General features: G+C 44.9%; 1 protein-coding gene across 1 annotated transcript; it reads right to left on the reverse strand.

Moving 5' to 3' along the window:
• Positions 1 to 4236: 4236 nt before the first annotated feature.
• Positions 4237 to 35930, reverse strand: LOC144511829 (prolargin-like). The gene is made up of 3 exons (XM_078242193.1): positions 35772 to 35930; positions 9978 to 11002; positions 4237 to 6242 (listed from the first exon to the last, which is right to left on the reverse strand). The coding sequence occupies exons 2-3, from the start codon at positions 10981 to 10983 to the stop codon at positions 6067 to 6069; spliced, it is 1182 nt and encodes a 393-aa protein (XP_078098319.1). The 5' UTR covers positions 10984 to 11002; positions 35772 to 35930; the 3' UTR covers positions 4237 to 6066.
• Positions 35931 to 72089: the final 36159 nt, after the last annotated feature.

A 72089-nucleotide genomic window follows, 5' to 3' on the forward strand; every position in this document is an offset into this window, starting at 1 on the left:
CTCTTGAGTCACTGTATTGAAATAGCACCCCATCGGAACAAAAGACTCAACAAAGCAACAAGGTAAGGAAAGGCAAACCCAACTGTGTCCAAGTCATGCATATTCTCAAGGAATATTTCTTTCTGAAGCATTATAAAGTGATGAATGTCTGTTCTTCTCTGTGCCGACTGCTCTGAAATCCAGTGGATCTAGGTTTATAAATCATCGCATCAGGGAACAAGAGATATCCAAGGTTATAGGTCGTTGGGTGATCTGTGCTTGACGGTTGCATCTGATTTAGTTCATTGAAACGCATTCCTGTTTGCCAAAATCTTGAGGCGATCTTTCATTTTCACTTCTGATGGAAACTATACCCGTTTGGAAATGAAGAGAGGTACCAACTGAGTGTGGCAGTAGATCAAACACTGCAGCCCATGTTTCAGGATTCCAGTCCTGACTGAAAGACCACTCTCACTGGACCAGTCTGACCAAATTCAGCTGATGGGCGACCACTAAAATGCTCGGCATGATTCCCATCCCACATTATTCAGCTCCGTTTCCCAGCAGGACAACCAGAAAAAAAAGTCTTACTTCAAACATAAGAAAAAAAAAAATAATGTTAATGAGTGCTCTGAAGCATCATGCCAATAGTGCTTGGGTTTGCAAGTTACTTTCATAATTGAAGCTTTTAATTTCAAGTCAATAAGCTCCATTTTAAGTGACTATTAAAAATATTTCAAGGATTGAAATAACATTCACTACTTGATGTTCAGGACAGCACAGTTCTTTGAATCAAGGAGTACACTAGCCCTTTCATCGATCTGCCACAGCTGCGATTGGAATCTTAACATAAACCTCTATTATTATCCTTCAATCATTTCCCAAGCTTAAAAAAGATTACAGCTTTAATTATAAGCATTGGAAAATGTCATTCCTTTTGGGTTCAGGGTTCAAGGGAAGTTAGGATTTTTGATTGGGAAGCGTGACACGTGCAAACATTGATTAGTATCATCACTGTTTGAACTACCAAGTGAATTTCTGACAGTTAAAAGAAGAAAAAAAAAACTTAAATTAAATATGCCCCGTTTTAAGCCCTCATGCTATCCCAAATCGTTCGACAGTCAATTAATCATTGCTACTTGCAATCATTGTATCTGAGAAAATGTGACAATTGTTTTTTTGCAGCAAGATCCCACAAGCAGCAAAGAGAGATTTTTTTTTTCTTTATTCAAGGAACGGGGGCGTCGTTGGGCAGCATTTATTGCCCTTCCCTAGTTGCGCTTGGGCAGTTGAGAGTCAAACACATTGTTGTGACTCTGCAGTCACATGTAGGCCAGACCAGGTGAGTATGGCAGATTTCCTTCCCTAAAGGACACCAGATGGATTTTTCCCACAATCAACAATGGTTTCATGGTCATCAGTAGATTCTTAATCCCAGATACATTTTATTGAATTCAAGTGATCAGTTAAGTTGCTTTTGGTGACATTGGTTGATGGATGAATATTGACCAGTACATTGGAGAATTCCATTACTGTTTAAATAGCATTGTGAGCTCTCCCACATTCCACCTGAACTCCCACATTCCACCTGAACAGACATTGTGTGCTCAAATACCTTCCAACAGGTTCTTGGAAGATGAATTTGATGGACTTTGGCCTTTTTTCTTCAGATCTAGCAACGCCTAATATCCATCAAAATGTGTCAAGGAGAATTCCATATTTGTAACAATTAGTAGCTTTACAAAAAAAATCTTATCAGAGTTAGAATCTACCTTGCAGAAAAATGTTAAATCCTTTTACAAGCCAGTAAGAATTCTCCAGGATGTCCTTTGTTCCTGTTGGATTCTGTCTGATTTATCCATTTGTCTCTGATAGATTTTGTATGAGATTTTTTCATTAAGGGTAGTTGATTTATCGACTTAGATGCTCTGCTATTAATTTGTGTCTAGGAATTGACACCAATATAGCCATTTAAAAATCTTGAAGTGATATATATTTGCAACATTCTCTGGTTTTTGACTCAGAATTCCAGCTCAATGTTTAAAATGTAAATACTGCGGTGAAGTCTCTCTGTTGCTGAGAATTACAGTTATTAGGAAACCGTTTCCCAATTCACTTTCCATGGGTTTTATCCCATTTAAAGTTTATTTATTAGTGTCACAAGTAGGCTTACATTAACACTGCGATGAAGTTACTGTGAAAATCCCCGAGTCGCCACACTCCTCCTGCCGGCTATTCGGGTACAATTTTAGCATGGCCAATGCACCTAACCAGCACGTCATTCAGACTGTGGGAGGAAACTGGAGCACCCGGAGGAAACCCACGCAGAAACGGGGAGAACATGCAGACTCGGCACAGGCATAGACCCAAGCCGGGAACCGAACCCGGGTCCCTGGCGCTGTAAGACAGCAGTGCTAACCATTGTGCCACATATGTTTAAATGCTTCTACAATTTATCTCCTGTTGATCATTTTCCCGATGGGCCACAACAAAAAAAGCAGTTTTAAAAGGTCAAAAAATCTCTCAATGTCCGTTTTTTGCTGAAGAACCATAATTCCATTTATTTAATTTTTATTGAATGTGGAGTAAGCAATGCCGACATTATTTGCTTTTGTGCAAGAAATGCATTAAACTGCACTGCAGTAAATTACAGATCTCTGCAAATAAATGGATAAAACAAAGCAAACACACAATTTGCATATCAATATCTATGAGGGAGGGGCTTAAAGCTGCAATTTGTTATAGTAAAATATGTTGGCTATACTTAGTGCTACAAATATTGCTTAATAAAATATGCATGCAAGAAGTGTGAAATTTTTGAAAGATATAATCACTATTTGACAAATACATTTAAAATAAACAAACTTCAAAACAAAGAGGATAATGGCAGTAATCTATCATTGTATAAAGCAAAGCTCAGAGAACGGATATTTGTGAACAGAAGATTTGCCAGGCACCTTTTAGCTTTGAAACTTTTAGCTCTTTAGGTTTAATACTCTATGTATTTGTTAACGATGTATCGGCGAGGCAGACATATGTGGCATCATGAAAATAAAACCTTATCTGCTATAAAATATTGCAGCTTTAAAGACCTTTGGAATATATTAATTCAGGATGAATGGCTGTCCATGTGAATTCCTTGGCATTAACATCATTGAACCCCTCACCGTTAATATGTTATGGGTTGCCATTGATCAGAAATTGAACTTGACAAGTTCATGGTCACCAGAGCAGGTCAGGAGCTAGGCATTTTACAATGAATGTTTCATTGCTGGATTCCCTAAAGCCACTACACCATCAGCAAGTCACAATCAGGATTGTTATGGACTTCCCCTCACTTATCTGGATGAGCGCAGCTACAGTAGCATGCAAGCAGTTCAGTATCATCCAGGACAGAGCAGTCTGTTTAACTTGCATCCCATTCACCACCTTAAATATTCACTCCCACCATTGGCATACTAGAAATTATAGAAATTATAGAAACCCTACAGTACAGAAAAAGGCCATTCGGCCCATCGAGTCTGCACCGACCACAATCCCACCCAGGCCCTACCCCAATACCCCTACATATTTTACCCACTAATCCCTCTAACCTATGCATCTCAGGGGCAATTTTAGCATAGCCAATCAACCTAACCGGCACATCTTTGGACTACAACCTCTACAAAATTACTACAAAAGACACACTGCAGAAACCTGCCGACACTTCCTTGGATGCACCACAGGGCAGTAGTTTCTAGCCCTTCCCACTGGCAGGATCTTTCGATTCCCACCAATGGCGATCCTCTACCATGGGTTCCCCAGTGACAGAGGGTGCCAACAACAGGAAACCTGTTGATAGTGTTAGGAGCGGAGGATCCCATCGCTGGCCAATGACGGGCTGCCTCCACTGCCAAAATTGGCACCCCCAGCTTCTTCGACCTTGAAATACAAGGCAGCAGGTGCATGGGAACACTACAAACTCCAAGCCCCCTCTCCAAATCACATCCCATCTCAACTTGGGCATATATATTTCTGTTCCTTCATCGTTACCAGATTTGAACCTTGGAGCTCCATGCTTAATAGTATTTTGGAGATCCTCTCACCTATTAGATTGCCAAAAGGCTCACCACAACCTTCACATGAGCAATGATATGATGGGCAATAAATAACGGCCTTGCTATCAACAATGATATTCTGAGAATTACATTTTAATAAATTGAACCAGACCAGAGCAAAGTCTGGAACTTTGCTTGTAGACACAAAATCTAAGCCAGCCTATATCAAACCAGTTTTATTGAAGACACGTATCACTGCTAATGCAAAATGTATATTTTCTAGTTTCAAGAAGATAATAATATTTGCAAGCTGAAACAAGTACATTCTTCTCATATCCTGAAGCATTATTCTGGATCCCTGCACCTTCCAATAGTACCTCTTAGTTTAGGATGAATGCAGGGCTGTTCATTACTGGACATGAATAATTGAAAAGGTATATGCAAATAAGGAACTGCTCCCTATTTTATTCCTTCTATTGTACTCACCTATACATTTTATACCTAGATTTCTCTTCCTGAATCTGCAAACTTTTGAGTTTGTGAAAAGTATGCACAGCGCAAAGCAAGAGACAAGTGAAATACCCTCACCACTGGCTTGCTGGTAGACCCCAGGGAGTATGAGCCTCACATCTTGTAGTTTGTGAAGATTGCGTTAGGGTTAGGGATCATTGCTCACTGTAGTGCTCACGCCATCACGGATGTGGCTCAGGAGGCTGACGGACTCAGCCGCACGAGGACAAACAGACTTTAAATAAATTGGAGCAAACGAGCAGAATGCAAAATAGATCCAATTTAACATGTTTGAATTATGCTACAAACACTAATTTCGTCCTTCCTTTCTGGATCTCCTACTAATGAATCTTGGAAGTGACAATTATGTCTGCTATTATCCTGTCTATTAGTTTTACATCAATGCAACCAGCTGCTGTGAAGGGACAAAAATGACTATTTAGTCATTTCAAAGTCAGCACAATTTCAACAGCCTGTAGGCTGATGATCAGTAACTGGCTGTGCGTGAAATATTAAGTCTGTGTGCAGGGTAAAGCTACACAGTGTAAACAATTTGTAATGGCAAAACCCTTTAGTGGGACCAAATAAACCACAGATAGCTGCTAATGATGTATTTTTGCTTCTGAAACCTTCATTGCCTTGCATTAAAATTCTATGTCATTGGTGGACTTACAAACAAGATAGAATTCTGCTGTTAGCCCCAGCCCAGCTCTTGGATCGTTCAATTTACATGGAAGCCCATTCATCCCTTAATTGTTTTAAATTGAGAAGTGAGGCCAAATAGGCAACAAATTAGAAAGAGAAAAGCAGGAATGGATTGAAACATTTCCAGCATTGATTAGCAGAGCATTACACAGCGACCTCACAGAGAAAGTGGCAACTGAGCTTCTACCAGAAACAGAAACCAGATGAGAAAGACATGGTGCTTATGGATTCTTGTGGTCTGCACCACAGCAGGAGAAAATAGGTCATTGTTTGTGCATAGTCTTAACACCGCAAGAGTACTTAAAAATATTACTCAGACCCAATACACGCTATGATTGGAGAACTTGAGAATCAGAAAGGAAATCACAGTGAATTTCTAGCTGTGTTCTGTAGGTTCAAGATTCGTAACAGTTACAATGCTTTCTCTTTCTAAATATTACTAACGTTTAATTAACCTTGTTTTTTCCTGTTCTCTTTCAGGATTGGTTGGCATGTATGAAGGTTGAGCCATGTCTATATGCGACAGACTGAATAGATCAGTTGGTCTTGTCTTTCTTTTTGATACTTCTCCTGTGGGGCAGAAGGTTGCGTGCACAATAGCATGTTTAACACAGGCGTGATGACCCCCTTGGATCAGTTCCGACCTTTGGCGTCCGAATGGAAATAATGCTATTCTGAAAGGGAAGAAGCTGTTTCTGCAGGTACTCTGTGCCTGACCATTTAACACAATCATAGCAATAATCTGACAGAAAGAAAGCTGGACTGACGGCCCTATTTTAAAAAATTGGCTCTGGTTAAAGAGGGGGGGAAAAAAGAATTTGCAGGGATCTGGCTTTCAAACCACTATTGCCTGCAGAAGTCTAAAACACATCCTTATGTCCATTGGTATTGGGGGCGCCAGCGCATTCCCATCCAACCGTAGATATCGAAGGCGTGGTATCATTTCCATGTCATGCGCATGTAAAGCAATGTTATCGAGGGGACATGGGCAGATTTCAGTTCCATTGATTTCTGAAAGGAAGAAAACAAAAGTAACTTTAATATTAACATTTAATTTATATTTCAAAAACCATATGTCCACATGTGCTTCCTGCAACAACCTTTTCCATAAATTCCTGTGTCCATTTTTATGGGGACATATGTCTATGTCAACCAGTCACGCTGTAATTACACCATCCTTCCATTGGTGGCAGTGTGACACCTGAGATTTGTACCTCCCAGCTCCTCATCCTGCAGTGTAGAGAAACATGTGACTGCCAATAATACACGTAAGGAAAGAATTAGCAAGTTAGGTCTCTTTTCTCTTAAAAAAAAAGCTGGGGGGGGAAGGTGACATCATATACAGGACTCAAAATTATGAGAGATTTTGATAGGGTGGATAATATATTCTGAAAACCATGCATGGAATTTTACAGCCTTGCTCATCCCGAATCCTGCCCAAAGTCAACGGACCTTTCCATGGTCCACCCCTCACCTACTCCGATTCACGTGGCGGGCGGGACAGTAAAATTCTGGTCCACATGTGCTTCCTGAATCAATCTTTTCCATAAATTCCTGTGTCTCTTAGGTTCAAGATGGTGCTGGAAAAAGGCGGCTTTTGCAAGCTATCCCTAGAATAATTCTATCTTTTACTCTCACTCTATGCTTTTAAAACTCTACTCTAAATCTTTTAAACTCCAATGGACTTACCTTATACTCAGTTGACCAAAAGAGGAATAGACTTATCTTATATTCCGTTGACCTTTCTCTACACCTTAGCTATGACTGTAACACTACATTCTGCATTCTCTCCTTTCCTTCTCTCCTATGAACAGTGTGTTTTGTCAGTATAGCATGATAGAAACAATACTTTTCACTGTACATCAATACATGTGACATTAATAAATCAAATCAAGTCAAATCAAATCCACTTTTATGGGGGCAGTTGTCTATGTCAATCAGTCATGCTGTAATTACACCATCCTTCCATTGGTGGCAGTGTAATGTACCTCAGTTTTGTACCTCCCAGCTTCTCATCCATGCAGTGCAGAGGAACATTCGTGTGACAACCAACTATGCATGTCAGGAAAGGATTGACAATTTGGGTCTCTTTTCTCTTAAAAAAAGAAAGCTGAGGGGTGACATCATATGCAGGACTTGAAACTATGAGAGATTTTGATGGAGTGGATAATATTTTCTCTTGTGGGGGAGACCATAACCAGAGGCCATCAATATTCAACAAGATTTATGTTCCCAAAGAGATAGTGAGAAGTTGGAACACACTAACACAGCGAGTGGTTGAAGCAACCAATGTGGATGCATGTAAGAGAAGCAAGACAAATATATGAAGGAAAGGGAATTTTGGGCTATAGTGATTGATTTAGAGGAGGAGAAATAGAAGGAGGCTCAAGTGAAGCATAAAGACTGGCATTGACTGGTTGGGCCGGATGGCTTGTTCTACCCTGTAAACTGGTGGCACAGAGATTAGCCTCACAGTGCCAGGGATATGGGTTCAATTCCAACCTTGGGTGACTGTGTGGAGTTTGCACGTTCTCCCCGTGTCTGCGTGGGTTTCCTTTGGGTGCTCCAGTTTCCTCCCAGAGTCTAAATATGTGCAGATTAGGTGGATTGGCCATGTTATATTGCCCCTTAGTATCCCAAAATGTGTAGGTTAGGGGGATTAGCGGGGTAAATATGTGGGGTAACAGTGATAGGGGGAAATGCCCTTGGAGAAGCAGTGCAGACTCGATGGGCCTTCCACACTAGGGATTCTGTGATTCTATTCTATGAAATCCCACTCCATCCTATAATCCAATGTGCTTCGTTTGTTCCAAAATTGCTTTAAACCTTGTGAAATTACAATATGAAAAGAAGGACAGAATTCTGAAAATGCAGACTGAATTATGTCTGCATGCCCTGCACAAATTCTCCTTACCCTCTGACCCCTTTGAACTTGAATTGTCTTCAGTTGATTAATTCAATGACTCAGAGAGTGCCTGCTGCCAATGGTCACAAATACCAAATGTCATTGTGACGCACAGAGATGATGTCATCACACAGGTGAGTGGGTGGCATTACCATCATCATCTACAGGACAACATCATCACACTAGGGGATGATATCATTACACATAAGGATCCATCGCAGCTTGAGAGATATTGGCCAGGATTTTCCAGCAAACCCCCACTCACCCCATAGCGGGTTTTCCAATGGCGGTGGCGCTCGCTATTGGCTGCCAACAGGATCTTCCTTTTCGAAGGCAATGGCCCTCTGACAACATCACAGTCAAGCCATGAGTTTTGGCTGTTTCTTCATTCGTGAGAAAGCAATGTAACTCATCCATGCCTACAGTGTTGGTTAGTGACACCGCACATGGAACCTACTGGTCAATGATGACCTGCCTCCCCTGCTGGAAAACTCAGGCTGGAAAATCTCAGTCAATGTGTGGAATCTGGGAAATGGGAAAAACTCTATCTGTTTTCTGTGGCCAAGTTGCTTTGAGCCTACTGCAGATGGGGAAAGAAATGAGAACAGGCCGCTGCCAGTGCTATGCTTAAGTAAGTATATAAAGGAATGAAATACCAGACACAAAGCTATCAGATACTGAACAGTGGCTAGAAACTGGACTGTCCAGCGCAAAACCAGATGAATGGTCACCCTAATGACACAGAGGTTAATATATTAATTCGAATGCTTTGTATACATAAATTCAAAAGCATTCTGAACATAAATTGAAAAGTGTTCAGATTTATATCTACACATATAAATTGAAGATACCTTATATGGATGTCTGACTTCTTAGATAATATTTTAGGACCTCAATGAAGGGGGGTTTGAATTTCAAGGTAAATACAGGATTTGAGGGATGTTTGAGCAAGATATGCAGTGTCGTTAACCAATACTGTAAAAATGGCTGTTATGTAGCTTTCTCATGAATGAAGGAACAGCCGGAACACATGGCTGTCCTGTGATATTGTCGGCAATCTTGTGCAATAATGAATCAACATCAACAAAAGCAACTTGTCAACTCCTTATCATTTCCATCTTGCATTAAAATAATTGACTTACTAGGTATAAATCAGTCATTAAGATGGTAATTTAGTGGTCATATAATTTGAATAATCAGCCAATTGGAATTAACAGCTAAAAGGCAGTTGCCAGAAACCTCTGACTTTGCCCGCATTTGGAATTCTCTGGTGGAGTGAATGGAGATTTGGCTGAGCGCCAAATTCTCCATTTTCACTGGCAGCAGGGATGCAGGGCGAACGAGATAGAGAATCCCACGCAATGTCTTTGACGCTCTAGATAATTAAAGGTTTGTTGTCGATAGTTTCACAGATATCTGAAAGTAAATTCTTCCTAATTCAGAATAGATCAGTTTCAAAGTTTATTTATTAGTGCCACAAGTAGGCTTACATTAACACTGCAATGAAGTTACTGTGAAAATCCTCTAGTCACCCACTCTGGCGCCTGTTCGGGTACACTGAGGGAGAATTTATCCTGGCCAATGCACCTAACCTGCATGTCTTTTGGACTGTAGGAGGAAACCGGAGCACCCAGAGGAAACCCACACAGACACGGGGAGAACATGCAAACTCCACACAGACAGTGATCCAAGCCAGGGATCAAACCCAGGTCCCTGGTGCTGTGGGGCAGCAGTGCTAACCACTGTGCCATCGTGTCGTATTATACAGTACAGATTACTGTACTCTATGATAAAATGCAACAGTAAAAAATGGAACCTGCAGACAAAATATGAGAACTTACTTTCAATGTGGTTGTAGCTGAGATGCAGGTGTTCCAGCTTCGTATTAAACATCGGTATAGAATTGAGTTTGTTGTTGGACAGGTGGAGATCCAGGAGAGTTGATACATTAAAAAGACCATTGGGGATACCTTGGTCTGTTAACTGGTTGAAATTCAGCCTTAAAAAGGCCAAATGGTTTAAACCCTTGAAATAGTTATCAGGTATTTCCTTGATTTGATTCTTATCCAAGAAAAGTTGGAAGATATGCTGAGGGACAGTCGGAGGCATTTTCTTCAAGGAATTGTGAGCTAAATTGAGCTGCATTAGGTTTTTGAGACCTTTGAATGTATTTTTGTTGAAGACGCCATCAGATAGCTTGTTGTGGTGGAGGTCAAGCAAGGTGAGGTTCTCCATCTTGCTAAAGGTGCCCGACGGGATTTTGGAGATTTGATTTCTAGACAGACGAAGTTGCTCCAGGCTAGGTGGGAGATTTGGTGGAACTCCATTCAACTTATTTCTATCCATGTACAAAAAGAGAAGCTTGCTCATAATGTTAAAAACCTCCTTATCAAGCTTTTGGTTGGAAATTCTGTTGTTGTCCAAATTGATCCATTTGATTTCAGTCGCGTTCCTAAAAGCCCGTTCAGGGAGACTCTCTATGAAGTTATTTTGGAGATAGACATAATGGATCCTGGATGGAATGATGGGGACAATTCTTAGATTGCGGCTGTCGCAGTAGAGTGCATTGGGAAAGTCAGGAGGACAGTTACACTCTCTAGGGCAGTCCGGGAACATTGACATTGGACCTGGCGGTAGAGGTGGTGGAAGTGTTGTAACATGACTTGGTTCTGTAGGATCAATGGCCACTGCTTTTCCGGGCTTTGGAGGTTTGGGTGGCTTGGGAGGCTTGGGAAGCTTAGGGGGCTTTGAGGGCTTCGGACGCCTGGGTTTGGGTTGACGCTGCTGGCAATGGACAACCGTGGTCAGAATAAGACAAATGGAAAGTATGTATCCGAAATGAGTCATGATCCAGTTAAACTTGTTCCTGCAAAAGAAATCACAGTTGCTAGAAATATTTTGTATCCAACACGACGATTAGCTAAAAGCAGAGATACAATTGAAAACTAGAGCCTGAACTATGCCTTACAAAACTTACAAAAAGAGGTTAGGGTTAGGGTTAGAGTTAGAGTTAGGGTTAGCTGAATTAGTAGCACTCTTGCTTTTTAGCCTGGAGGCCTTGAGTTCAAGTTCCATTCCAGGGTTTGATGGTCGCAGAAGGATTGTGCATAATGTTTTGTGGGTTGTTCTTTTGGCCTAACCTAAACAGGAAAGCTTTCCCTCTTACCATGAGTAACTCTAGTCTAACCCAAGCTGGTTGTTTCAAAACTACTTTGTTAATATAATATACAAGATAGGTTTCATGGCATCTCTCTTGAGGACAGACTATTCCATCTGCTTCCATCAGTAACACATGATTGCTGATGCCACTGTTACATAGAAAATAAGAGGAGGTGGAGGCCATTCGGCCCTTTGAGCCTGCTCCAGCATTCATTATGATCATGGCTGGTCATCCAACTTAATAGCCTGATCCTGTTTTCCCCCTATATCCTTTGATCCCCTTCACCTCAAATGCTATATCCAACTGCTTCTTGAAAACTCATCATTAACTCATTACCATGACTATTAACCCATTATACTACACCTCCCTCTAACTGTAATGTCAACTGCTTTAATACCAATATTAAACTAATGACATTACTACTTTCTCAAACTTCTGTAGCATCCTTTAGAGTTACAGATTCCGTCCAGCTCCAACTCCACACCCCCACCACCGTCAAGTCATAGTTGTAGGAGTCAATCCCCTACAGTGTTCTCAGCTGTCTGGGAGGATGTTGTGGATACATGTGGGCTCTCATTTGTTCCCTGGAGGGCCTCATCATTGGTGGGGTGGGACAGCAGCTTTCCAAGATTCTGGCATCTAGGATATGAACTCCATGGCAACTGGTGTAAAGAACATGGAAGCTTTTCAATGAACAATTGAACCAAGAAAGAGGGAAAGAAAGAGGGTTGAAGGGTATCAACACTTGCAGTCTCTTGAATGGGAAAAGGATAGACTAGCATTCGCTCAGGAATCTTAGGCTCCCTTTTAGCACACTGGGGAGAGACCTGAGAAGACATAGGGTGGGATTTTCCGACCGCAATTGCCCCAAGATTGGAAAATCCTGCTTGAGGTCAACGGACCTTTGCATGGTCCTATCCCACCCACTGTGATTCCTATGGTGGGCCAGGACAAAAAAACTCTGTGCAAAGTACTTTCAACAAAGAATTGCTCACAGTTGCATCGAGGACAAAGAAAGTATACAATGGGGGGCATTCTCCAGCCGTTCACTCCAGTGGGATCTCCCATCCCGCTGCAGTGAACAGAGATCTGGATGAGTGCCAAATTGTCCATCCTCTCAGGCTGCTGCGGCGGGGCGTGAGAGGCCAAAGAATTCCGCCCAATATCTGAGATTCAAACAAATCTGGATGACAAGAGGAAGGATGGTGAAATTTCTACAGACATTGTTGGAAATGATAAAGATATGATTTCTTGACACCACATTCTGTAGGCTGAGGTAACATCACCACACTCTCTTCAGTGGGACCCTACTCAGCCGTAGGCAATGTGAAGAATGTGTCAGTGTAAGAAAAAATACAATGCCATTTTCAGCAGTGGAATGAATCCAAATCCAGACAAAATTCTTGTTTGGAATTCTGAAGCTGGAGAAGTTCTGAAGATTTGGCCTCGGCTTCTATGCTGAAGGATAATTTTGGTGGAAAGATTTCCTTATGAGAGTGAAGTGTGGATATTGACTTACTTTCAAGCAAGTTAGTAGGCTCTAACAATGCTCGAGTAGTCTGATCCTCGAAGAAAACAAGCATTATGTTCTCCTGGACCACTCTCCAGGGTCAACCAGCAAAGATAAGGCATCTCATTGGTGAATTCAAAGGGACAAAGATACAAATGCTGCTGTTCCACAGCATCCTCAAAAAAAAATTGCAGACTTCATGTTCTTTGGCTGTACATTCAAATAGAACCATAGAATCCCTACAGTGCAGAAGGAGACCATTTGACCCATTGAGTCTGCTCTGGCAGAGCATTTTACCCAGGCCCACCAGGTTCCTGGGGCTGTGAGGCAGCAGTACTTACCACTGTGCCACTCCCCCTGTGTGCCACCATGCCACCCCCCAGTGTACCACCGTGCCATAATGTAGCCGAGTAGCCGAGTATTAGCCCATTCCTTTCAATGCCAGAATTAAAGAACGCAATCAGCCCACGTACATTTTTATAGTCAGTCTCATAAAATCATAGGATCTCTACAGTACAGAAGGAGGCCATTTGGCCCATCGAGTCTGCACCAACTACAATTCCACCCAGGTCTATTCCCGTAACCCACATATTTACCCTACTAATCCCCTGACACTACGGTCAATTTAGCATGGCTAAACCTGCACATCTTTGGACTGTGGGGGGAAACCGGAGCCCCCGGGGGCAACCCACGTAGACACAGGGAGAATGTACAGACTCCACACAGACAGTGACCCGAGGCTGGAATTGAATCCAGGTCCCTGGCACTGTGGGACAGGAGTGCTAACCACTGTGCCACCGTGCCACCCTCACTATGGTCTTACTATAAGGGGGGGTGGGGGGGGGAACCTATCTATAGCAGGTTCTGTTCAATGTAAGAGATTGATTTTCTTTTCTTTAAATGACTTTGCAGTAGGAAACACTTTCCATTCCAGACGCCCTGTGAAGGATCAATCACTCCAAGTTCAGGTGCACCACAGTTCAGTGCAGAGTGGAACTCCAACCATAGTGCCCCAACAAAGACCAGATTCACAATGGAGTATATTGCTCTGATGTCTTGTTCCCTCGTGCCACAGGATGGAATTCTTTTTTAAGATTATAAATTACTCTCTGATATTACCAATGAAAACAAATAAGTTTTTATTAATCCCTTCTCTCTGAGATTTTAACAGAGGAGTTTGTTTTCATTGGGATTAACATGCATGTTAAACTGGTGGAGTGGGGAGCCTAACACATGGAGTGCTGGTACACAATAATATTGTACACAATAATAACCAAGCTTTGCTTTCAAACAGTTGAGAAGCCTTGCTAAATATGCAAAAAAAACCCAAAAATACTGAAGAAGCATGGCACAGACATCTCACACATGCCTAAAACATATTGAGCAGGAATTGCGGTAGTAAGCTTTCCCAAATCCAAATCGTTGGGTACAGTTCAGCACTTGTGGCATGATGACGGATTTTTTAATATTGCTTTCCAAATGATCTCACTCCTTCACTAACTTAGACTGATTAATTCCTCCTGGTCCTGCACTAAAGGGTTCAGTTTACACTGAAGGATTCCATTCTCTGTAGAACGGTATCATTCTTGGTCAGAGGAGAAATAAGAGCATCTGGTGCATCACTCAGGACCTTTGGAAACTGCTGAGGTTATTCGACACACAGAATAAAAATGGGATTTATGTTAACATGGTGCACTCTCTATCATCCCCTTGGCAGCTTACTGCTGCTGGCATCCTCCAGTTGTGTTGAGCCAAGGTCAGAAAAGATTTAAAGTTTAATGCTCATTTATTATAGTCACAAGTAGGCTTACATTAACGCTGCACTGAAGTTACTGTGCAAATCTCCGAGTTGCCACACTCCGGCGCCTGTTCGGATACACTGAGGGAGAATTTAGCATGGCCAATGTACCTAACCGGCATGTCTTTTGTACTGTGGGAGGAAACCGGAACACCCGGAGGAAACCCACGCAGGCATGTGGAGAACGTGTAGATTCCACACAGACAGTGACCCAAGCCAGAAATTGAACCTGGTTCCTGGTGCTGTGAGGCAGCCCTGCTAACCACTGTGCCACCGTGCCATCCAAAGGTGGAGAGAGGCACCATTAACTAGACACTGCAGATGCTGGAGAACTGAAATTAAAACAGAAAATACTGACAAGACTGTACAGCTTGGGTCTACATTGGGTGGTGCCTTTACTCAATAAGTAATGGCGGCGGTGGCGGGGGAAGCCAAAATGTCAGTGGCAGCCTGTTCATCTCAAGATAATGAGTTATGAAGTAAACATTCTATATCTCAATAAGAGGACAGCTGAAACAAGAATTCAAATTTCATGCATTTTTACCAGGCTGCTGTCAATAGCATGAAGATTAGGATAGGGAATTGGCCGCACCAAGTTTGTGTCTATTAGCACAGTGTGTCCAGACTGACTGCATCAGCAGTATGTTACTTCTGTTCATTTTCTGTCAATTTTTATCTTTGCATGTTAGACTAATTATATCCAATACTTCAGAGAGAAATGAGGTCATCTGCCACATGCCTCAGGTTCGCCCTTTGACACTCTGCACCTTTGTTCTTCCATTTATACATTCCGATCTATTAATGGACACTATTAGCACCATTCCTAGCGTTTATCATCACCATTTACATTCACTTTGTCTTTTTGTCTGTGACACCTCGATCAATTACAAAACCACCCCCTACCCACCCCACCCCCGGCCCCACCATGCTCGCAGTATAAATCTCATCTTCTTTTCTTTGTCTTCAACTCTGACAAAAGGTCATCCAGACTTGAAACATTGGATTTAGTCTCTCTCCGCAGATGCTGTCAGACCTACTGAGATTTTCCAGCATCTTCTGCTTTTGCTGCACTGCACAGAAATGGACTCTAGCCATTTGTGATATCACTGGAAAATTTTATAATATGTGTTATTGCTGAATAAATGACAACATTTGTCCCTCAGCCAATTCCTTAAAGAGCTTAACAGGTTATTTATTTCACTACTGTTGGTGGGAACTTGATGCTCCATTTTCTACATTGCAACAAAGACAACAACTGAAAATTACTCCATTGGTCCATAAAGCATCTTGGGACATCTGAACATCATGAAAAGTGCTCTGGAATTGCAAATTTTTTTTACAATTGTTACAACTATACTTTATACTTGTTATTAAAAGCGCAATACGATTTTCAATTAAATTAGACACTTCCTTGCCCTGGAAGATTGGATTGGATCTGGGGTGGTGGGTGGGAATCGGTCAGGCAGGTTGGATTGGGAGGGTGGGGATCAAGTGGGTTCGGGAGGATAGGGCTGGTTTGGGTTGGAGTGGAGATCGGGTCAGTGAGGGAGGGGTGTGGGCCAGATCGGCGGGGGGATGGGAGCTGGGTCATGTCAGGGCGTGGGACGGGGGGGTACGGGTGGGGAGGCGGTGTCGAGTCAGGTTTGGACGGGTCCATTTGGGTAGGTGGGGTTGGGGAGGAATCCTGTGAGGGTGACAGCTGGGGATAACATGGGAGGGGTACATTTTTTGGGCGGGAGGAGGATGCAAGTGGGGATCTCATGGGGGGTCAGGTATGTGTCATGTGCAGACCTCGGTCTGGATATTTAATCTAGTTACACTGAAGTTAGAAGTAGCTTTATTTCTTCATACTCCTTTACAGTAACTAACAGAACCATCCGAACTTAACAATGTTGTCGGATGATTCCCAGCCAGTGCAGTTGTCCAGGGGAAGTTAGCACTTCTGGACAATTGCTGGGTAAACCCTTAATTCCAAGAGGGACTCCCCAGAGCATCTTTGGGGTAGCCCGTAAATCTGACTCTGGGGAGCCAGGAAGTTATGGAGCAGTAGATTGGAATGACTATATCATTACTGTTCCATAGAAATATTCGTACAACAGTGCCGAGGAGCTTCCTTTGCGAAAAACATTACCATCACTTGTGGAATGTTTATTCGGAATTTTATCATAATGGAGCTTTTCCTCAGCCAAATTAGTGGTTTTGAAGGAAATTAGTAATCTCCCTGCTGCAACTTTTTATGAGCACTTAACATGGAAATGCTATTAAAATACACTGAGTTGAATAAATGTCATTGAATAATTCAAGAGGGAAAGTTAATTTTAAAGATTACTGTGGAAAAAATATTGCAGAATGCCATGTGTAAAATAATGTAATGCTTTCTTTATCATAATTACATGTAGGCTCATAAACACTGTGGTGAGGCAACTTGAATAAAAAACCAATTCGTTAATTATATACCTATGCATTTATTCAATATTTAAAGCCAGAATATAATAGATTGACCATCATCTAATGACTCGTTTATACATTTTTATATATCTATATTTCATTACATTCCTTAAACATTCTTAATTCTTTAAATCTTGATGTCATATAATTATATATGTTACAATCCAGTTAGGGACCATTATCATGAATAAGAAATCAGATTAGCTTGTTTTGACCAATAGAACTGAACCACAAGATTTCTTTTCTTTTAACAAAAGCAACTTTGATGTCTATAAAAGACTATAAACAAAACAAGCACTATTAGCTTAATAATATGGTTCATAACTAAGCTAAACGTCAAATACTGCGGATGCTGGAATCTGAAACAAAAACAGAAACATGCTGGAAAATCTCAGTCCGTCTGACAGCATCCGTGGAGAGAGAGTAGAGCCAATATTTTGAGTCTAGATCCAGATTCGAAACATTGGCTCTACTCTCTCTCCACAGATGATGTCAGACCTTCTGTCTTTGTGTGTGGTTGATAACTATATGTGCTGTGCACTCATGTTGACTTCTTATGTCCCCCGATAATTCTCTTATAAGGCACATGAATCTTAAAGTTATTTACTTCTGCGGGGACTGCACATAAGTATGTCACAGTCCTTTGGAGCATTCTCCTCAGCTGAGCTATCCTCAGAGGTAAAATATTCATTTATCTTCTTTTGACTGCGGATGCCTCAGTCCTTTGTTCTGGCTACTTTTCTAATACTTCTAAACTAACTTACTTATTGCTTCTTTACCATAACACTCTGTGAGGACCATTGTAAATACTCTCACTTTTTTCAACCAAGATAATCTTCCTGCTTCTGTTCCCTGCCCCCTTTCCCTGCTCCACCAGAATTAAGTTCTGGTCGGAAGACTCATGATTGACCTTCCTGCCTGCATCCATCTTCCCTCACACCCACTGCCAGTTGAGGCCCTTAAATAGCCAATTAATGATCACTTATTGGACTCCTTCCATGCCACTGGTATTAACCCAGTGATGGGTGGGTTTTTCACCATGCAGTCTGCACAACAGGCAGGGGAGATAAAGATAATTTGGGGGGCCAGCTTATCACCTCAGGGTGGCTCTCAAAGACACTCAGTGTCTGATTGAGGAACCAGAAATCTGGAAGGGGGAGTGCTTCTACCAGCCCTGACCCCTCTCCCTATAACCTGTGAAAACCCCAATCTCCACAATACTTACCTGGAGCTGGGGTTGATCCCTGATCCTGGGACTTGGGGACTGTCCTTCTGGCAGCAGCCACAACCTCCCCAGTGGCGCAGCTGAACATGAGAACTGCTGCCTCTCATCATCATTAGGCAGGACTCCCACCCCCAGGGTGTTGATTCCAGGGGATGGCCCACCGGTGGCCTTGCCAACTTGGCATGTGGTTCAGTGGGCCTTCATCAAAAGAGGCACCGCGGGTCTCATTCCAGCTTTCTCTCTGGTAGGTGAGACCTCCAACACCACAATAAGGTTTTGCCCCATTTCTCCTGCTGCATTGTGATATTAATTTTCTAGCTGTTAACCTCTTAAAGGTACATGGCTCAAACCTTGTAAGTTCCATAAACTCCAAGCTGCTTTAATTGCATTTTTCTCATTTTTTTAGAGTTTAATTTTAATTCCAAAAAGTAAAAGTTATATTTCAAAATACTTGAACCAAGAACTAGATAGTCACAACAAATGAGACACCACAGAAAGAGGCCATTTGGCCTATCATACCTGTGTTGGCTCTTGGAAAGAGCTGTCTAATTAGCCCCACTTCTTCTGGCTTATCCCCACTACCCTGCAAAATCCTTTCCCTTCAATTTAATAATTTTTGGATTGAAGCAGCTGATTAAAATGTTGAAAATATATATTTTTTATTCTTTCCATCTGTGGCACACTTGCATCCAAACAGATGGAGGGCGGGGTGACATCAAGGGTCAGTTAAAAAACTTGAACAGTAGGAAGAGATGGATATAACTATGGCAAATAAATTTGGGTAGGGAGAATCAAGATTCTCTCCCTTTCGCACTGGTTTCCATCAGCACTATTAGCCGCACTTGCCCCCAGTGCTATTGGAAACTCTATGACAGGAATTAATGCCCTCCCCCATGGCAAGTTTGATGGTAGAAGGGCACTTAATCAGGCAGGAATGTTGTGCTTTCATGCTGATTAAGTTTGTGGGGGAAGGCCTGTGGACATCCTTCTTGCCCGGCTGTCAGTTTAGGCCCTTAACTGGCCAATTAATGCCCATTAAAGGGCCTCAAACCATTGCGGCTGGAATTAACTGAGTGGCAGCTGGGTGGCTCACCATGTGGGGATGTGGGCAGCACGACAAGCCATAGCCGAGGGGGCAACAGACCCAGCATTAGAAAGCAGGGTATGCACAGAGTGCCCTTGCTGCGAGGCCCCAATACTAGATCTGTGTGACAATACCAGCCTCAGGTAGGTGCCCTACCATTAGTAGTCACTGTTTCCATGGTGGGGCTACTGTTCAGTAGAGCTGCAGGCTGGAAGCTCCCAAAGGGTGGGACTTCTGCTCTTGGGGGTTCTTGATTTTATCTGGGATAAATACCCCTGCTACACCTGTATTTGAGTGGTACTTGATTTGACAGACCTTTCCTAACAGAATTGATGTGGAACTCCCACTGTCTTTCTCGCAGGCAGATGAGATCCTGGTCACCTCCATTAAATATTCTCCCAGAGGTGGCATTTAATTCCCTCCCCAGTGATAAATTTGGTGGTGGGTGTATTTAATCAGGTGGGGAGGTGTGGTGAACCATCGTTGGTTACCACTGTGGGGTTGTTCTAATGTTGTTGTTGGGCTAGGGTGTTTACACTGTGGGATTAATACACCTGTGGTGGTTGCTGTTGTGGCACATCCCAGTCGGGCCCCGCCTCCTGGGAGAGGTATAAGACCATCTGCTCGGGCGGGACCCCTCCAGTCTGGAATGGTGTACTCGTGTTCAAATAGTTCCATTGTTAGACAATAAAAGCCTTCAATTACCGAAGCCTTGTGTCTTGTGCTCGATTGTCGTGCATCAATTTTATTGTCTAACACGAAACTCTCGACGGAAAGGAGAGTATGGAACAAATGCTAAAGCCAGAGCGTCTGACGCTGGATCCACGTGCGGTCGGCGCCTCTAACACCTTTGACCACTGGCTGAAGTGTTTCGAGGACTACCTGGCAGCCTCTGCAGCAGTCACCACGGATAACGACAGACTCCAGGTCCTCCATGCGAGGGTAAGCGACACTGTCTACCTCGCGATTCGTGCGGCCACCACTTACCCGAGGGCCCTCGAGCTTTTGAAAAAGCGCTACACGAGACCTCCCAACGAGATCCATGCTCGTTACCTCCTCGCTACACGGCGTCGGCAGTCGGGCGAAACCATGGAGGATTACGCCATTGAGCTCTTGCAGCTTGCCAGGGGCTGTGACTGCAAAGCTGTGTCGGCTGAGCAGTACATGTACGACCTCGCCCGAGATGCGTTTGTGGCAGGGGTAGGGTCTTCGTACATCCGGCTCAAGCTGTTGGAGAAGGGGAATCTCAACCTGACCCAAGCTATGGAGATGGCTGAAATGCTGGAGGCGGCGTCGAAGAGCTTGGCCCTGTATCCGGAGGACCACGTGGAGACAACGTGGCAGGAGCAGTCACAAATCCCTCCTTGCCCCACGGGCTCGCGCTCCCATATCGACCCGACGGCGGCGGCAGCCCCAGGCGGCCCGCGGTGCTATTTCTGCGGAGGAGCCAAGCATCCACGGCAAAAGTGTCCTGCTAAAGCGGTGGTCTGTAATCAATGCGGTAAAAAGGGGCACTACGCGAAAGTCTGCAGATCGAAGCCCAAGAACGGCAGTGTAGCCTGTGACCCTCCAGAACGGAGATCATCTCCATCGACGTCGCAGTACCCACGAGGTCCGTCCACGTGCGAGCCCAGGACGACGCCATTGTGGTTGGCGGAGTCGGAGGAGGATGACCACCAGGAGTCGCTACGCTTGGCGCCCTCAACCATGTGCGATTCATGGGGGCGGCCATTTTGGTCGACGACGACCAGGAGCGACCAGCAGGGGTCCTCAACATCAACCTCGGCTGCCTGCAGTGACGTCCAAGGGCCAACGGTGGCGTCGATCACCCTGGACCAGGCTAAGCACCACAGGCTTGACTGTTCAATGATGAACATTAAGGTAAATGGTCGTACTGTTTATTGTCTGTTTGACAGCGGGAGCACTGAGAGCTTTATTCACCCTGACACTGTAAAGAGGTGTGGACTCCGGGTTCTACCTGCCAAACAGACAATTTCTATGGCATCACGGTCCCGGTCTGTACCGATCCAAGGACGTTGTGTGGTAACTCTGAAAGTGCAGGGCACAATTTACGAGCGATACAGGCTCCTTGTGTTGCCGCATCTTTGCGCGCCAATTCTCCTCGGACTAAACTTTATGGTCCACATGAGGAGTGTGATCCTACAGTACGGTGGGCCACTCCCTTCGCTGACAGTAGGGGACCAGCCGCAGCCTCCAAATTGTCCAAAGCGCCCTGCATGCAATCTTTCCACACTAAAGATCACCACACCCTCTTTATTTAAGAATCTGGTACCAGGCTGCAAGCCCATCGCTACTAAAGGTAGGCGTTACAGCGCTGAAGATCGGATCTTCATCAGATCTGAGGTTCAGCGGCTCCTCAAAGAAGGGATCATACAGCCCAGCGTTAGTCCGTGGAGAGCACAGGTCATGGTGGTTAAGAGCGGGAACAAACCCCGGATGGTCATTGACTATAGTCAGACCATTAACCGTTATACGCAGCTGGATGCGTATCCTCTCCCGCGCATATCTGATATGGTCAATCAGATTGCGCAGTATCGGGTGTTCTCCACCATAGACCTTAAGTCCGCCTACCACCAACTCCCCATCCGCCCAGAGGACCGACATTACACGGCTTTTGAGGTGGATGGTCGTCTGTATCAGTTTCTTAGGGTTCTATTTGGTGTCACCAATGGGGTCTCGGTCTTCCAGCGTGCTATGGATCGAATGGTGGACCAGAACGGGCTGCAGGCTACCTTCCCGTACCTGGATAATGTCACCATCTGCGGCCATGATCAGCAGGACCATGACACAAATCTCCAGAACTTTTTGCGCACTGCATCTCGCCTGAATCTGACCTACAACAGGGAGAAGTGTGTATTCCGTACGCGCCGGTTAGCCATCCTGGGATACGTAGTGGAAAACGGGGTAATTGGCCCTGATCCCGACCGTATGCGCCCCCTTGCTGAACTTCCCTTGCCCACTAGCGCAAAAGCACTGAGGAGATGCCTAGGCTTCTTCTCCTATTATGCGCAGTGGGTCCCCAACTACGCGGACAAAGCCCGTCCGCTTATTACGTCCACGACTTTTCCACTCACGCCAGAGGCCCAATTGGCCTTCAAGGCATTGAAAAGCGACATTGCGAAAGCCACGATGCACGCGGTGGATGAATCCATCCCTTTTCAGGTGGAAAGTGATGCATCTGATTTCGCCCTGGCCGCCACACTAAACCAGACAGGCAGGCCCGTCGCGTTTTTTTCCCGCACCCTTCAAGGTCCCGAAATTCGGCATTCAGCGGTGGAAAAGGAGGCTCAGGCTATTGTGGAGGCCGTCAGACACTGGCGCCATTACCTGGCGGGGAAGCGGTTCACCCTGATCACAGACCAGCGGTCCATGGCGTTTATGTTCAATAATACGCAGAGGGGCAAGATCAAGAATGACAAGATCTTGCGGTGGAGAATTGAGCTCTCCACCTATAATTACGATATTATGTATCGTCCAGGGAAACTCAATGAGCCCTCGGATGCCCTCTCGCGCGGAACATGCGCTACTATGCAGGAGGACCGCTTGAACGCCCTCCATAATGACCTGTGCCATCCTGGGGTCACTCGGCTCTACCACTTCATCAAAGCCCGCAATCTGCCCTACTCGGTGGAGGATGTCAGGTCAGTGACAAGGAGCTGTCGGATTTGCGCGGAATGCAAACCGCACTTTTACCGACCTGACCGGGCACATTTGGTCAAGGCCACTCGCCCCTTCGAGAGGCTGAGTGTGGATTTTAAGGGCCCCCTTCCCTCAACAGACCGGAACGTGTACTTTCTTAACATCATAGACGAGTACTCCCGGTTCCCGTTTGTTGTCCCCTGTGCGGACGCGTCGACTGCCACGGTGATCAAGGCATTCCGTGATCTTTTTACCCTGTTCGGGTACCCCAGCTATATACATAGCGACAAGGGCTCGTCGTTCATGAGTAACGACTTGAGGCAATTCCTGCTCTCATACGGGATTGCCTCTAGTAGGACCACGAGTTACAACCCTAGGGGCAATGGACAGGTGGAAAGAGAGAATGCTACAGTCTGGAAGGCTGTCCTATTGGCGCTGAAGTCCAAAGGCCTTCCAGTCTCCCATTGGCAGGAGGTCCTCCCAAATGCGCTTCACTCCATTCGCTCCCTCCTGTGTACGGCAACCAATGCTACTCCCCACGAGAGGATGTTCTCATTCCCTCGGAAGTCGTCCTCGGGGATATCTTTACCAGCCTGGTTGACGTACCCAGGACCCGTCCTTCTGCGGCGACATGTAAGGGCCCGCAAGTCCGACCCCTTGGTCGAACCGGTCCACCTCCTCCACGCCAACCCTCAGTATGCCTATGTGGCATATCCTGACGGGCGAGAGGACACAGTCTCGATCCGAGACCTGGCGCCCGCAGGGGACGTAGCAACTCCTGTCGCTCCCATACCCCCAGTCACGAATCCCCTATCTCTTATTTCTCCCCCGGACGTGGCGCGGTCAGCACCGGGACCAGTGCATAACAGTTATACTCCACTGTACAGCTTGCCTGAGACTCGGAGATCGGCGCCATCGCAGAAGGTACCGGGATCCCCTGTACTACCGCTTCATCAGGGTCAACCGGCCCGTGAGTCCTCGAGGGGACAGCCGGACGCTGTTTTGGAGAGAACGCCACCGCAAGCACCTGCTCCGGTGTCACAGCCGGTATTGAGGAGGTCACAACGACGGTGCGGTCCTCCAGACCGTCTGGACTTGTAGATTGTTGATTTTTTAAATATATATATAGTCTGTTTTCGCACCCCGCCGGCCTTTGTTCTCAAAGGAGGGGTGAATGTGGTGAACCATTGTTGGTTACCACTGTGGGGTTATTCTAATGTTGTTGTTGGGCTAGGGTGTTCACACTGTGGGGTTGTTCTAATGTTGTTGTTGGGCTAGGGTGTTGACACTGTGGGATTAATACACCTGTGGTGGTTGCTGTTGTGGCACATCCCAGTCGGGCCCCGCCTCCTGGGAGAGGTATAAGACCATCTGCTCGGGCGGGACCCCTCCAGTCTGGAATGGTGTACTCGTGTTCAAATAGTTCCATTGTTAGACAATAAAAGCCTTCAATTACCGAAGCCTTGTGTCTTGTGCTCGATTGTCGTGCATCAGGAGGGTAGCGCGTGTGGACACTGCCACCTCCACCCCCACTCTGAATAAGTCCGTAGTGGGATAGCCTGTGGTTGGGCTTCCCACCCCAACCAATTGAGACCTGCAAGTGGGCAATTAATGTTCATTTAAGGGCCTCATCCCACCAGCAGGGGTGTAGATGGGGTGGAGATGATGCTCGCTGTATGGGGAGCATGACAAGCCAACCTTTGCTGGGAGAGATGGATCTATTGTTAAAAGGCATTCTATCTCTGATCAAGGGACTGGCATTAGGAACAGCTAGGAAGGGGGATGAGCTGCAAAGAGCCGCCCCCTCCCTCCCCCTTAGAGTCATAGAGGATTACAGCATGGAAACAGGCCCTTCGGCCCAACTTGTCCATGCCGCCCTTTTTTGAAAAAAACCCTAAGCTAATCCCAATTGCCCACATTTGGCCCATATCCCTCTATACCCATCGTACCCATGTAACTATCTAAATGCTTTTTAAAAGACAAAATTATACCCGCCTCCACTACTACCTCTGGCAACTTGTTCCAGACACTCACCACCCTCTGTGTGAAAGAATTCCCCTCTGGACACTTTTGTATCTCTCCCCTCTCACTTTAAACCTATGCCCTCTAGCTTTAGACTCCCCTACCTTTGGGAAAAGATATTGACTATCAAGCTGATCTGTGCCCCTCATTATTTTATAGACCTCTATAAGGTCACCCCTCAGCCTCCTACGCTCCAGAGAAAAAAGTCCCAGTCTATCCAGCCTCTCCTTATAACTCAATCCAGCAAGTCCCGGTAACATCCTAGTAAATCTTTTCTGCACTCTTTCTAGTTTAATAATATCCTTTCTATAATAGGGTGACCAGAATTGCACACAGTATTCCAAGTGTGGCCTTACCAATGTCTTGCACAACTTCAACAAGACATTCCAACTCCTGTATTCAATGTTCTGATGGATGAAATCAAGCGTGCCGAATGCTTTCTTCACCACTCTGTCCACCTGTGACTCCACTTTCAAGGAGCTATGAACATGTACCCCTAGATCTCTTTGTTCCCTTGCCCTTACTGCCAACACCAACCTCCCACCCCATCCAAAAATAAAAAAAATTCAAAATATTCCAATCCCATGAAAAATCACCAGTAATATTAAAATTCCATTTTAAAGTATGCATTTGGAAAGCTTATAATGGGACCCTTCATTTTGTAGTTTTACTGATTTTCCATGACCCCCATCCTGCTCTCAGTTGTGACCTGGGATGCAGCACCAATCCTCGGCCTAGACTGGGTGTTATCATGTCAGTAGCCAACATCTCCCAATGGCACTGCAGTTCAGTGGAACTGCAAGGCTCTGATTGGCCAGCAGCTCTCAGCAGTTGTTACTTCTGGCTCTGGGGGTCCTTGATGCCAGTTAAGGCTGTCTATTTAAGTGCCTGAGTGGCACTAAATTCGATGGGGCTTTCACTGAAAGAGGTTCTTGCCAGCTCTCCAGCGGGGTGCCTGAGATCCCCCCCAATGTCTCCATTAAATATCTCCCTATGATTCAGACAAAGACTTGAAGATTGCAGTACGTGAGCGACTAGCTTGGATAGTGTGCATACTTCCACAATGGAAGAATATAAAGCAGAAAAAAAATGCAGGAATGTTAGCTGATGTCTTCAGATCTGTCTATTATGTATCTACCAAGAGCAAACCGCAGTGAACGAATGCTATTCTCAGAAGGAAAAAAGAAATACTGGTCTGAACTATGTTTTCCTTCTGGGTATGTGGAGAGCTAATGTCTATATAGTGTGTTTCACTACCTCAGAACTTCCCAAAATGTTTTGGAACCAATTACGTGCTTTTGTTTTGAAGTTTAGTCAGACCTGATACAGGGAAATGCCATTGCCAATATGTGTACAGCAGGTCCCGCAATAGTAATAGTATAATGACCAGATAATCTATTTTACTGATTTTGATCGAGGGACAAATATTAGCCAGGACATCCCCCTATTCTTCTTTAAATAGCACCCCTGGGATCTTAAGAAAGCAAGCTTTGCATTTATTTTATAAACTACAGTAATCGGGTTTCATTGCCAAGTTCACCATGTGCCAAACAAAATGAAGAGATGAAGATGGTTTGACATATATATACTCGCCAAATGCTCGGTATGAAGTCATCAGTTATTTTATATGATAAAATAGGATTCAAACCACCTCGTAATTGTCCCAAATCTCAAATCAGCTCACTAGGTCTCAGTCAACATCCAATGCAAATTGTTATCCAATGATTTCAGCCTTGTTGCTCCATGTCCAGAATCCAAAACATGACTGAAGCCCTTGGCAACAAAGAGAACCTTCTGATAGCAGAGCTGGGAAGTTGGATCTGGAGTGTATCAATGGTTTATATTTGCACTGGCATAGCTTCCAAATCTTAGTTTGAGACGTGCTGAGCCATTTTGAATAGCGATCAAAAAATGGTTCGTGAAAAAGCAACGACAATGAATCAGTTTTATAAAAGGGCAGCTCTTACTATTTATTCTTTGGGGGGGTGACCTTATCATTGTGCTCTGCCGGCCGATGGCTGGGGCAAGCCAGCAAGATCACAAGAGAGCCCAGAGTCAGGATCCAATACGATTTCGGGCCTCTCATGGTCTTACCAGCACCGCAAATCAGGTACAATTAGCCTTGTGCCCAGCTGATTGCAGTACTTAAATTTAAAAACCAAATTGAATGGAATTAGCGAGGCCGGGACAGAATCTTCCGGGGTCACTTGCCTCTTGGCCTCACTGGGTAAGGTTCTCTCCTGCGAGGATCACATATGGTCCCCCATCAACGGGGACCAGACGTGATGGCTTCGCCGGTAGAACTGAAGGCCATTGAGGCCCTCCCCTGGAGCTTGGGAGCAGGGAGGTTCCCCTTAGGCACTGCCAGCATAGCACCCTGCCAGTGCAAGCCTGGCACACTGGGCACCGGGCAATGCCAAGGGGTGGGGCCTGAGGGGTGGGGCAAATGAGGGGGTGAGTCCAGACCAGGGCAGGCCATCTGGTGGGGTTGGGAGAAGACCACTATGCATTACTGAACAGCAACCGGTGGGGGTGGGGGGTGAGGCTGGTCATTTCAGCTGCGATCCGTCCGGGGCGGGTCACGATTGTTCCGGGTGGGGTTCGCGATTGTCCCACGAGGGGTGGCTCGTGATCATTCTGGGTGGGGGTCGTGATCATTCTGGGCAGGGTGATGTCACGATCATTCTGGGGGAGTTGGTGGCATTCAGCCGCAGTTTCCCATGGTAACAGGGCATGTGGGATTGCTGGGCCATGAAAGCCGGCTGATAGCAGCAGAGGCACTGACAGGTCATTGTGCTCTCAGAGCATAGGAACCTGCACATGCGCAATGGCACCCTCTGCTGCTATCAGCTAGCTTTCAGGTGATTTAGGCCGCATCTACTCCCCTTTCTGGTGGATTTCCAGTTCGTCAAGATTTTCTTGCCACAGTCAGGAAACTAAGATTCGATTTTTAAGTCGCCCAAAAGACAATGCAAATTTCTCCCATTTTCATGCTTCCTCGGGACTTAAAATGTGTTTGGTAAGTTTGCCTGCCACCTTTGTCTCCATTTGGTCAGCACGGTAGCACAGTGGTTAGCACTGCTGCTTCACAGCTCCAGGGATCTGGGTTCGATTCCCGGCTTGGGTCACTGTCTGTGTGGAGTTTGCACATTCTTCCTGTGTCTGCGTGGGTTTCCTCCGGGTGCTCCGGTTTCCTCCCACAGTCCAAAGATGTGCGGGTTAGGTTAATTGGCCATGCTAAATTGCCCCTTAGTGTCCCGGGATGCATAGGTTAGAGGGATTAGCGAGTAAATATGTGGGGATATGGGGATAGAGCCTGGGTGGGATTGTGGTCGGTGCAGACTCGATGGGCTGAATGGCCTCTTTCTGCACTGTAGGGTTTCTATGATTCTATGATTGAACTCCTGCACTCAAACACTTTTTTTTCCTGAAATCTCTTGACTCGATATTCCTTCAAATAGCTCTGAAAATAAGAGATATAGAATCATGGAATCCCTGCAGTGCAGGAGGAGGTCATTCAGCCCATCAAGTGTTCATTGACTCTCTCTGACAGAGTATCTTACCCAGGCCCTTTACCCCACCATATCACTGAAACCCCACACATTTACCATGGCTAATCAATCTAATCTGCATATCTTGGGATACTGAGGGGCAATTTAGCATGGCCAATCCACCTAACCAGCACATCTTTGGAGTGTGGGAAAAAAACGGAACACCTGGAGGAAACCGATGCAGACACAGGGAGAATGTGCAAACTTCAGACAGTCAGTCGCCCGAGGCCGGGATTGAACTCGGGTCCCTGGAGCTTTGAGGCAGCAATGCTAACCATTGTGCCCCATAACTTTGTCTAAAATCCTTTGAGTCCACATTTTCGATTAAAAAACAAAGCATATTCCAGCATTCAGAAGGAAAATCGACAGGTTGTGATTCACAAGTAACTAGACTGTAAGAACTGTCAGGTTGAGGTGGGAAATAAAAGTGAAGGTACAGTAGTATAGTAGTTATGTTATCCTCATAGTAATTCAGAGACTGGATATGAGCTCAAATCCCACAGCAGCAGCTGGAGATTATAAATTCAGTGAAGTGAATTAATCTAGAATTTTTAACAAAGTTAGCATCAGTAATGGTGACCACAGATCCACAGGAATGCTGTAAAAACTAACAGCCTAGATTTTACAGGGTGCTAAATTCCCTCACCCATCCCTGACTAAAACATCGGTCAGGAGCCTGCCCACTGAATAGCCAGCTGCCCCATAGCCATATTACACTTGGCGTGGTGTTAATTACTTCAGGTCGAGAATTTCACCCCTCCCCCAACATCTGGATGATCTATCAGCTGGATTTGCTGGCAGCTTTGTGAGCACCAGGTTTGAGCAGTCGCCATTGCTCCACATCCCCTAATTGTCCTAAATCTTAAATCAGCACACTAGGCCTCAGTCAACATTCAATGCCAAAGTGTTATACAATGATTTCAGCCCTGTTGCTCCATCTCCCCTAGCTCCAGATCCAAAACATGGCTGAAGCAAGCCCTTGGCTGAAGAAGGGGCAGTTATGGAAGCTGGACTTGAGGTAGGCCCAGGGTGTTGCTAGGCCCTGCCTGGCAGGTAGGTGGGAAGGGCTTCGTGTGAGAGGCCAAGGGGAGGTAGAGTTAAAATGGAGAGGGGGTATGACCTTGGGAAGGTAGGGGATGTCCCCAAGGGACACAGAGAGATGCCCCAAAAGAGGTAATCTCCCCCCCATCCACCCACCTCCCCCTACTCACTTTTGCCCAACACCAGATTATCCAGTAAAGCCTGTCAGGCTAACCACTTGACCTAAGTCTTCCCCTACCGCAGGTAAAAGAGTGGTGGGATAAGGATGAACCATTTTAATAGCCATCAATGGGCCAATTAAGGGCTTCAGTAGGCCCAAGAGTGAGTAGCCTGCCCATGCTGCTACTGCCATATGTAATTTGGGAAACAAGTTGGGATGAGGCAGGAAGGCAAAGAGCTGGTCATGTACGTGTGAGCCACCCCTGCTTTCAGATCTGCCGAGGGGTGAAGGCATTAAATTGAGCCCAATTTCCATTAGGGAAGGAATTCTGACATCCTTACCCAAGCTGGTCTGCGTGTGATTCCAATTGTTGACTCCTAATTGTCCTCAATATGGCTTCCAAGTCACTCAGTTGTACCGGGACGGGCATGGGTGCTGATCTTGCCACTGACACCCCAGACCCAATGAATCAAATATGTCGTATGGCTTCAATCAGAGGGTGTAGCTTTGATCCTTTGGGTCTTTTGCCACAAACAATACGGATTGCAATGTTTATGGAATACTTCTTTATAGAACTTGTCAAACGTTTCTGATCTCAACCTTTCTGGATCAATGGAAACAATGAGAAGCTGGACAATGTCTAAGTCACGACATAAAGATGGCATAATCATTGGCAGGGCTTTCAGACACACACAGTGAATGAAAAAAAGTTCAAAATCAAGCTCTACATTTATAAATAACAGAATAAATGAAGGGATTAAAGATGCAATCATGCGCGAACACAGCCTGATTAGGGAATAAGTAAGCATTACCCAGCAGAAAGAAATTCACTGAAGTTGATTGGCAAGCTCTTTCAGTGCAATGTAACCTGTCACAAAACTTTCCATTTTCACGTAGAAGATCTTATTAATGGTGCAACATTGTTTATAACTCCTGCAGATATATATTATGGAAGTAATCTTACTTTATCACATTTCTATGCCAAAATATATCATTTCTTCATTTAGCATTTTCCTTCTTGTTCCTTTGAAAGAAAAACTCATAGATTTTCAAAGGGCTTTTATATTAAAAAAAAGTGTTGCAAGCAGTGAAGATTCTTGGATGTGATTCTTATTCCATTAAACTGGTTAACTCTATCTTGCTCAGACGTTGCTCATTAATGACTCGTTTGGGAAAGTAACAATTTGGAAGCCACCTTGGAGGAGATCATTTTCTTTCTATGTTTGTTCATGAAATCTGGGCATGGTTGACTCGGCCAACATGTATTATCCATCTATAACTGCCCTTGAGAAGGGGATGGTGAGCCATTTTTTTGAACTGCCCAGAAGGAAAAGAAAAACAGTAAAACAGAGAAATAAGAATACTGGCCTGAACTGGTCTTGTATACTTTAAAATGAAACACCAGTAAAACAGGGAAAGTAAAAACACTGGTCTAAATTGTTTTTTCCCCCCTCTGGCTGCTACAGTCCATGTGGCGTAGGGACACCAAAAGTGTAGGTAGGAAGGGCTTTTGACCCCGCAATAGTGAAGCAACAGTGGTATAGTTTCAAGTCAGAATGCTGTGTGGATTGGAGGGGAATTTGCAGGTGAAGGTGTTTCCATGCGCCTGTTGCTTTTGTTCTTCTTTGTGATTGAAATCCTCCATTTGAAAGGTGCTGTTGAAGGAGCCTTGGTGAGTTGTGGCAGCGTATCTTGCAGATGGTGCACACTGCTACCACTGAGTGTCAGTGATGGAAGGAGTAAATGTTGAAGGTGGTGGATGGGGTGTCAATCAAGTGGGCTGTTTTGTCTTGGATGGTGTTGAGTTCCTTGAATATTATTGGAGCTCTCATCTTGGCAAATGGAGAGTATTCTAAAATAGCCCTTACCATGTGCCTATAGATGGTGGGCATGGTTTGGGGAACCAGGAGATGAGTTGCTCAGAATTCCCAGCCTCTGACCTGTTCTTGTAGCCACATATTTATTGGCTAGTCCAGTTAGGCTATTAATCAATGGTAATGCCAAGAATATTGATACAGGGGGATTCAGAAATGGTAATGCTACTTAGTTTCATTTCAAGAGGAGATAGTTAGATTCTCTCTTGTTGGTGGTGATCATTGCCTGAAACTTGTGTGGCAGGAATATTACTTGACACTTATCAACCCAAGTCTGAACATTGTTCAGGTCTTCCTGTTTATGACACACAGTGTCTGAAGAGCTACAAGTGGTATTGAATGTTGTGCAATTATCAATGGAAATTTCTACTTCACTGATGAATGTCATTGATGGAGTAGGTGAAAATGGTTTGGTCTAGGAAATCACTCTGAGAAACTTCTGTAATGATGCGCTGATGTTGAGATGACAACCACCTTGCTTTATGTTAAGCTTTCCCCTGATTCCCATTGACTTCAGTTTTGCTGGGGCTCCTTCATGCTATACTCAGTCAAATATTACCTAAATGTCAAAGGCAGTTACTCTCACCTCACCTCTGGAATTCATTGTCCATGAGTTTCACACATGATGCATTTGGTGCTAACGTGTGAAACTTATGCTGAACCAGGTTGAAGAAATGCTCACAAATCCACCTGTAGGAAGTTAATTGACTTTCGGTGAGACCAGGTGATGCTGGCAGTGGGTGTGGCTGGAAATCTCCACCCTGGTTTACTCATTCTGTGTCGAATTAGCATTTCTGGGTTAGGCTATGTGTGGTTGTGTTCTGAACTTGACATTGATTACCTTGAGTATGTGAATCAAACCATATTGCCCAGGGTTCTTGCTTCTGGTTATTATCCTGCTACCTCTGATGGACAATGCAGATGTGTAGACCTATGTCTGTGAAGCTGCTGTGGGAAATAGCCAGCCAGCTATTTAAGCTCACAGCTGCACCACTAGACCTATATCCCACTCACATGTCCACCAGTAGGCATGTAAGGCAAAATCCTCTGGCCTCCCAGCCGCGGGTTTCCTGCCGGCGGGAGATAGTGCGTTGTTTGCTAGCAGCAGGATTCTCTAGTTCCACTGCTGTCAATGGGAATTCCCATTGACACCACCCCATGCCAGCAGGAAACCCATGGGCGGGGGTCTGCTGCCGGCGGGGCCGGAGAATCCCGGTAGGAATGGCCAGAGAATTCCAGTTGTATTCTTGTCACACATGCACCAGGAGACATGTATCCCAGTCACATATTCACCAATGAACATATATCCAAGTCACACATGCATGAGTGAATGTGTACCTAAGTCACACATGCATGAGTGAGTGTGTATCGAAGTCACGCGTGCACTAATGAATGTGTACCTAAGCCACATGTGCACTAATGAATGTATATCCCAGTCACATGTGCACGAGCGGTCCTTATCCTAATCAAATGCTCACTTGTTACATAGAAACATAGAAACCCTACAGTACAGAAAGAGGCCATTCGGCCCATCGAGTCTGCACTGACCACAATCCCACCCAGGCCCTACCCCCATATCCCTACATATTTACCCACTAATCCCTCTAACCTACACATTTCAGGACACTAAGGACAATTTTTAGCACGGCCAATCAACCTAACCCACACATTTTTGTTATCCTGTATCAGACTTCAATCATGCATCTTATGAAGGTGTGGGGTTTGGAGGAGGGGGGAAGTTAGAAGTTCCACTCCTTTGCTGAAGGCAATGGGCCCGATTTTACCATCAAGTTGCGTCTGTTTTCGGGAGCGAAAACTTGATAAAGTCGGCGTGAGGTGAGTAGCGCGGTCCGCGCCCATCTCTGCACTGGTTTCCCCTTTACCAAGGCCCGAAAATGTCCGCGATTGGGACCGCACCCGAAACAGGTGTGATGGCCATTTGCATGCCTTTAAATTGGCTTAATGGGCTGCACGCCCAACCTTACCGACACTTCCCCCTTTACCACTGCGTTCACTCATCCAGAATAGGCGCTGAATCCAGGTGCTCCAGTTAGTGAGGAGGTAAGTGCCAAGCATCCAAGATCAGTGCAGGGTGGGGGTGTGGGGCGTGGGGGGGGGGGGGGGGGGGGGGGGGGGCGGTGGGGGGGGGGGGGGCAGGGGGAGAGGGGGGATGGGTCCGACGGCTCGCTGCTTGGGATCGCTGATGGGGGAGGGGGGTTCTGCTGCTATTCTGCCTGAGATCAGTCAGGGGGAAGTGGGGTCCGCTGCCACTTTGTCTGAGATCAGTGAGGGGGAAGGTGGGGTCCGCTGCCATTCTGCCTGAGATCGGTGGGGGGAGGGGCCCACGATTGGTCTCGTTGGCAGAGGGTAGGGGGATAAGGAGGTCAGTAATGTTGTTGGGGTGGGGCAATGTCTGTGGGGGCCATGGGGAGGCATTACTCGGCCAGGGAACGATGTGGCATGGGAGCTGCATTCTGTCATTTTTTTCTGCGAGTGCGCGGTTGGAGGCACCGATCGGAGCTGCAGTGTTTCGGACGTGTTAAGCCCCGTCCAGAGGTTTCTGCAGCGCAATTCGGAATTGTTGATATATTTGCAGGCAGGGTGCGTATGGGGGCGCCTGAAAACGGGTCTAGAACTCGGATCTGAAACACTCCCAGTTTTAAATCCGCCCAGCACTTAGAATCAAAATGGTAAAATAGGGCCCAATAAGCCGCCTGAAGGTTCAAAGGACTGCGGACTCTTAGGAAATGGTTGCCCACAAGGTGTTGTGGTGCATTTATAGCTGGAGAATTGGAGTGAAGCTGATAGGAGAGGAAGAGGAAAAGAAAACTGCAGGGTTACAAACTGTTAAATAAAACAATCCTTTCAAAGAATCATAAAGGAATTCAATCAGTCGTCCTAAACTGAGAAAAGCAACAAAATCAGTGTTCCCTGAGGAAATGTCGAGGATGAAATAACATTGTTCAGTCAAGTCAGCTTCACGCAACAGACTGTCATGCAGCTGAGTCTGCAGTTGTTCACAACACAAAATTAGGCTAAAACTCGTGGGACATCACAGATGAATCAGAATATATTAGAGGTCTAACATCTCTCTTACTTGCTCTCTAACAATCTAAGTTTATTTTGTGCTGTAGTTTCCACAAGTTTTGATGACTCAGACCTATTCGATCGTCTGAGGCACTTCAGAAATCTGCTGCAACCTAATTTGTTTTTTTGTCAATTGACGGATCGCTGATGGTATCACTGTGCAGGTGTGTGGAGCTGGGACACTCAAGTGCTTTAGGTGGCAGCTAACAACCACAACTTTTAAGTGCGAGGGAAGAGCGAGTTAAGTAAAAGTAAATAAGACACGCAGTTCAAATCTCAGATCCAATTGACTTGAGTGCTACTTTCAGAAGAAAAACAGGAAGTCTGCTTGAAAATTAATTACTGCAAGTTTTTGGCAAGGGAAAAGTAACAGAACTGAAGTAATGAATATGATTCTTTTGATGGGTGAAAACTATAAGCTAGCTACTAAAGTTCGATGTAAAACAGCAAGAAAACATGTAAATTGAACAGGGCATGTAATGTATAAACACATTCATGTGTCTGAGTGTGAAGTGTAATATTCCTGAGTATTTGGCCCCTGCTCAAGTCAAATGGCAAGCTTGTTAGGAATTAATTACAATAAATTCTGCTACACAAAAAAGTCTTCACTTACAATGTGTACTTCATATGTTTAGCAAAACTGAATGCCAAGCTCTATATATCCATCACAATGAAGGTTCAACTTCAATAAGAAAAGTATCTTAATGTTTATTCAAGTTTAAGCAAAATACTTTAAAGTTTTGTTCCAATCCATCAAACTAGAAGTAAAAAATGTTTTGTTAAGAAAATGTATTCACACTGACAAATATGGATTGAGAGAAGTTGGATTATTCAAACTTACTGAACTAAACATCTCCAGAAATCGCTGATGTTTTCTTAATAAATTCCATCAAAAATGTCAGTAACAATCAGAAAACGGCTAACATTTGATCCTAGAAACATTTAGAGAGCTTTTATCTCGAACATTTAGACCAACATTGTCGAACATTAAACTTGTAGCAAAATGCATGCTTACCACAACCCTCCAGAATCTGTCTGCTTCTTCCTAAATGCAGTGCCTCGACTGATAGTGCTGTATGTTTTTGTTATGTTTCAGTTTGTTTCGAGTCCCTCAGACTCCATCGGAGCAACAATACATCCTTTATCTCTCAGCCAACTCCTTAAGACTGAATCCACACCCCCCAAAATCCTCCTGCACAACTTGCCATATTTAATAACGTTTACTTCATTGAAATAAATGCATTCTTTCATCATTGCATTCCCCACATTCTTTCCAATATTTATGCATCATTTCACCAAGAGTCTTTCTGGCAGTTACCTATGTCCCGAAAGAGTCTGGGTGAGGGATACACAATTCCGTGGAGACTTATTAAGGGAAAGTTGAAAATAGTCTCCGAGGCTTTCTTTCTGGGCAGGGAGACATTTCAGAAGACTAAACCTCTTTATTTTACAATGTGGATGGTTTATGTGCATTCCTAGCGAATGCTGCAGAGTTATAAACTGCAGAATGTCTGCCTTTCTGGTGAGTTCTTGAAAAGTACTTATCAACAGAAGTTATCAAGCTATTATAGACATTCCTGCACATTTTCTGATTGGGCACAAAACAAAAAGGTTCACTTTTCCTCAGCTTTTTTGTTGTTTTGATACTTTTGATATTTGGCAGCAAGTTTTTATTTTGTTCTTGTACATCGGGTTCTGCCAACATCAGTTTCTGTCAACATCTGGAGTCAACCAATTTAAGATCTTTGGAACTCCAACCAGTGATTCAAAATGATAAGGCGCCGCAACTTAGTGTCAGTGTATGTAGAGGAATGCATTTCCTGGCTCCACATTAATAATAACATTGTGTCCTTCCCGCCTTCCTCAGTGAAGATTCCTCTGGAGGAAAGCTCCAAAGTTTCATTATTTTTTTAAACGTACATTGGGCACACAGCAACATTAAATGTGAATCTGACAGATTTTTATCTGGCTTCAGAAGGTCAGTGGCTGACATGAAATTCTCAGTGTGAAAGCATCCCTTTGAGCATAATGACCCACACCTCGTTGCACTGCTGCCTTTTAAATGGTGATGGAGGGCTACAACCAAAGGCGCCCTCACCTTGATTTGAAGTTTATTGCAACAGCAGTTGCAGGTTGGTGAATGTTGGACATAGAATCATAGAAAATAGGAGCAAGAGGAGGCCATTTGGCTCTCTGAGCCTGCTCCACCATTCATTATGACCCTGGCTGATCATCCAACTCAATAGCCTGATCAGCCACCGCCCACCCACCCCCCCCCCCCCCTCCCCCGCCATTCTTCTGAACTTCAGCAAATACAATCCTAACCAACTCAATCTCTCCTCATACGTCAGTCCTGCCATCCCGGGAGTCAGTCTGGTGAACCTTCTCTGCACTTCCTCTAGAGCAAGAACATCATTCCTCAGATAAAGAGACAATACACAATATTCCAGGTGTGATCTCACCAAGGCCCTGTATAATTGCAGCAAGACATCCCTGTGCCTGCACTCAAATCCCCTCACTATGAAGGCCATTCCCTTCCCGTTTTTGCTATCAAATTAGATAACTTCACATTTATCCAAATTATACTGCATCTGAGATTAATTTGCCACTCACACATCTTGTCCAAACCACACTGAAGGATCTTTGTATCCTCCTCACATCTCACCCACCCACCCAGCTTTGTGTCATCTGCAAATTTGGAGATACTATATTTAGTTCCCTCATCTAAATCATTCATATATATAGATATATATATTATATATATAGTGAACAGCAGGAGTCCTAGCACTGATCCCTGCAGTACCCCACTAGTCACTGCCTGCCATTTGGAAAAAGACCTGTTTATTTCTACTCTTTGTTTCCTGTCTGCCAACCAGTTTTCTATCCATCTCAATGCATTACCCCCAACCCCATACGTTTTAATTTTACAAACTAATCTCTTACGTGGGGTTTTGTCAAAAGCCTTCTATAAATCCAAATAAACCACATCCACTGGCTCCCCCTCATCAACTCTATTAGTTACATCCTCAAAGAATTCCAGTAGATTTGTCAAGTATAGAATCATAGAGACCTTACTGTGCAGAAGCAGGCCATTCAGCCCATCAAATTTACACTGACTCTCCGATGGATCATCTCACCCTGACCTTATCACCAACCCCATGCATTTACCTTGCTAACCCTCCCTAACCTACACATCTTGGTATACCAAGGGGGAATTTTAGCATGGCCAATCAACCTAACCTGCACATTTTTGGACTGTGAGAGGAAACCAGAGCACTTGGAGGAATCCCACGCAGACTGGGAGAGAACGTGTAAACTCCACAAAGACAGTCATACATGGCTGGAGTCGAACCCGGGTCCCTGGTGCTGAGAGGCAGCAGTGCTAACCGCTATGGTACCGTGCCACCTCTGATTTCCCTTTCATAGATTCATGCTGACTCTAACTGATTCTATTATTGTTTTCCAAGTGTTTTGCTATAAAATCTTTGATAATGGATTCTAGAACTTTCCCCATTACCGACATTAGGCTGATTGATCTATAATTCCCTGTATTCTCTCTACCTCCCTTTTTAAATATTGGGGTTACATTAGCTACCCTCCAATCTGCAGGAACTGTTCCAGAATCTTGGAAGATGACCAAGGGTCTTAAAGATTGATTCGTCATCTATTTTCCTTTTTCAATGGAGAAGCAAATTTCTGTGATGTTAACATAGAAACATAGAAACCCTACAGTATAGAAAGAGGCCATTCGACCCATCGAGTCTGCACCAACCACCACCCCACCCAGGCCCTACCCCCATATCCTTACATATTTACCCACTAATCCCTCTAACCTACGCATTTCGGGACACTAAGGACAATTTTTAGCACAGCCAATCAACCTAACCCGCACATTTTTGGACTGTGGGAGGAAACCGGAGCACCCGGAGGAAACCCACGCAAACACGAGGAGAATGTGCAAACTCCACACAGACTGTGACCCAAGCCGGGAATCGAACCCAGGTCCCTGGAGCTGTGAAGCAGCAGTGCTAACCACTGTGCTACAGTGCCGCCCCACATGTTAAAGCGAGACTACTTTCATTGTGGTAAATAGAAATGACTGGAATATCTGGCAGAGCTGTGTACAATGGTGGACCATTTGGGCCAACTAACAGCAGGGCAATGAAACTTTTTGCAGACTGCTAAGATTTAGGATGGGGTTCTCCGATCTTGTCCATGGCTGAGATTCTCTGACCTTGTCCATGGCTGAGATTCTCTGACCTTATCCACAGCTGGGATTCTCTGCTCCCGCTGCAGTGAATGGAGCTTTGGCTGAGCGCCAAATTGTCCATGCTCACTGCCAGTGGTGGCAGGGTGAACGAGATTGGATAATCCCATCCTCGATGCTCTTTGGTTTATGCTAGCAATGTCGAACAATGAGTGAAATAGTTTCCAATGAAAATGAAAAGCAATCATGGTGTAAAAGGCCTGTTTGATTCTCTTTGAGCCTGTCACATAACTTATAAAACTTAGGGCGGCACGGTGGCACAGTGGTTAGCACTGCTGCCTCACAACGCCAGGCACCCGGGTTCGATTCTGGCCTTGGGTGACTGTCTGTGTGGAATTTGCACATTCTCCCTATGTCTCCGTGGGTTTCCCCCGAGTACTCCAGTTTTCTCCCACAGTGAAAGGAGTACAGGTGCATTGCCCATGCTAAATTATCACTTGTTCTCCCAATATGTATAGGTTAGATGGGTTAGCCATGGTGAATATGCGGGGTTACAGGGATAAGGCTGGGTAGATGCCTGGATAAGTCACTCTGTCAGAGAGTCGGTGTGCCAAATGGCCTCCTTCTGCACTGTAGGGATTCTATGATATGGGCCAATTTCATCCCCAATGATTTAATCAGGAATTTTTACTTTGATAGCACACCAAACAACCAAGCAGAAAAGCTGGACAAATCAGCAGAGCAGAGCATAACATCAAGCACCGTCTGCAATATGAAAATGAATTCTCTAAAGTAATATCATCCTGGTTCAGTTGACAGCACTCTAACTCAGGAGGCTGTAAATTCAAGTCTAATCGAGGATGGGATTCTGACATTTCTGTCCTATTTTGAATGCTATATTGTTGGAGGGATTGACATTTGGGTGAGAATTCAATCTCAGGCCATATCTTCCTGTTCAGTGGTTCTATTTAAAGAAAAGCACAAGTTGCCATCAACCAAAACTTCCCCAAACAGAGTGAAAACAGTCTCAATGAGAGGGTTCCCGTCAATCATCCCTTTTGCTGTTTGTGAGATCCTGCTCTGTATAAAACAGTTGCCGTAATAACAAAAGTCTCTGAACTTCAACCAAAACCTTGGCTGACACTGTAGTGCAGTACTTTCTTTCGATTCACTCTTGAGATGTGAGCATCACTGGGTAGGCCAGTATTTATTGCTTATCAGTGATTGCCCTTGAGAAGGCAATGGTGAGCTGTCTTCTTGAATGGCTGCAGTACCTGTGGTGTAGGTACCCTCCTGGGAGCTCCAGGATTCTGACCCAGTGACCTTGGAGGAACAGCAGGATTGATGCGGATCATTATTGTATCCCTGTTTCTGGGGCTACTCCAGAATAGGAGCTATCACCTAACAGTCAGCACACACTTGAGTTCTAAAGAGCCACTTCCCAGAAACACTAATTTTGAATCTGAGAAAGTAAACCATCTTTTCCCTAAGGAAGAAGATAGCATGTTAAATAATTATTGGCCAAGTTACAATGTCCCGGATATTATAAGGGTCTGGGGTTTGTTCTTCAAAAAATTGTATCTGCCACTGTTAAGATGGGTTCTTAAAACTGCTTACAAGAGACTTTATACTTTGCTAACTTATTTAAATGTTTATTAAAGAACTGTTTAACATGCAATACACTTTAAAGTGGATAACTACATTGCAACATTAATGATTATAGAAAGATGAAAAATATCATAGTTCTTATATTGAATCCAGTAAAAAAGACTTGAAAAATATGCCACAGTTTAATAATTTATGGATATCTATCAAATATTCAAAGTGACGTTACCTCAAATTCCCAAGTGTTTTAATTATCCGAGAATCAGGACCCAAAAACCTCTGCTTTTAGACATCCAACTGAACAACCAGAGAAATATTGAAGGGTTCAAAATGCATTTTAATCCCTTCTACAATACCTCTGAAATCTTAGAGAAAAATTTATAGGGCGGCAAGTTGGCACAGTGGTTAGCACTGCTGCCTCACAGCACCAGAGACCCGGGTTCAATTCCGGCCTTGGGTTACTGTCTGTGTGGAGTTTGCACATTCTCCCCTTGTCTGCGTGGGTTTCCTCTGGATGCTCCGGTTTCCTCCCACACTCCAAAGGTGTGCAGGTTAGATGGATTGGCCATGCTAAATTACCCCTTAGTGTCCCAAGATGTGTAGATTAGGGGGATTAGTCATGGTAAATGTGTAGGGTGGGCGAGAGGGCCTGGGTAAGACACGCTGTCAGACAGTCAGTGCAGACTCGATGGGCCAAATGGTCTTCTTCTGCACTGTAGGGATTCTATGATCTATCCCTTCTCACTACTGACACCCAACGTGTTACTGTTTCTTCTTCCCCACACTGTTAAAATAACCTTGGAGGCATTTCAGAAAAGCCCTTACATGCTGTATGTGCTGCTGCCTTCAAACTCCTCTGTCTGAGTGCTGCATATTTGAACAACACTGTTGTCCTTGGATTTACTCCATCATGATGAGTGAGCATTAATTTGAGCATGCTGGTCATAATTGCTGTTCAATGAATTCCAGCTTTGCAATCTAGGGCAACTGATACTGGCAGTAAAATACTATGTGAAGGCAAGGGACATCCAGAGGGTGTGTGAGCTAATGTGAAAGGGCTAGAAGGCTCCCAAGAAAAAGAAAATCGAATCTTCTACGACTAAAATGCATAAGCACTGCAGGACGAGAATTGGCAGTCATCACAGAGTTCATTTTGAAGCTTGGTTAACTCGATGGAATTTCAGCAGCTAAGGTACTAGTCTAGAATATCCTACCTGCAGGTTGTTCTCTGATGGTCACTGAACCAAACTATTTTCTACCTTGGATCTCAGTGTCTGAATTTGTCACAGGAAAATTACACAATGCACATTTCCCAGTTCATAATTCAGTTTGATTTAATTCAGCTATCATGTTTTTTGCTGGCGGATTGAATTGCTTTTAGTTAAGCTGATTTCATCTGTTACTCATTACAGGCCTCACTTTAAAAGTATCTATTACCTCCTTCTTCAATCCTTCTCTCACATCCTGCCTGATTTACAGCACAATGGCCCAACCGACCAAATAGTATAAAATGAGAATAAAAATTCTACACTTCACAGGACGTTTTTTTCATTAGAACTTCTCCCGAAACAGCATTGAAACAGATAAGTCCATGGAATTTATTTTTCCATTGAGGTCCATCAAAATAGTGTTTTCATATGAACTTTTTTGCAGTTCAGCACATTTCGGTAGAGCATATGGAGAATTGTGTAAAATGGTCAAATGTCAGCAGGGTTGTTGCTGTCTGTGGGACACCAATAGACCTGTCAGTCATCCTGTCACAAGAGAAGTAATGATTTTGACATACATGGTGTTTCAACACACACCATCCTATACTTGCATCTTTTTAGGAACTAAAAATGTTTCTCAGATAAAAATGTTTAAAAACTTGCATTTATATAAATATATGGGGTCATGAATGAAGCCCAGTCCATCGTGCAAACCAGCCTCCCATCTATTAACTCTGCCTACAGTTCCTGCTGCCTCAGAACTGTAGCCAGCATAATTAAGGACCCCATGCACCTCAGATATACTCTCTTCCACCTTCTTCCGTAGGGAAAAAGATACAAAAGTCTGAGGTCACGCACCAACCGACTCAAGACAGCTTCTTCCCTGCTGCCATGAGACTTATGAATGGACCTACCTCATATTAAGTTGATCTTTCTCTATACCCTAGCTATAAATGTAATACTACTTTCTGCATCCTCTCCTTTCCTTCTCTATGTACGGTATGCTTTGGCTGTATAGCGCGCAAGAAACAATACTTTTCACTGTATACTAATGCATGTGACAGTAATAAATCAAATCAAATATAAGAACTTCTGCAATCACTGGATGCCTCAAGTGTCTTGTATTTGCTGAAGTGCTTTTGAGATGCATTCATTGTTGTCATTTTAAGAAATGTGCGCATATTTGCGCACACTAAACTCCCACAAGCAATAATCTGTTTCTGGTGGATGGATACATATTTGCCAGGGCAAGGGAATAACTCCCCTGCTCTTCTTCTTCAAATAGTTCCATGGGATCTTTTACATCCACCTGACAGGGCAAGTAGGGCCTCAGTTTAATGTTGCATCAGAACAACGGCACATCTGACAGTGCAGCACTCCCTCTGAGAGTATCTTCCAAACCGGGCAGCACAGTGGCACAATGGTTAGCACTGTTGCCTCACAGCGCCAGGGACTGGAGTTCAATTCCCGCCTTGGGCATCTGTCTGTGCGAAGTCTGCACGCTCTCCCTGTGTCTGCATGGGTTTCCTCCGGGTGCTCCGGTTTCCTTCCATGATCTGAAAGACGTGCTGGTTAGGTGCATTGGTCGTGCTAAATTCTCCCTCAGTGTACCCGAGCAGGTGCCAGAGTGTGGTGACTCGGGGATTTTCACAGTAACTTCATTGCAGCGTTAATATAAGCTTACTTCTGACACTAATAACTAAACTTAAACTTGAAGCAACCTCATCCACCAAGATGGACAAATGCAGCAGACTTATGGAACCCCATTAGTGCAAGTTCCCCTTCAAGCCACGCATTATTCTATAAAGGAAATACCCAAATAAATAGGTAGAAATCATATATATTTAGGATTGTACTTTAGAATTGAGAACATAGATACAGATTAACAGATGGCCATTTTTATCTAATGGTCTTCAAACAAATACACAGGCAAGACTAGCTTCTGACTAGAAACAGGCAATATTCCCATATCATCTGTCTGGCATCACTCAACCTTTTTTCTTTTTTGGAAATAGAGATAAGCCTAATTGCCTTAGTCATTCGCAAAGACATTTTAGAGAAGAGGATAACTCACATTAATGACAATACAGCCTGGTTCTGTCCTCATTATCTATTAAGAAGGCATTCTTATAACTTAAATCAGTGCATCATGAAAGGCGAGTAGGCCTCTATATGTCAGAGCTGAACGTTATCAGACTCCTGATACAAAAAGCAGATGCTGTGGCCATGTAGTAAGCTGGAAAAGGCAACTTTTAAAAATCTCATATTTCTCCATAAAAATGTTTAAAACCAGCTTATGAAAACATAGAAGCAAGTGATATTAATTATGAATGATATCAGAATATATTTTAAGTACACATTTCTGAGACATATGCTCAATATAAAAAGTCCATTATTAACAATTAAATGATAAGTGAGTTAGTTATAAGAGCTAATTAAAAGGGAGGCTTTTAATCAAGGAGGCAGTATCCATAGTGGACAAAGATGATGATGTTTCAGAAGGATAATCATCAGAGAATCCCTACAGTACGGAAGCAGGCCATTCAACACATTGAGTCTGCGCCGACTCTCTATGGAGCATCCCACCTAGGCCCTATCGAAATAACCCCATGCATATAAGCAGGCCTCCAGCATTAGATTTCAGACACGGGGGCCAGCTTTTGCCTGAAACCCTTTGGTATGATATTTACAGTCAGGTCAAGGTCAGATCAAGTAAAATGTGGGAAAAAGTCATGACCAATAAGTAGTTTATTTGGAGACAGACAAAATTCAGATATGATGATAAGGTAGATATTTGTGGCTGATCCATCATAAATAACAGGCTTCTCTTCTTAGCGGCTTTCAGCCTAATTTTTTTATGCGTTCATCCTCCTTCTGCTGAGGAAATTCCATGGGACTGTGGATGATTTTCTTCCACTATGAGGTTATGGAGGATATGAGGTGACTAAAAAGTCCAGTGCTGGATCTGCACTCTGCCGCAGGTGGGGCAGGTAGTGTTTGATGATGTAGGTGAGCGGGTTGCTCGAATTTTGGTGGGTCCCTGCTGTTTTTTGTGCTTGGCTTTCACCTCCCCAGTTGGCGATGTTCAAAATGGTTGGCAACTTCGCCGTGCTTCTTCTCCAGTTTGGGTAGTTTCAAGCAAAAGATTCCCACCAAGTGGCAGGGATATTGCATTTTTTGAGAGAGGCTTTGAGGACGCCCCTGAAATGTTTCCTCTGCCCTCCTGATAACTGCTTGGTATGATGAAGGTTGGAGTAGAGAGAATGTTCTGAGAGTCTTATGTTCAGCATTCGAATGATGTGATTCACCCAATGTAGTTGATTAACCATAACCAGTACACGCACATGGGGATAATGGCCTGAGAGTGGCCACTGATATTGGAGGGCCTATCTTGTCACTAAATTTGCAGGATTTTGAAGGTGCATCACTGTGATGTTTCTCCGGGACGGAGAAGGTGGGGCGGGGGGGGGGGGGGGGGGGGTGGTGGAAGCTGATAACACTGTAGCCCTATAGACCATGATCTTGGTGCAGTGCATAAACCAGTCTTTTCCTCACACGGCCAATGGCTGCGCTGGCACATTGGAGGCAATATTGAGTTTCATGTCTGCCCTTGCTGAAAGGAGTCTCCCAAGTTATGAGAAATGATCAACGTTGTCCATTGGTTCACCATGGATCTTGGTAGTTGAGCAGGGCAGTATTGTCACAGGGAGCAGGCTGTACCTTTGTCTTCCAGACATTCAGCCTCAGGCCTATTTTTTCGCGTGCTTCTTTGTCTGTGTCAACAATAGTTTGGAGCTCCGCCTCAGAGAGTACACATACTCAAGCATCATCAATGTACTGCAGTTCCGTGACAGAGATTGGGGGGATCTTAGTTTTGGAATGGAGGGGGTCATAGGATGATAGTTTCCTGCTCATCCACTCTGGCGAGTAGCTTCATGGAGATGGGATGGAGTGTTGTGGTAAGAAAGATGGAAAGGAGTGTTTGTGTGATGACCCATCCTCTCTTAGCCCCAATTTGCACTCGTATTGAGTCTGTGGCAGATCCATTGGTATGGATACCATCTTGCTTGTCATCATGCAGCAGGCAGAGGACAGAGACAATTTTCTGCAGGCAGCCAAATCTGAGGTTGATGCTCCACAGTCCCTCCTGGTTGATAGAATCAAAGGCCTTTGTTAGGGCAGAGAAGGCTATAAATAGATGTTGCTGCTGCTCAAGATCAAGATCATGTCCACTGTGCCTCTTCATGGGACTCACCTGATGAAGGAGCAGCGCTCCGAAAGCTCGTGTTACCAAATAAACCTGTTGGAATTTAACCTGGTGTTGTGAGACTACTTACTGTGCCTCTTCATGGGTGGAATCCACATTGTCACTCTGGTAGGAGCTCTTAGCCATGTGGAGGTGGTGATTGAGAAGGACTCTTGCAATGACCTTCTCTGTGGTGGACAGCAGAGAAACTCTCCCATATCGCAGTTGGTCTTGTCTCCTTTCTTGAAGATGTGTTGATGCAATGTGGACATCTCTGGAAAGGACAGTATTTAGTGCTCATCCAAAACTGCCAATGAGAAGATGGGGGTGAGACACCATCTTGAACAGATGCAGTCATGTAGATAAAGAACCGCCACAGTGCTGTTAACTTGGGAGTGTTCCAAAGTTTTGTCCTTGAAGGAAAGTTCTTATATTTCTAAATTAGAATGGTATACCACTTGGAGAGGGACAGACGTATAGAGGCAGCATGGTGGTTATATTGGATGTGTAATGTGTAAACCCTGAATTAATGATCCAGAATTAAGAGTTCAAATCCCAAAATGATGGTTGGAAAATTTAAATTCAGTTAATTAAATGTGGAATAAAAAGCTGGTGTCAGTAATGACGACTATGAAACTACTGGATTGTTGTTAAAGAAAAACGCCTGTGATTCAGTAATGCCCTTTTGGGAAGGAAATCTACTTCCTTACCTGGTCTGACTCATTGTGACTCCAGACATTGAGCAATGCTGTCGGCTTTTAAACTCTTTCTGAAATGGCCAAACTAGTCATTCAGTGGTATCATACTATTACAAAATGGCACCTAACATTGAATGGACCATCTGTCTTCAATCGAGGCAATAGACATGACAGAAAAACACCCAGCCTAGCCAACCCTGCCGAGTCCTGCTCACTGGGGTCTTGGGCCAAAATTATGACAGCTGTCCCACAGTCTAGTGAAGCAACAGTGTGAGATAGTCATGCCTGTAGAATCATGGGGGCGATTCTCCCAGTCTGCTGTACTGCTTTTGTAGCACAGGGGGCCAGGAGATTCTAGTAGAGGCAATTTTGCGGGCTCCCTGCTGGAGGCCATGGCCTCCGCACATCTCCAACAGCTGGATTTCCGGCGCTGTCAGCTCCACGCCAATAATGTATGCAGACTCTCATTTTAATGTACTTTAAATGCCATTAGTGGACCCGGGACTGAAATCTCTGGGCTAGCTAGCCTCCCAACCACCCCTCCCCACCATCGCTCATCAGTGACAGTAGCACAGCAACATCATTACTGAAAGCATGTTGAATCCTGAAGGGCATAACAGTCAGATTGGGCTCATGGTATCAAAAGGTGTGAAAACCAGCATGATGGAGAAGTCTATTTTGACCTTGTTCTCACCAATCTACCTGTTGCAATTCCAACTGACTGTGACAATATTCAGTGAGTAGGGGGAGGCACGGTGACACAGTGGTTGGCATTGCTGCCTCACAGTGCCAGAGACCCAGGTTCAACTCCCGCCTTGGATGACTGTCTGTGTAGAGTTTGCAGGTTTTCCCATGTCTGCGTGGGTTTCCTTCAGATGCTCCGGTTTCCTCCCACAATCCAAAGATGTGCAGGTTAGGTGGATTGGCCATGCTAAATTGCCCCTTAGTGTTGGGGGATTAGCAGGGTAAATACATGGGAGATAGGCTCTGGGTGTGATTGTTGTCCATGCAGGCTCAATGGGCTGAATGGCCTCTTGCATTGTAGGGATTCTATGATTGATATCAGCACAGTACTCATGGAGATGAAGACCCATCTTCACTCTGAGAATGTCTTCCTTTGTGTTGTGTGGCACTAACATTGTGCTCAATGGGATAGAATCAGAACAGAATCAGATGACACAAAGATAGGTGGAGTTGTTGATAGTGTAGAAGGTTGTCAAAGGATGCAGCATGACATCGATCATTTGCAGGTATGGTGGAGAAATGGCAGATGGAGTTTAATCTGGGCAAGCGCGAGGTGCTGCACTTTGGGAGATCAAATGTCAAGCGTAAAGTATACAGTCAATGGCAGGACCCTGAACAGCATTGATGTACAGAGGGATCTTGGGGTTCAAGTCCATAGCTCCCTGAAGGTGGCCACACAAGTAGATAGGGTGGAAAAGAAGGTGTATGGCGTGCTTGCCTTTATTGCTTGGGGCATTGAGTACATGAGTCAGGATGTCATGTTGCAGCTTTATAAAACTTTAGTTGGGTCGCACTTATTGTGTTTAATTCTGGTCGCCACATTACAGAAGGATGGGGCTTTGGAGAGTGTGCAGAAGAGGTTTACCAGGATGCTGCCTGGATGAGAGGCTATGAGCTATAAGGAGAGGCTGGACAAATGAGGGTTGTTTTCTCTGGAGCGGTGGAGGCTGAGGGGAGACCTGATAGAAGTCTGTAACATTATGAGAGGCATAGTTAGGGTGGACAGTCAGAATCTTTTCCCCAGAGTTGCAATGTATAATATTAGGGGGCATGCACTTAAGGTGAGAGGGGGAAAGCTCAAAGGAGATGTGAGGACCAAGTTTTTTTACCAGAGTGGTAGTTGGCTGGAACATGCTGCCAGATGGTGATGCAGGCAGATACGATAGGGGCAGTTAAGGGGCTTTTAGATAAGCACATAAATATGCAAGGAATAGAGGGATATGGATCAAGGCCAGGCAGAATTAATTAGTTTAATTTGGCGTCATTTCAGCACAACGTAGTGGGCCGAAGGGCCTGTTCAAGTGCTGTACAGTTCTATGTTCCAGAACTAGCAGCTCAGATCTGAGTATCTATGAGGTATTGTAGGTTATTATTTCATATTTCATCCCCACCTGTAATCTGAGGGCCCAGAAACTCCCTCATTCTACATTTATCGATAAACCAGGATTATCGGTGGTTTAATGAGGAGTGCAGGAGAGAAACAATATCTATAGTACCTTCAAATGAAGTGTTAACCTGCTGAAGCTACAACACAGGAATACATGATACCAATTAACAGGAGCAGCATCCTACAGACAGACCTGTGCAATTTTACAACCAATGGATCAGATCAAAGCTCTAATGTTTTTCCATATCGAATTGTGAGTGGTGGTGGGTGATTAGACAACTAGCAGTAGGTCATGACCCACTAAGCTGTCATTGAATGAATGTCATTGCAGCAGAATAAAGCTACAGGGCGCGATCTTACCGGCAGTTAACACCCCGCTCCTGCTGCAGCGTGGTCGGAGAATTTGGAACCGAGCCAAAATCTCCGTTCACTGCAGCGGGATGGGAAAATCCCACCGGCGTATATGGCCGTAACATTCCAGCCAAATGTCTGTAGCCAGGCAGAAGGGCTAAGTGGATAGACTAAATTTGGCCCCTTCCTGAGGGATCCAGCGGCACAGCAATTAATCTCAATTAATCACAGCAATTCGATCAAGGGCTGTGTGCCTGAATCCAGTAAAGATTTTGGCCTGGACAACACTCCAGCTTTGGTACAAAAGATTTATGCTCAAGGATTAGCTGGCTGTTGACAAGCTGTTCCATTACAGCCACAACACTAGCATCTATCAGACAATGTGGAGAACTGCCCAGATTTGTCCTGTTCACTGAAAGCAGGACAAATCTAATGTGGCCAATTATCATCCCATCATTCTACTCTTGATCATCAGCAAAGTGATAGAATATGTAATCGATAATGTTTTCAAGCGTTGCTTACACAGTAATAATCTGCTCACAGATGCCCAGTTTGGGTTTTGCCAGGGCCACTCAGCTCCAGACCTCATTAAAGCTGTGATGCAAATATGGATTGCATTCTGGAGTTGAGGTGAGAGTTCTGCCCCTGAAAATAAGGCAGCATTTGACCAAGTGCGGCATCGAGGAACCCGAGTACAATTTAAGTCAATGGAATTCATGGGGAAAATGATCCAATGGTTGGCGTCATACTCTACCACAAAGAAGACAGGGCTCGATTTTACCATCAAGTTCTGCCCGTTTTCGGGTGCGAAAATGTGGTAAAGTTGGGCATGAGGCGGGAAGCACGATCCGCACCCGCCTCTGCGCCGGTTCCCTCTTCACCAAGGTGCGAAAATGGCCACGATCGGGAACGCGCCCGAAACGGGAGCAACGGCCATATGCATTTAAATTGACTTAATGGGCTGCACGCCCAATCTTACCGGCACTTCCCCCTTTATCTCCGTGTTCGCCCACCCAGAATTGGCACAAAACAGAGATGCTCTACAAAAGTCCGATTTGGGCACGCCAGTTAGGGAGGTAAATGCCGAGTGTCCGACGGCTCTCTGCTTGAGATCAGTGATGCACGATATAACACACGAGAGGCGTGATGTACTTGGGAAATAAAGGCTTTTATTGCCAACAATAACAGAGCTACCATATACAGTACACGATCCCAGACTAAAGGGTCACCAGGCAGAGCAGTGACCTTTATACCTCTCCCAGGAGGCGGAGCTCACTGGGGTGTACCATAACAACTATATTAACAGGTAGAACAGCCCAACCCTAACCCCAACAGTAACATATATACAGACTCATAGTATTGGCCAGACCATGGCTCAGCACTACCTAGTGGGAACCAACAATGGTTCACCACAATCAGCGAGGGGGAAGGGTGGGGTGGGGGGTGGGGGGGGGGGTGGGGGGGTGGGGGGGGGGTCCGCTGCCACTCTGCCTGAGATCAGTGAGGGGGAAGGGGGGTTTCCGCTGCCACTCTTCTTGAGATCAGTGAGCGAGAAGGGGGAGAGGGGCCCACGATTGGTCTGGGTGGCGGAGGAGGTGGGGGGGATAAGGGGGCCAGTAACATTAGGTGGGGTGGGGCAATGCCTGTGGGGGCCATGGGGGACACATTATCCAGCCCGGGAGCGATGTGGTGGGGAGCCGCATTCTATCTTTTTTTGGAGTTGGAGGCGCCGATCGGAGCTACAGTATTTCGGTGGCGTTAAGCCCCATCCACAGGTTTGTGCAGCGCGATTCGGAATCGCTGATATTTTTTCAGGCAGAGTGCACTTCAGAACGGATCTAAAAGTCGGATCTGAAACACTCCCACTTTCAAGTCCACCCTGCACTTAGAATCAAAATGATAAAATAGGACCCATAGTTGTGGTTATTGGAGGCCAATCAGCTCAACACCAGGACCTTGGTGCCAGAATCTCTCAGGCCCAACTATCTTAAGTCCTGAAAAAGGATCATCCAGACTCAAAATCATTGACTCTGTTTTCTCTCCACAGATGCTGTCAGACTTGATGAGGTTTTTTTGAATTTTCTGTTTTTGTTTCAGATTGCATCATCTGCAATAATTTGCCTTTCTCAACATCGACCTTCCCTTCAACATAAGCTCAGAAGTGATGATTTCACAGCGATCCAAATTCTCAATCTTTCCACATGATAGATGTATTGGCAAGAATACATTTTCATTTAGTTTAGGATATAACCAAGGCAGTCTTGGATGTCTGTTGCAACAGCAGCATATGCCTCTGGCGAGAGCAGTGTTGGCCAAAGCTATCGAGTGACTGAGGTAGCTCCATCATCCAAGATATGTCATTTTCAAAAAGGCGCAATTGATTTATTCACCATTTTGGACAAGAAGATCTTCCCTGTTTTTGGAAGAAAGAACACTCAAAGGAAATGTATTATGTGGTTAGCTGCAACTTTGGGGGTTAGTTATGTGTAATTTCTCATTTTAACCCAGCCCTATAAGCAGAAACTAAGCAAGCGAGAAGTTAAAATGGTCAGTCTGTTTACTTGCCACAAGAGCAGTGCAGTGGCACAGTGGTTAGCACTGCAGCCTCACAGCACCAAGGATCCGGGTTCGATTCTGGTCTTGGGTGACTGTCTGTGTTTCCCATGTCTAGGTGGGTTTCCTCCCACAGTCCAAAGATGTGCGGGTTAGGTGGATTGACCATGATAACTTGCCTCTTCGTATCCCAAGATGCGGAGGTTAGGGAGATTATTGGGATCCAGTAAGTCAGGGAGTACAGAGACTGTGGAAGACTCACTGAATGGGTCCAGTAAGGCAAAGAGAAATAAAGCAGTGATAGTGAACAAAACATGACAGGACATATGGTCTAAGGGGTGTTCAGTTTAACGCAAGGAATATGACAGGTAAAACGGATGAACTTAAAGCTTGGATTACTACATGGAATTACGATGTTGTGACAATTACAGAGACTTGGATGAAAGGAGGGCAGGACTGGCATCTTAGCATTCCAGAGTTTAGATGCTTCAAGCGAGATAAAAAGGGTGAGGGTATTGCTTTACTGATTAGGGAGAATGTCACAGCTATACAGATCCTTGGTGGGATCATGCAGTGAGGCCAAATGGGTGGAACTCAGGAACAGGAGCGGTGCAATCACACTGTTGGGGTTGTACTACAGACCTCCCAACAGCCAGCGTGAAGTGGAGGAACTGATATGTCAACAGATTATGGGAAGATGTAAAAACAATTCTGTTTGTGAACAGAATTCCCACTCACCTGAAGAAGGGGCTTAGAGCCTCGAAAGCTTGTGTGGCTTTTGCTACCAAATAAACCTGTTGGACTTTAACCTGGTGTTGTTAAACTTCTTAAGATGTAAAAACAACAGGGTTGTTGTGATGGGTGATTTTAACTTCCCCAACATAGACTCGGATTCCTTTAGTGCCATGGCTTGGACGGGACAGAGTTTGTTCAGTGTGTCCAAGAGTGCTTCTTGAGGCAATATGTAGATAGTCCAACTTGGGAAGGGGTATCTTAGACCTGGTCTGGAAAACGAGCCTGGACAGATGATTGATGTCTCAGTGGGAGACCATTTTGGGAACAGTAATCACAATTCTATAAGTTTCAAGATACTTGTAGGAAAGGATAGAAATAGTCCCAGAGTGAAAGTGCTAAACTGGGGAAAGGCTAAGTATGACATCATTAGGCAGGAGCTAGGGAATGTAGATTGTGGGCGGTGTTTGAGGGGAAATCCACAGCCGATATGTGGGAGTTTTTTCAAAGTCAGTTGTTAACAATTCAGGACAAGGACAAAAATTAAAGATAAAGATGACAAGATTTGGGAACTCTGGATGACAAGAGAGATTGTGAGCTTAGTGAAAAAGAAGAAGGAGACACACATAAATTTCAGGAAATTGAAAATGGAAAAGGCTCTTGAGGAACACAAAGATAGCAGGAAAGAGGTCAAACAGTGACTTAGAAGGGCAAAAAGGGGCCATGAAATGTCCTTGGCAGGCAGGATTAAGGAGAATCCCAAAGCTTTTTATGTATAAATAAGGCGGAAAAGCGTAGCTAAGGAAAGGGTAAGTCCACTCAAGGACAGTGGAGGAAATTTGTGTGTGGAGCCAAATGAGGTCGGTGAGGTCCTTAACAGATACTTTGCATCATTATTCACAAAGGAGAAGAATATGATGGATGGTGAGTGCAAAAAGGAGGAATCATAGAATCATAGAAACCCTACAGTGTAGAAAGAGGCCATTCGGCCCATCGAGTCTACACCGACCACAATCCCACCCAGGCCCTACCCCCATATCCCGACATATTTACCCGCTAATCCCTCTAACCTATCCATCTAGGACATTCTAGGACATATTGAGATAAAAAGGGAGAAGACATTGGAGGTTTTCAAAAACATTAAGGTGAACAAGTCCCCAGGGCCAGATAGGGCCTATCCCACGATACTGAGAGAGGCAAGGGAAGAAATTGCTGAGGCTTTGGCCAAAATCTTTGTAATCTCTTTAGCCATGGGCGAGGTACCAGAGGATTGGTGAATAGCTAACATTTTGCCTCTGTTTAAGAAGGGCAGAAGAGACAATCTGGGAAATTACAGGCCTGTGAGCCTTACATCAGTGGTGGGAAATTATTGGAGAAGCTTCTTAGGAACAGGATGTACTCACATCTGCAAGAGAATAGGCTTACTAGCGATAGGTAACATGGTTTTGTGGAGGGGAGGTGTCTCACAAACCTGATTGAGTTCTTTGAGGAAGTGATAAGAAAAATTGACCAGGGCAGGGCAGTGGATGTTGTGTACATGGACTTTAGTAAAGCCTTCGATAAGGTTCCTCATGGCAGGCTGATACAGAAGGTGAAGTCATATGGGATATAAAGTGAGCTGGTAAGATGGATACAAAACTAGCTTGGGCATAGAAAGCAGAGAGTAGCAGTGGAAGGGTACTTTTCTAACTAAAGGTCTGTGACAAGCGGTGTTCCACAAGGATCACTGCTGGGGCCTCTGTTGTTTGTAATATGTATTAATGATTTGGAGGAAAATGTAGATGGTCTGATTAGTAAATTTGCAGATGATACAAAAATTGGGGGAGTAGCAGATAGTGAAGAGGATTGTCAGAGGATACAACAGGATATAAATCAGCTGGAGACCTGGGCCGAAAGATAGCAGATGGAATTTAACATGGACAAGTGTGAGGTGATGCAATTTGGAAGGTCTACTGCAGAAGGAAAGTATACAGTAAATGGTAGAGACATTAGAAATATTAGTATACAGAGGGTATCCAGGCAGGCAGATTCACAGTTCCCTGAAGGTGGCAACTCAGGTGAGCAAAGTGGTCAAGAAGGCATAAGAATTGGAAAATCATGTTGCAGCTGTATAAAACTTTGGTTAGGCTGCATTTGGAGGATTGTGTACAATTCTGGTTGCCACACTACCAGAAGGATGTTGATGCATTGGAAAGGGTGCAGAAGAGATTTACCAGGATGTTGCCTGGTTTGGAGGATATGGACTATGAAGAAAGATTGAACAAACTTGGATTGTTTTCATTGGAGCGTCGGAGGATGAGGGGGGACTTGATAGAGGTTTACAAGATTATGACAGGCTTGGATAGAGTGGATAGTCTGAGTCTTTTTCCCAGGGTCGAAGTGCCAATTACTCAGGGGCATAGGTTGAATGTGAGAGGGGGAAATCTTAAAAGTGAGGCAAGGGGCAAGTTGTTCGCACAGAAAGTGAGGAATGCCTGGAACATGCTGCCGGAGAAGGTAGTGGAAGCAGATTCTATAACAACATTCAGGAGGCATCTGGATAGATACATGAATAGGCAGTGAATAGGGAATATGGACCACGTAGAGGCAAGAAAGTATTAGATTAGAGAGGCGTCAGTGTCGGCACAGACTTGGTAGGCCAAAGGGCCTGTTCCTGTGCTTCATTGTTCTTTGTTCTAAATATGTGGGATTATGAGGATGGGGTACCGGTGGACCTGGGTGGGATGCTCTGCTGGAGGGTCAGTGCAGACTTGATGGGCCAAATGGCCTCCTTCTGCACTATGGGGATTCTATGACTCTATGAAGTCTTTCCTCAAGTAGCAATCTTAATGTGCTTCTGTGCAGTCAAGAGGGAGACTGCAATGTCTTTTAAATTTGCAGTTAGAGCTCTGATAAAGCTAGCATTGGGTTCAATTTTCACCAGATATTTGCACATTTTGTCTTCCTCACCAGTTCAATCGGGCAGCAAGACGAACCAATGGGTCTGAAGAGGGCCAGAATTCTGTTTCTTCCTTTATGTTCCTTGTGAGTTCGGGGATGCACATTGAAACTTTGGGTCTTCTATGTCCTGGGTTTCTCTCTCCCTTTCACCCAAATCCCTCCGACCTTACTGTGAGCCATTTACCTGTTAGTGGTGTCCTCCTGCTGCCCATTGCCCAGCCCACCACTTTTTGGCTGACACACAGATGAGCCACAGAAGTTAAAATTTCCCAGGCCTCATGCTGTTTTGCTGCTCATTGCAGTTCCCATCCCTATGACTCTTGGTCGATGATTTAAAATCACTCTTTAAGTTCAGCACAATGAAAGGCTGTATTCTAAAACCTATCTCTCGCTTGATTGCAAGCTACTCATTTCTAATCTGGTACAATGTCACTCAAATGCATCAGCATTCTGACAGTGAGGAGTTATATACTTTACATCTGGAAACACTCATGCAAGTTAAAATATATCACACGGGAATTCTGCTCATTCTTGGTTGGCTGATAAATATACACATGAACGAACAAGAATTTGTGTGTGTACGATATCTAAGTAGCGCATTAAGAAAGGATTAAAAGCAGACTTTTATTTGGGTGGGCTGCTCATTGGTTATTAAGCTTCAGAGATTACTGTGGTTCCTTGATAGCCGCAAACCTGAAGAGAAATCTATGTTTTCACTTGTACTTGAGCTGACCACTTCCTGACAGCGAAGCCAAGGAGCATTCAAAGAACGCCAGAAACTGTCCACAAAACAGGTCAACATCGAAGGCATTCTGTTTGAAATTGCACAAGCTCTTGGATGTGTTTCTGGACTAATGGTTCTCTCTTGAACTTTTCCCAGAGTTCAAACTTGACCTTGCTCAGTCCTGATTGCCTAGCAACCAGACACACCACCCAGCATGATGCAGAGCCTTACAGACCTGAGGAGGTCACGAGTTCAATGCTGTGGTTGTTGGTGACTAAACTGATCCCTGAACGCTGCATAAATACTAGTAATTATTGATCAAGGTTTTAATGATCTTCAGCTTGGACTGGACTGTCAAGAGTAAAACGATGTCCAAAAATGTCGCTGCAGGATCAGTGCACAAGGTGTCCCAGTGGGAGATACAATGTGTGAGCTCTGTCACCACAAATCCTACAGAAATGGTCAAAATAATCAGTTTAATTTGGGGAAGAAAAAGATTGACTGGTCCTTTATCATATTTGCAAAGCCTACTGAACTTGAGGATCTGCACCATGGGACATCCCAGACTCAGATACAAAAGCACTCTGTTAGCCAATCTCAGAGCTTGTAAGTTTGACCCCACTATATGCTTGGGCGGGGGGGGGGGGGGGGGGAGAGGTGGGGAGGTAGCGGGTGGAGGGGGGTGGATAAACAACCCCAGTCAGATCCAAATGGAGAATTATCTGTAGTATTAGGGTAGTAAGAGTTAATGTGTGGGACTGTGTAATGAGCATCACACACATGACCAAAAGTCAATAGAGACAATGAGTGGGATTTTCCCACCCTCCCAGCTACAATTCCTGTGGCGGGCGGGACACAGATCGTGCAAAGATCCGTTGACCTTGGCGGGATTTTCTGGCCTTGAGGCGAGCGTGGCTGGAAAATTCCGTCCAATGTTCCTAGCTTCTGCAAATTAACACCGAGTCATGTATATCTGTTCACTTTCAGGAAGCGGTTCAGTTATGTCTAATAAACTATTTATTGTTTAGACATATCAATGTCTCAGTAATCATTACTCAGCCAACATACAACAGTCTCGAGCTGTCATCAAGCAATCTCAACTTTTGAGGAGAAAAAGAGTCAGTGTACAGGACAAGTGAGCATATTGTAAAGCCAGTGCCTTCACCCACCTCGCCAACTTCATACGTAATATTCACAATCAGATCTACAAATCAAGATTTGGTTTAACATTGCATGTGTGACAGCACCAACCTACATGGTGAACAGTGGATTGTTAAAATGTAACCAATGATAACATTGGATCTGTTGTAGTGTGACCAATGGTAACATGCTGTAAGGGTCAGCTGACCCAGCAATCTATGTAGCCAATGACAAAATGATGTGGTGATCAGCTGACCAGATGGCCCAGTATAAATAAGAAGCTGCTGGGGTTTGTGGAAGATTGGAATGGCCCAGGGTGAGCCCTCAAGTGTTGGGGTAATGAAGTTTCTTTATCAAACCTTTCTCTTTGATTTATAAGTTGAAGTAAGTTTTGTCTTATTTTGTTGCCTACAAGTGAAGCGTTCCTTCTGGTGGATCAACATTGATTTCCTTGCTGAACACATTCGTCAACATTGTGGGAGAATCCAGTGAGGCTATTCTGTGTGAACAAGATGGCTGCCACATTTGTCCACAAAACGAGAAACACTCACCGGGATTTTGCACCCTTGTTTGCCCTCACATAAATAGCGATGAGGGCACAAAATACCACAAGAGGCTGCAAGCATGATTTGCACAGGTAGGATTTTCCAGATCGATCATCCATGCCCCCTGCCAGTGATGTAACAGGGTTCCCACCATGCGATGTCAGGAATCCCATTTACTTTCATTTAAATATCATTAGCAGGTCTTCCCGCAACAAGATTCCCCCATGCAAGAATACCCACCCTTGGCGACGTGACATCACACTGGCACGCTTCATGACAGATTTCTAAAAATGGGAACATGGCAATCCAAAGCAGAGGAATACTGAAAGGAGAGATTGAAATCCTGGAAGTGGATCCATGCTGAAGTCACCTGAAATAAATCATTGTCTGGGAGAAGATTCCAGGTGTGTCTTTTCGAGGGTGGAGCTTGGAAACATTTTTATGAAGCCAGATTTCCAGTGAGATCATTTGGTTATTAGTGTGATAATCATCTGGGGGAATTTGATGTGAAATCCACAGAAGTTGTATTAGGTGAGACTGTCACTTGGTTTCAGAGTGTGGTGCATCTGACCACAATTGGTCTGTTGGTTTATAGGGACTGTGTACTTATCGAGAACACTAGTAAAAATCTGTGCATATTTGTGAAGATGTAGGTTGGGTGAAGGAGTATTGTATTATAATCAATCTTTTCATGTTTAATAAATGTTTTTTTTTGAAAAGTCAATTGGCAGTCCTATGACCCTGTTCATCCATATCTCAAAGCAAAAGGAAACATTACAGCCTATTGAACTGGGGTTGCATTTTGGGAGCTTCCATTCCAGGAATAACATCAGCTGGGATCATAACAACAGGACCAGATCATACAGAATGTGAAAAATGCAGTGACAGGGGTTATGCAACTTAAAATACGGGCTGATTTTCTCCACTTGCCATTTCTGGTGAAATCGTTACACAGGCATTAAGGTTTTATTACAAATAGTAAACACAGGAAATCTTTCCCAAATGTTTTATTGTCTGTTGAGACACCATTTCCTGTTCTGCATCTTCCGAGAAGAATGTGTTTTTTAAATGTATTGTAAATGTAGAACAATGTGTTCTCCTTTGAAGACATCCAATATTAAACCACAAAATGCTATCCCAACCGGTCTTGACCCTATCATGACCATGACCTGTTGGGCTGAATTGGTGTCAACAGAATTTTCTTTCGGAGGAGTTCTTATCCAATTATTTTGTTGCAAGCAATCTTCTGATTTACTTAGTATAATCTGGAGAGAGTAGAGTGACTCCTAAAAGTTGGTTTATTAACCTGTAGTTGCCCAAGAAAGGTGCTATGAAGAACAGAGTGACCAACAAAAAGAGGGGAGAAAAACAATTCTACTTGTCACCAAAAGAGAAAATGCTGGAAAATCTCAGCAGGTCTGGCAGCATCTGTAAGGAAAGAAACAAACTGGTGTTTCGAATCCAGATGACCCTTTGAAGTTTATTTATTAGTCACAAGTAGGCTTGCATTAATACTGCAATGAAGTTATTGTGAAAATCCCCTAGTCACCACACACCAGCACCTGTTCGGGTCAATCCACCTAACCAGCTCATCTTTCAGACTGTGGGAGGAAACCAGAGCACCCCCACGCAGACAACATGCAAACTCCACACACTGACCCAAGCTGGGAATCGAACCCAGGTCCCTGATGCTGTGAGGCAGCAGTGCTAACCACTGTGCCACCGTGCTGCTCGATTGTCAAAGCTGCTGAGATTTTCCAGCATTTTCTCTTTTGGTTTCAGATTCCAGCATCTGCAGTAATTTGCTTTTAACAATTCTAATTGTGGTGGAAGGGCCTTAAGCTAAGATCGCCTGATGGAGATGTGAGGTTGGGTGAATATTTTTGACATTTTGATTGATTGGGGTCTGGATACATAAACACACATAACTCTCTCCAAGGAGACTTAGTTCAGGGAAGTATAAAATGACTGGGATTTCTCCGCTTCCAGTTACGTTGGGCAATTTTGGCGCCGGGAACAGAAAATCTCACGAGAAGGCCGAATCACATTTTGCGCCGGTGGGATGATAATCGTTCCTCCCCCGGTCCACGGTGGGTTGAGTTTCCCACCAAGCAACTCAGCCCATCTCATTTCCTTCTCATTATCGGGCCCTTTACAGAGGAATCATCCCCCATCAAAAACTCCCCCATAGCAACATAATGTCACGACGATACTTTCAAGCAGTGTGCACCTGGCCAGCAAGGGGAGTTCAAAGGTGAGGGCAGCACTCATGGAGCAGCATCACTGGAGCGGTGGGGGGAGGAGGGATAGTGGCAAAAGACTCTGGGATACCAACTAAAACCATGAATTATGGGCAAAGTCCTTGGTAATATCGGCAAAGGCTTCAGGCAGAAGGTAAGGGCCTTGAAGGAATGGGCAAAGACCTCGGGGGACTGGGCAAAGGCCTTGAGGGAATGGGCAAAGGCTCCAGGGAGGGGGCAAAGGCCTTGGAGGAATGGGCAAAGGCCTCAGGGAAATGCTTCGGGGGAATGGGCGAAGCCTCAGGAAAATGGGCAAAGCCTCAGGAATGCTGACAAAGGCTTTGGGATTGTGAAGCCATGAGCCAAGGCTACAGGGGCATGACTCAGAGGTACTGAGGCCCAAAATAATGGTGACGTGAAAGACACAGGTGGGAAGGTGGAAGACTCGAGGTCAAGGGGGAATGACTGAAGGGTAATGCTCAAGGGTCATGTCACGCTTGGTGGCACAGTAGTTAACACTGTTGCCTCACAGTGCCAGGGATCTGGGTTTAATTCCAGCCTTGGGACACTGTGGAGTTTGCACATTCTCCCTGTGTCTGCGTGTGTTTCCTTCAGGTGCTCCAGTTTGTTCCCACACTCCAAAGATGTGTGGGTTACTTTGATTGGCCATGCTAAGTTGCCCCTTGATATCAGGGGAACTGGGCAGGGTAAATACGTTGGGTTATGGACATAGGGCATGGGTGGGATTGTTGTCGGTACGGGCTCAATGGGCCGAATGGCCTTCTTCTGCACTGTAAGGATTCTATGATGATCAATAATTCTATGGCAAAGAGCCATAAACTTGCAGGAGGCCAGGGTAAATGTTGAAGGCCACGAGGGAGATGACTCCAGGCCAGCAGGGGAAAGACAGGCAAGTGTGAAAATCACCGTTGTTGAGGCATTCTTCTCCTCCTGGGCCATGGTCTTTTTGGAAGGCTCTCCCAAAGGGAAAAGAAGCCAGGGCCAGTGCAGTTAGTGGGTGACCAGTCATCATGGGCTGGCAGATCCACTCAAATGTTGTCAGGGGAGAGGTTTTACAGGCTCATTACTGACAAGGGCAAGTCTAATGAGAAACCTTGTCAATAATAATCATGTCATTGTAGCTGAGATCATTTAGCTACAAATCAGTTAACATGTCTGGTGTCTAACTGCTAACCCAATTATGCCCACTAAGTCACCACTGATGTGTGTGAAGTGCTACTGCTTGCTGCTCACCATTTAACTTGGCGTGCTGAACTTCATAATCAGTGATTTCTATGGTCTCCCTGCACCATTGGTTGACTGGACAAGAAAAATACATCCACTTAGACAGCTGGCAAGGGCACACTGCCCAAGGAAAGTGCCCCAAACCATTGGCCATGTGCTGAGGTACGTTTTGACAAGTGCCTCCTATAGATTAGATTCAGCACAATGCCTTCGAATGAAGTTTGGGACATTGCCTGTGCCAGAGAGGAGAGCTCAGAATGCAGTAGAATGGCCAAAGCTGTGCACACTCAGTCACATTCTGTGGGGAAAGGGCGGTATGGGATATTGCCCATTCAGCAAGTGTCTGAAGGATTGGTCGTCAATGTGGTGTCACAACACCAGGTTAAAGTCCAACAGGTTTATTTGGTAGCAAAATCCACTAGCTTTCGAAGCGCTGCTCCTTCGTCAGGTAAGTGGGAGCTCTGTTCACAAACAGGGCATATAAAGACACAAACTCAATTTACAAAATAATGGTTGGAATGGTAAAGACTCGCATTCCAACCATTATTTTGTAAATTGAGTTTGTGTCTTTATATGCCCTGTTTGTGAACAGAACTCCCACTTACCTGACGAAAGAGCAGCGCTCCGAAAGCTAGTGGATTTTGCTACCAAATAAACCTGTTGGACTTTAACCTGGTGTTGTGAGACTTTTTACTGTGTTTACCCCAGTCCAACGCCGGCATCTCCACATCATGTCAATGTGGCCCTTGAGAGACAATCCTGACAATGATTGGCAAACAGTGCACCATTGGATACATGGATATTTATATCCTGCACCACGGAGTGCATATCCTGCACCATGGAGTGCATATCCTGCACCATGGAGTGCATATCCTGCACCATGGAGTGCATATCCTGCACCACGGAGTGCATGTCCTGCAACATAGATGTGCATATCCTTCCACAGTGCAGAATAAATTGTTCACCAAGACCTCCATGGAAGCTGTCACCCTTGCTGTGTTGATTTCATTGTGATGGAGTGTCAGCACTATCAGCTCAGATCGAAGGTGTTTGGACTCCTCCATTCTGCCTTTCAATCCGAGGAGTGTAGCTGACAACCCTTCCTGATATTCCCGAATTTGCCTTTGGAGCTCCAGCAACTGAGACATGACCGAGTCCAGAGGCTCGTGATTTGACTAGGATTCAGCAGATTTCTGGCTTCCAGCAATCCTCATAAAAAAAAGGGCGGCATGGACATGTTGGGCTGAAGGGCCTGTTTCCATGCTGTAAAGAAAAAAAAGGAGGATTCTTTCCTTGAAGCCCGTGAGGTCTTCCAACTTGGACATCCCACCACTCGCCTGGGATCTCTCCCTCGTTTTGTGAGCCAACTTGTCCTGCATGAAAATAAATGGGGGGAGTGTAAGCAGGACACGTATCAGGGCAGATAGTGAGGATGTGTAGATGGTGGGTGGGAGCAGTGAGGTGATGAGGACACAGAGGGAGATGAAGATTCGCATGGGAGAGCGAGTGGCTGTGTCCCTTGAGCTGGGCAGTGAGTGACCCCCCTGTGTATGTGTAATGGGTGTGAGAGTGCATGAGCCGAGAGTGATGAGAGGAGTGACTTACCCTGGGAGAACGGAGATCATTCATCCTTTGGTAACATTGGATCCCTGCTCTCCTCTGCAGGGAGTTGACCCTGACTACCATTACCATCACCTCCTGTGCTGGCTTGTTGTCCCGACTCGATGGTCTCCTCCCTGTGCGGGGGTACAGGATGTTATGTCACCCCTCCGCTGAAGGAAGGGTTCTGAAAACCTGTGGGCAAGCTTTCTTGCAGCCATCAGTCACCAGCGACCAAGGAGAAGTGGCTGGTGAGCACTGGGGCAAACTTTAAACGTATCATTCCGATCATTAACGTGCTGAGATGATGGCGGGATGGGCGAATCCCGCCATCACCTTATATTTGCCTTATATCAGCAAACCCGTGTGAATCCCACTGGCACAAAATTATTTCTCTAAGTGCCGTACAAATGACGTGAAAACCCACCATCACCGTTGACAACGTCACGCTGCTTTTCCTGCCTTTGCCAAATTCAGGGAAAATTACACCCAATGTCTGCAGTCTGTGGAAAGGTTAGACTTTATGGGTAATTCATAGTTTTAAAAAGTTTCTTGTGCTCATATAGCGCTAGAACCTGGAGGCATTGGGAAATTAGATTTTTTAAAAATTCATTCATGGGACATGGGTGTCGCTGGCTGGCCAGCATTTATTGCCCATCCTCAGTTGCCCCGAGGGCAATTGAGAGTCAACCACATTGGTGTGACTCTTTGATCGCATGTCGGCCAGACCAGGCAAGGACGGCAGATTTCTTTCCCTAAAAGATATTAACAAACTAGATGGGTTTTTTCCGACAATCGACAATGGTTTCATACTCATCAGTAAATTCTTAATTCCAGATATTTCTTACCAAATTCAAATCCCACCACCCACCTATGAAGATGCTATCCCAGGAATTATTTTTCATTCAAAATTATTGGAAGACTCACCAGTTAAAAGAAAGAAATCTGCACCATTCAAATCACAGGGAAATGGCTCTCTCAAACTTTCCCTATTTGCAGTCCATCGGGTGCCTGAGGCATTGTAGAATTATGTAATTAGTACACACAGCAGTGTAAATAACTTAATTATTTGACCTTGGCCCAGCAGCGAGGCTTATTGATTCGCAAGTCCACATGTTACATTTCCTCTCTTTTCTCAACAACTGCTTTTAAGGAAGGGAATATTCAAAGCATGAATATTCCAATGGGATATGAAGAAAAGCCGGAAACGTTGGAAACCCAAAATAAACAGCAAATATTGGGAACACGCAGCTGGTTTGTTGGTGGGTGGAAAAGTTTGGGGTGGGATTCTTTGTTTAAATCAGCATTATGCAATATCCTAATTAGACAATTAGAATCAGCCCGCAACATTTTTAGAATGATGTATTTAATATATTAAGAGGCTGACATTGTGTATTTAATTTTAGCATGAAACAGATGTGATATGAAATAGTCCTGTGCCACTAATTAAATATTTATCCAATTTCCGTCCTGCTCAGCAGTTTTCTAAGCTTCTAAAAATGGACAAGTGAAGATTAAAGTAATGTTAGATGTTGTGGGAGAGGGATGTTATATCCTGTACCCGCAAACAGGGAGGAGACCCTCCAACTGGATCACCAACCCTGCATGGGAAGCAGTGGCAGTGCTGATAAGTGCCAGCTCCCTGCAGAAGTGGATGGGCATCCAGTGCAGGAAGAGGATGAATGCCCTCTGCCATTCATCCAGAGTAAATCAGTCTTCTCATATGTCACCATTCACACACCCATTACATATCCACAGGGACTCACTCAATGCCAAATGAATGTGTACCATTACTCACGCTGCCAGGCACTTACTCATTTGCCCTGCGGCTCGTCTCCTCATCCTCCGCCAGCTCTGACTCATCAACCACACATGCCAAGCATCCTTACCATCTGACATGGCATGCAGCCTGCTTGCTCTCTCCCCATCTGCCCTCTTGTAGGACAAGCTGGGTCGCAATAAAAGGGAGAGATCCCAGATGGATTGAGGAATGACTAAGTTAAAGATTCTCTCGCCATTTGAGAAGAGAGTCCTCCTGCTGGCTGGGGAGGAAGAGGACCGCTTCTACGCTGAAGGCAAGGTGGGCACCAAAAAGCCAAATGAGGACCCACAACACCCATCATCCATCTCACCAACCTCAAATCAGTCACTTTCTCTTCTATCCTTATGATCCTGTCATACACTAATTTCATCTCCCTTCTCTTGCAGGCACATCAGGGGAGCAGCCCACTGCCTCCACCAGCCAGGCTCCAGACACCAGTCAGACAGTAGCTCCAATCAATTCCTGGATGTACATAGTGAAGATGCATCACAGTTTTTACCTGTACCCTCCACCAGCACAGAGACACGCACCTCAGTGGAATTTAGCAGTAGAAATGGTTCAGCGCCACAAACTGGTGAGCACCTGTACAATGGCCATTTGGCCCATCAGGTCTGCATCGACCACAATCCCACCCAGGCCCTATCCCCACAACACCATGCATCTACCCTAGCTAGTCCACCTAACACTAAGGGGCAATTTAGCATGGCCAATCCACCGAACCCGCACACCTTTGGACTGTGGGAGGAAACCGGAGCACCCGGAGGAAACCCACGCAGACACGGGGAGAATGTGCAAACTCCACACAGACAGTGACCCAAGCCGGGAATCGAACGCAGGTCCCTGGTGCTGTGAATCAGCAATGCTAACCACTGTGCCACCATGCCACACCTCACTCTATCTGATCCACAGCAGGCAGAGGTAGGGATGTCCCGTGGTGCCGGGCGCTGGAAGGATTGCTGGAGGCCCGGACTCTCTGGAGGCCCAGTCAGATGATGAGCCTCTGGATCCGGTTGTACCTCAGATGTTGGAGCTTGAAAGGCACAGTCGGGAAGATCAGGAAGGGATGTCAACTTCACTCCTCAGATTGCAAGGTCGAATGGAGGAGCCTCAACTCTTTCTATCCGAGCAGATTTTTCTGACACTCAAAGGCAGCCAGATCAACGTTGCGAGGGTAGTGCACAGCCTGAGGCCTTCCACAAGGAGACTCTGGAAGAGTCCAGCCCATCTGACTCCCTCCTGTGACCGAATCAACTCCAGCCCTGCACGCCGAAGAAGGTGGCACCATCACAGCTGTGCAGCCCGTAATAAGTCCAGGGCCCTCCAGGTCTCAGCCCTCCAGACGTCGTCTACTAAGGTAATCTCAACCAACAGGACATGGCAACCAGCAGGCCGCCTCCACCTCTGCTATGGATCCTGGGCATACACCTAAACATCATGACAGGTTAAGGAAGTGCAGTTACACAGTGCAGGCCCGGGTGTTGTTATGCACTTGTTGATACTGAGCACAGGTGTAAATAATCACCCACCTCTGTCAGTTTATTAAACCTCATTTTGTGCCTCCCTGCTCTCATTAGATTTTGTCACAAATTGCCGCTGAGATAATCATGCCCATCAATCACTAAGTCTGGATGCTCACAGAACGCCCTCCATCTCCTGTCCTCAGGCTGCCATGTCATTAGTTGCTATGCTCACAGAATGACTGGACACAGTAATGCCAGTGTGTCCTTGGTAACAAGGTAATCAAGTCTATATTTTACCTGTAAGTTTACATGTAAAGACTTGCATTCCAACCATTCTTCACATTCCAATCTGTAATTATCTTGCAATTGTGTCTTTGTCTATGTATGTCGTGTTGGTGAATCTATCTCGACTCACCTGATGAAGGAGCAGTGCTCCAAAAGCTCTTGATTCCAAATAAACCTGTTGGACTCTAACCTGGTGGTGTGAGACTTGTTACTCTGCCCACTCCAGTCCAACACCGGCATCTCTACCTCATGACCCAATCATAGATGTTTAAGGCCAAGAAATTCCCAAGAGGATTGCAGCAATCAATTCAACCTATCAAAAATCATTTAGTTCTCCTCATGCCAGGAGCACATAGCTTCATTAAGAGGGAGCTTGGGAATAAAGGATCAAAGCAAGTTACTGCTATGAACACCATAAATCAATATGGATATTTAATTCCGCCTTTATGTGGATAGGATAGAGACACAGAAGAGGAATGAATCTCCTGTGGCAACTGAAGGATGACAGTCCAATTCATGTTCTGGGGCTGGTGTGTGCGGGTATTCTTTGGGAATTCTTATTCCCGTTTCTTATGGTGTGCACCAAAGAAATTCAGATGGTGGCCTGGTCTGTTTGCATCTCAAGGTGCAGATTCCCCCTTTCTTTCATTCTCTCAGGACTTGTGGGCCTCACTGGCAAGGCCAGCATTTGTTGCCCGTCCCTGATTGCTACAGTGCTTGATAGAGCATTTCAGAGGGGAGTCAACAACATTATCTGTGGGCCTGGAGTCACATATAGGCCCAATCTGCTAAGGACAAGAGATCTTCCCATTAGCCAAAGAGCTGGGGTCGATTTTCTGCCTTCGTTCACCATGAGCGTAAATGGCGATGTGGCCATAAAATCTAGAAAGGATCGGAAAAGGAGATTCTCGCCGGCAAGATCTTGTTTTCCAATCCTTCCACCCATTGCCGATGATGTCAGAAGATTCCCACCTAGAAAGGATGGGAATGACATTCAATACATTTCAATAAATTATAATATAATTAAAGGTTATGGGCGGAATTTAACAGCTGCTTTACACCCATTTTGCGGTAGGAAAATGGCGTAAAATCGGGCGTAAAGCGGCTAGCGTGAATAGCACTGGTTTAGTGGATATATATTGTCCCATTGGTAAGACGCAACATGGATTCATGAAGGGCAAGTCATATTTGACTAATTTGGTGGAATTCTTTGAGAACATTACATGCGCAGTGGACAATGGGGAACCTGTGGATGTGGTATATCTGGGTTTCCAGAAGGCATTTGACAAGGTGCCGCACCAAAGACTGCTGCATAAGATAAAGGTGCACGGTGTTACGGGTAATGTATTAGCAAGGATAGAGGATCAGTTAACTAACAGAAAGCAAAGAGTGGGGGTAAGTGGGTGTTTTCCTGGTTGGCAATCAGTGACTAGTGGTATGCCTCAGGGACCAGTGTTGGGACCGCAATTGTTTATGATTTACGTAGATGATTTGGAGTTGGGGACAAGTGTAGCATGTCAAAATTCGCAGATGACACTAAGATGAGTGGCAGAGCAAAGTGTCCAGAGGACGCTGAAAGTTTGCAAAGAGATGTAGATAGTCTAAATGAGTGGGGCGAGGGTCTGGCAGATGGAGTACAATGTTGGTAAATATGAGGTCATCCATTTTAGTAGGAATAACAGCAAAATGGACTATTATTTAAATGGTAAAAAATTGCAGGATGCTGCTGTGCAAAGGGACCTGGGTGTCCTTGTGCAAGAATCACAAGGAGTTGGTTTGCAGGTGCAGCAGGTAATTAAGAAGGCAAATGGAATTTTGTCCTTCATTGCTAGAGGGATGGAGTTTAAAGCCAGCGAGGTTATGTTGCAGCTGTATAAGGTGCTGGTGAGGCCACACCTGGAGTACTGTGTACAGTTTTGATCTCCTTACTTGAGAAAGGATATACTGGCACTGGAGGGGGTGCAGAGGAGATTCACTAGGTTGATTCCGGAGTTGAGAGGGTTGGCTTATGAGCAGAGACTGAGTAGACTGGGGTTATACTCATTGAAATTCAGAAGAATGAGGGGAGATCTTATGGAAACATATAAGATTATGAAGGGAATAGATAAGATAGAAGCAGGGAAGTTGTTTCCACTGGCGGGTGAAATTAGAACTAGGGGGAATAGCCTCAAAATGAGGGGGGGCTGATTTAGGACTGAACTGAGGAGGAACTTCTTCACACAAAAGGTTGTGAATCTGTGGAATTCCCTGCCCAGTGAAGCAGTTGAGGCTACCTCATTGAATATTTTTAAGGCAAGGATAGATACATTTTTGAACAGTAAAGGAATTAAGGGTTATGGTGAGTGGGCGGGTAAGTGGAGCTGAGTCCACAAAAAGATCAGCCATGATCTTATTGAATGGCGGACCACGCTCAAGGAGCCAGATGGCCTACTCCTGCTCCAAGTTCTTACGTTCTTATGTTTATATGCCTGTCGTGATTTTACGGCACCCAGATTTCCAGCACGGTCAGCCTCTCACCAGAAATGGGCGAGAGGTTGGTTAATTTATTGAAATTTATTCAAATCTTAATTTCAATGTGTTTAGCAAGCCCGGCGCTCAATCATCCGGGCTCGATTGCCTTTATGGCCTCGCCGGGAGAGGTTCTCTCTGGCAAGGAAAGAAAACCCCTGCTCCCCATGAATGGGGAACCGTCATGTTGGCCTTGCTGGTGGAGCTGGAGGCCATTGAGGCCCCCTGGGGAGGCCAAGTGCAAGGCGGGGGTACCCCTTGGGCAGTGCCAGACTGGCAGTGCCACCCTGGCACCTGGGATTAACCATGGGAAATGTGAGCGGTGATGTGGATAGGGTCGGGGAGAGGACCTGGGAAAGGTATTTTGTCAGAGAGTCGGTGCAGACTCGATGGGCCAAATGGTCTCTTCTGCACTGTAGGAATTCTATGGTTCGAAGTTAGGTATTCGGTGAATCAGGCATGTGAAGTAGTGGGGATTGATTTTTCCATCTACATTCACTGCCAGCAAGGCCCATACAAAGCAACTGGAGCCTTAGAAAAATGAGGTTCGAATGGCCAACTGAAGGAGTCATTGGTTCACAAGAGAATCCCAGTTGGGTTCAGAAACCAGCAGGGCAACTGTTGGGAGCTGTAGGCAGATGCCAACTCGAAAGGAGCGAAAGAGGCAGTAAGAGCGACTAACGTTATACATTTTCAGATGAAGCAGCTCGGTAATAATGGAACTATTGATATAATGAAGCAAAAATACTGTGCACCAAAAGCAAATGGCTTAGCTCATTATTCTCAGCATCGAGTTTCATGTGTTGAGTCCCAATTCAGGACTTTAACCAGACCTGTTCCTTGCAATGTGTAACACAGATTGTCCCTCCTCTCTGCAGGTCAGGTAACTTGAGCAGCAGTCAAGTGGACTGGGATGGGGGGAGCACAGAGTGGGATATCTGCTTAAAATACTCATGACCTGCCTCTTGCATGCCAATCAGCAGCGTTGTGCATGAACTGAAGACTCAGCAGTATTTGCTGTTGTTTTGAAAGCTGTGGAGCATTTCCACCTACGTTGCCATGGTCACAAATTAAAAATTTACAGCTGTTGACAATTTTCTCTCGAGAACACTTTCCTCATATTACCATCACCCCGGTCCCAACTGCGATCACACAGCTCGGCAGAGAAAAATAAAACACAAACGGATGAGAAGAGTTTTAATGCCGCAGGAAACTGCTCTGGCTTTCCTAATAACAATAGGTTTTAAGGATGGACTTATTTTTCTATTGTAAGAAGGGCAACATCGTGGCCTCTGACCTTTCAACCTTGCAAAGAACCACCAGTGGATTTGAAACAGCCTCCTGGAGACAATTGATGAAGTGAACCAATCTGTGCCCACTGCTCCAAGGTGGCGTGACATGGGCTGTGGATTGGCAGGGGTTAAGCTCTGGTTACTTAATACACAAAAATAGAAACACTGTTTTAAAGAGAATGCAGGTAAATCATCAGGCCATTTGTACATTCATCCATTCGCACATACTTTTGTTAAAAGTAATCTGGTCGTCATTAGAAAATACATTGCGCTGATACAGCACAGAAGTAAATAAGGAATGACCCGGATCACGCTGCTTGCAATTCAGAAAGGTAAGCAGCAACTTGCCTCTGGCTACTCAATAGGATCCATCTCCCAGCCTTGAACCACAACTCATCCAGCATCTGAAACATTCCAGGAAGAACAAGAGAATATCATTTTTGGAACCACTTTTATTAATTCACTCATGGGATTTGGGTGTTACTGGCTGCCCAGCATCTATTGTCCATCCCTAGTTGCCTGAGGGCAGTTGAGAGTCAACTACATTGCTGTGGCTCTGGAGTCACATGTAGGCCAGACCAGATAAGGACAGTAGCTTTCCTTCCCTAAAGGACATTAGTCAACCAGATGGGTTTTTCCGACAATCGACAATGATTTCATGGTCATCAGTAAATTCTTAATTCCAGATATTTTTTACTGAATTCAAACCCTACCATCTACCTATGAAAGTGCTATCCCAGGAACTATTTTTCATTCAAAATTATTGGAAGACTCACCAGTTAAAAAAGAAATCTGCGTCATTCAAATCGCATTGCAGAATTATGTAATTATGTACACACAACAGTGTAAATAATTTAATTCATTGGGAAATGTGATTTATTGTCTTCATTTGTGGGACATGATCATCGCTGGCTGGTCAGCATTTATTGCCAATCCATAGTTGTTCTTGTTCAGAGGGCAGTTGAGAGTCTGCCACATTGCTGTGGCTCTCGAGTCACATGTAGGCCAGGCCAGGTAAGGACGGCAGATTTCTTTCCCTAAAGGACATTAGTGAACCAGATTGATTTTTCCGACAATCGACAAAGTTTCATGGCCATCAATAGATTCTTAATTCCAGATCTTTTTTTGAATTCAAATTTCACCATCTGCCGTGGTGGGGTTTGAACCCGGGTCCCCAGACCATTAGCTGAGTTTCTGGATTAATAGTCTAGTGACAATACCACTAGGTCATCACACCCCCCTAAAATTAAAAAGCTATTGATCAGTAATTCAATTCCTCGAATCTTACAGCTCAGATGGAGGCCATCCAACCCATCATGGCGGTGCCAGCTATCCAATTGATCCCACTTCCCTGCTCTCTCACTATTGTCCTGTAATACTTTTCCCTGTCAAGTTTATATCCAATTATCTTTTGTAAGTTACTTATCCACTTCCACCACTGCTTCAGGCGGTGTATTCCATATAATTCGCTGCTTAAAAAATCATCTTTCCCACATACCTCCTTGGCTTTTTGCCAGTAATCTTAAATCTGTATCATCTAATTATCCGCCCTCCTGCCACTGGAGACAGTTTAACTCGACTGAAATAAAATGCTTCAGAATTTTAATTAAGTCTGTTAAATGTCCCTTTATCTTTTTGATCACTCACTCTCAGTTCCCATTGCGCCCTCACGAAGGTAACCCTCTTCTGTGGTACTGTGTTAAAGAGAGGGCACCACAGTCATGACAGAGAATGGCTCCAGATTCTTTAGATAAAGGCAAATTACTGCGGATGTTGGAATCTGAAACAAAAACAGAAAATGC

Source organism: Mustelus asterias, chromosome 25 (genome assembly GCF_964213995.1).
Source record: "Mustelus asterias chromosome 25, sMusAst1.hap1.1, whole genome shotgun sequence".
Lineage (NCBI taxonomy): Eukaryota > Metazoa > Chordata > Chondrichthyes > Carcharhiniformes > Triakidae > Mustelus > Mustelus asterias.

Coding starts and splice junctions, on each gene's coding strand:
- LOC144511829 (XM_078242193.1), bottom strand. CDS start 10,983: ATGACTCATTTCGGATACATACTTTCCATTTGTCTTATTCTGACCACG. Junction 6,243..9,977: donor CAGCTACAACCACATTGAAA/GTAAGTTCTCAT, acceptor TCTTCCTTTCAG/AAATCAATGGAACTGAAATC.